This window comes from Lepisma saccharinum, unplaced genomic scaffold (assembly GCF_977018435.1).
Source record: "Lepisma saccharinum unplaced genomic scaffold, izLepSacc3.1 HAP1_SCAFFOLD_127, whole genome shotgun sequence".
Taxonomy (NCBI): Eukaryota; Metazoa; Arthropoda; class Insecta; order Zygentoma; family Lepismatidae; genus Lepisma; species Lepisma saccharinum.
In genome coordinates this window covers 954169-1026257 of record NW_028142943.1, presented here as the reverse complement: position 1 = coordinate 1026257, position 72089 = coordinate 954169, and positions in this window count along the sequence as shown.

Genomic DNA, 72089 nt, shown 5'->3' with positions numbered 1-72089 from the left:
AAAGCTAAAAAGATCTTATCTTGCTCTATTCAATAAAGCAATAATTACAAATTGAGTTCCGATTGTGTAATGATTTTTGAAAGTTGCATACTTGATGATGCGGACGGCGAGTGTGGAAGTAAGTACGAGGTTTGGAGGATCAAATTAAATCAATCCTGCTTTTTGGGAAGCGTTGGTTACTTTATTCCAGGCGATTTTCTTTTATTATTATTGCACGTGGCAATAGCACGAACAAAGTGATTCGTACTCATTATACCTGTGATTATACGGTCATTCAAGAAAAGGTGTGTATTCGTAAGAAATCCACCCATTTATTTCAAGCTTCCATATACGCTAACGAAATAAGTTCGATTCTGTCCTCTTCATGACGTCATAGCGAGCACAGAATCATGGGAAAAAATCTCGGAACTTCGGGAATGACCTACCTAATAGAGGTTACTTTGTAATTTACTATCTAACCGCAGTAGATGAGTATTCACTTTCTTCTTCAAGCTATGTTCCGGTTTACAAAAATTAAGATCTTGACGATATACATCACGTGAAAGAAGTATAATGTACGTGTACCAATGCAATTTTAAGACTTCGTTCAATTCTAATAACATATTTCACAAATACATTGTGGATAATTTTATATCTTTGTACTCAGTAATGGATGTTATATTTTCTCTTTGTCGGTTATTTCTCTCGAAGACAGGAAGAAATCTTTATGATTATTGCGATGTAGTTAGCGAACTATAAAAAATTCAATTACCAGCTTTTAAGGTAATTGAAAATGTAGAACGAAAATCTGTATACAAGTTGCTAAAGTAAATATTTACTAGTTTATAAAGAATCTGAATAATGATTCGTTTCGTACACTTGCACAGTCCGTTGTTGTGATTTCATGTAACCTCTTTGCTTTATTTAAATTTATACTCTGTATAAAAGTAGGAGGCCGAGATTTTATCTCAACCTGTTCTAAATATCCCAAGTACAAGGGACAATATAAATATGAACTTATATGTCAGCATGGCACGATTTCAATACATGTCCAGGTACAGTTACAAGTAAATTGTCCTTGTTAGGGATTAATGAAACACACGCTGATACAACTTAGACCGTATCCTGAAAAACAACTTGTCTCTTGATTTTTACCATATCTCGCTTGTCTACCGAAAAGCGATATAATTATAAGGATTTCAGAATACGAATTTGTTCTAACAATATTCTCAAGATAGATCATGAGGTTTATCGTGTTCTCCTGATTTTTGCTTTGAACTTCTTAATTAAAGTAAGTCGCTTGCATTAATATTCCCATTTTCCGTGATCGTAAATCCATTTTCATAGGCTTTAATTACTTTGATTTGATTTTGTTTACTTCGCGTTTTGAGCCTTTTGGCTAATTTGCGAAGATGGGGATGATTGATGAAATGATGAAATTGATGAATGGACATTCACAAACAACCAAGCCCGGGCGGGATTCGAACCCGGGACCCTTGGCGTCGCAGCGCGATGTGCTAACCACTTTTTTTTTTTTTTTTTTAGAAAAGGAAATACCCCTTACACGGAGGTATCCCCCACCATTCACTCTTTTTCTCACTTTTACACTTTTCAATTCTTACATTTTTCTTTGTTTCTTATCAACTGGACGAACACAAATACCCATGCCTTACCCGGGACTCGAACCCAGAACCCTGGCGTTGTAGCGCGCTCTGCTAACCACTCCGCCACGGAGGTCGACACCACTCGGCCACAGGGTCCAGCGAGCTTTAATTACTGTTAGATCATTTAAGGTTAGTGTTCTTCGTAGCAACCAGGTATTTTGAATAACTTAGAATAATACGTTTGCTGCATTTGTATATGTACACATTCTCTCTTTGCTTGATGTAAAATTTTTAATTCGAAAAATGATTTTAAAAGTTTGTAACCTTCAACCAAACCAGTCAAACTTGAGCAGCCAAATATTTACCGGATTTCTAGAAATTTAAAAATGTATTCAAGTTACACACGGGAATTCAGTTTCCAAAGTTGGAAAGTTTTCTTAATACCAAATTCCAATCTTACAAGCTCTTTCCTCAACCTAACTTTTACAAAATTATCTTGCATGCATAAGTTAAATCGTAAGGGTTTATTCCACAGCAATTCAATAGCAATTATATATTAACGATGATAATTATTTACGAATTTAGAGTAAGTATCAATGTAGGATCAAATTTTATCTCTGTCGCATTTTTTTCCCTTGGTAATTTGAAATTAAAGGTACACTATGCAGAACGGTAAAGATAGGATTTTATTTTTATCAACATTATTCACGTTTTTTGTAATGACGTACAACATTTGAAATGTTCTTGATGTGAAAGCAACGTTCTGAATGAATATGAAAGGACGATTAGTCAGAAAAATAAATATTATACTTTTATAATGCAGTTTGTTAAATGCTATAAATTGACTATAGTTGACTAGTCCTGTAACGTCACGGAAGCTGGTGTGAGGCCCGTATATAAGTATCTTGGAGGCCCCGCTCTTCGCCTCCAAGTTTCTTCAAGACTATGTTTTTTCACAATATCCCGATTTATAGTTGTTTTGGGCTCTAAGTACTCCCCCAAGGACGAAACTTGGAGCCTGACTTTTGGGGCGCAAATTCAAACTAAGGGCTCAACTTTCAGGGGGAGGGCCAGAATTGCAACGTTTTCCATCCTATGGCAATCATGTCCAGGACTATTTTGCTAAGGAGCTGTTATATTTGAGAACTTGTAAATTTTAACAACCCCGAAAATTTGGGGGGCAATTGCCCTCCCTGCTCCTGCCAAGTTACGCATATATACACCTTCCCAGGAAGAAAATTCTGGATAAACCCTTGATCATGTGTATATGCAAATTAGTCTCTGAACAATAGAGAAGGGAAGTAGAGTCAAACGATGAAATATCTCGTTGACTAAAAGATACGTGAGAGAATCAAATCTATTTCAAATCAAAAAGGAAGATTTCGATGTACAACCACTTCACACCTTTTTTTATTGACTCTCTTATGACCGGCATTGATCCACGTATCAGTCACGAAACTGTAAATCTGTTGAATGTAGTAGCCTTCCAGATGCAGCCGTGGTAGCGTCGTCGCCTTGTAGTCAAGAGGTCCCTGGTTCGATTCCCGGTGGAGGCACATAGTGGTTCGGATCACACTTAAATTATAGGTGCAGTCTCGATTAGCCTTACTGTGCATAAAGTGGACTTAAAACATAAAATCAATCATAAAATCAATCAATGTTGAATGCAGTGGACATGCTTTTTACGATAAATATATCAGGATAATTTCTGTTTAGTACAGTGTGTACGATATTGAGGTGGAAGTAGGACTTATACTAAACAACTCAGCAAGTGGAAAATGACTCCTGGGAAACGGCTGGGGATTCTGATACTACCTGAAACTGTTGAAAATGTTTTCTGTAAGAACTTGTTCTTGTGAAGAGTATTCTACGAGAAAAAGATGAAAAAACTAAATTGTGATCAACAATATTAGATACTCTTTTAACGCAAGAACAAAATTTTTATTAATTTAATATTTGTTAATACATAGAATAATAACAGAAATGTAACATTGGTATAACTGATTGAGCATTTTTCATTGTGGGGGCAGCAAATCCTATTTTCGATCCTTGCTCGTGCAAGGTACTAGTTGCAAGTGTCTGATGTAGCCTGCGCAAAATATTGCTGCTCAGGTTTGTGTCAGTGACATAGAGCAGGTGTTTAAAACTAACATTGTTCTAACAATTTAGTGCAGAACATTTTCGTACGACTGCAGGAGATCATTCTAATGTTGGATGAACAGTGTTTACGCTATCCAATATTTGTAAGTATAGGTGCTTTTAATATGAGGGAGATTCGTGTCCGCGTTAGGTAGTCATCGGGAACCACTCACAATTATTATTAAGTTATATAAGTGCTTAAAATCTATCCTGTACGTATGCAACCTAACACAGCAAACGCTTGCTCTGACATAACTACCAGGGGCGTGTGGTAGGGTTGCCACTAGCGTTCCTCGTTAAGAGACACTACTTGAAAACAGCAACTTGGGAGTCTTACCTGAGCAAAGTGCAAAACATTAATGGTACTTACGATGTTGTAAGAAGCATTGACAGTATTTATAAACTGACAGAGATAAATAATGGAGAGACTGAAATACAAGATTACTCGTTCTTAAATATCTCCGTAATTGATTGATTTATTTGGTTTATTTTAATTCACATTCCTGTCACCTTTGGTTTATCGCGAAGATGAGGATGATATGATGAAATAACAAATGACACCAATTTCTAGGCCAGGATTTAAACCCGAGGCGCCTGGCGCCGTAGCGATCTGTGCTAACCACATCACCACGGAGTGTTTCGTGTATCATGCAATATCAACAATTGCAAGGGATACGTGAAATAGAGAAATCCACGAACGAACAAATGTAAACATGATGTGTTTGCTGCCTCGTTTCGAACATGCAGTCTGTAATGTTATTGCAATTTATTTTAAAATTATTCCTATCTGTGCTAACGTTATTGCTAATCGTGTTCGACTCATAAGGAAATAATGGCAAGGCTATTTTAATTTAATGATTGATAGATTCATTGATTGATTGATTTGCTTTATTTTACTTCGCTTTTTGTGCAACTTTTGGCTAATTTGCGAAGATGCGGATGAGTGATGATATGATGAAATTGATGAATGGACACTCATAAACATCCATACCCAAGCCAGGATTCGAATCCAAGATCCCTGGCATCGTATCGCGATGTTCTAACCACTCCACCACGGACCCCGACTTTCAATTTAATGAAAAATGTCGTTTAGACATGAATAGATTCACACATTAAAGCTAGTGCTTATTGAAAACCAAAACCAAGAAATGCATACTTATATCAAGCACTGAACTGTAAAGGTATTGCACATTTGCGTATTATTTACTTTTGTTCGTTCGTGGATTTCCCTTATCTCGCGTGTCCCTTGCAATTGTTGATATTGAATCATACACGAAACACTCCGTGGTGATGGGGTTAGCACAGCTCGCTACGGAGCCAGGTGTCTCGGGTTTAATTCCTGGTCTAGACATTGGTGTCATTTGTTATTTCATCATAGCATCATCATCTTCGCGATTAACCAAAGCTGGCAGGAAAGCGAATTAAAATAAACCAAATCAATCAATCAATTATGGAGATATATATCAGAATGAGTAATCTTGCATTTCAGTCTGTCAATTATTTGTCTTGATCAGTTTATAAATACTGTCAATGCTGCTTACAACATCGTAAGTACCATTTATGTTTTGGATTTTGCCCAGGCAAGACTCCCAAGTTGTTGTTTTCAAGTCGTCTCTCTTAACGAGGAACGCTAACAGCAACCCTGCCACGCGCCCCTGGTAGTTATATAACAGCAAGCTTTTGCTATATTGGGTTGCATACGTACAGGATAGATTTTAAGCTCTTCTAGCGAGGTAAACTTTATAGGGAAATGTTACTTGTTTTTATGATATCTACCAGCACCCAAACGTTGTTGAAAGTGTTTTGCGACACCCTGTATATACTGGGTGGTCCAAAGGTCCCGGAATGGTCACATATCGTGAGAAATACACATCGAATCGGAAAACGAGAAAATATGTGTTAAATAAGTGAAACAAAGCTATTCAATGATATCACACTTAAATCCCCACCCCCGCTTCCTGGGGTGGGGCGGGGGCAACTGTGAATTTTTAAATGAAAACCCCATTTTGTATTGTAGAATCGGAAACAGGACTTCATTCCGAGTCCAGCGAGCTATTAGCCATCATCCTAGCTAAATTAGGAACGGAGATATGGCGATATTAAATTGGAAGGGGGGTCTACCATATATCTATTATAAGGTCTTGACGTGCAGATTCCGAATCTGCAATCGCTCAACTCTAGCTCAATTAGGTGCAGAGCGTCCTTTTTAAAATATTTTGGGTTTTATGAAATGTTATTCTTTTTTTCTGACACAAGACATTTTAAGTCAAACTTCTTACATATAACAAAACCGAATCGAAATCAACAACTTAATACAAATATCGACATTGATACAGCGTTCTTAATCTCAATAGTTCCCTGTTAATTTGATAAACTTATACGCAATAGAAATAAAGTAAATATTAGTTATTTGTGAAGGTAGAAGACATTCACATAGTCCCTTCCACTCTCTATACAAAACTACTCGATGGATCAAACATTTTATGATCACCCTGTATGTTATCTAAAATGTGCAGATCAGAAGGAGTTTTCTCAAGACATAAGATTATTAGTCAAATTATGAGGCATATATAATTCACACATACGTGAAACAATACTTAGTAATAGCCTTCCGGAAACCAATCTCCTTGTTGGCTAAACTACTTAATACTTATAAATAATATACAAAATGCTGTGTCATTACAAAACTCTACAGTACATTGATTATTGAAACATTACACATTCAATAAACAACTTGCCTCCAATTATCATTATTTGCACCCTATATATATAATTCATTAACCTTGATTTGGTTAAAACATGCCTGATCTCTGTATAATATTTATTCATACAACAATATGCTACAAGTTTACTAATATTTCACATATTTCACATATTTCACAAGAATAGTGACTGACATCCACATTTCATTCTACAATCACAATGAGATAAATTTATGCTTAAATAGAACAAGCAATTATTAAATTCAATTAACTTCAATTACCTTCGTCACGATTGCTTCCCAATAACTGATTTTTCTTCATCTCGGAACAGCTAAAACATTTCAAACTTGAGATATTCTGTAATGAATCATCTTTTGTGTACAAGGGCAAAAAGTTTCGAATATAAAATTACAATTCTTAGTTTGCATAATGCCATGTACAAAACGTCACATAGTAACTGATAACTCAAAATTAAATTAAGCTGATTCATAGATCTTTTTAGTTTTGCTTCCATTCCGGAAAACACACTTTCATTTAATTATCTCTCCCTAGGTTAAATGAAACTGCGTTTTCATTCAGTCTACTACCTGAAGTAACATTACTGTTAGGAGAAACGAATGGTAGTTCACAGGGCTGGCGAGAATTGTAACACAAATTTATTTCACTGTGCAAACCTTGACTATTGTTTGAGGAATGAGGCAAACAAGCCACATTAGGATCTAAATTGAACCTCGTCTGTAGATAACCTTGCCTTGTATTAAAACGTCTATCATTCTGTGGTGTCGCACTATCTCGTCGAAATTGGCTAATGTTATAACTTCTGTTATTTTCATTTAAGTTTCTTCTAAAGAACTGTTGATTGCCATAATTATTTTGATTCCTTCTTCTGAATGTAAAGTTCTGACGCCGACCAGAATTGTCATTCACATTTTGCTCCTATTATACGAGCTGCCACCGGATGTAGAACCAGAATTAGAATCTCTATTGTTGCGAGAAAACTGTCCATTATTCCTTTGATTATGATTTTCCTCGCTGTTTCTTAGTTGCGTGTTAACTGTCTGAACTTTGTACCTTTGTTTATCTCTGATATCTGACGCATTTCAATCCTTAGTATACCTGGACGTTCTCACTTAAAAATCACTAGGCAAATCACACTTCTTACCAGATCTGGTATTTATAAAGTCCAGTCTCTTCAGTAAATTAATAACGTCGTCAACCTTCGTTAGGCCAGCCCCTAATATCGTCTGTGCCGTAATCGCTGGAAACTGATTAATCAAAATGTCTATGACTTCTGCATCTTTAGGACGTTCTACCAAATTTTAATATGTTGAATAAGTACGAGTGGCAAAAGACTCCATGCTCATACCGCTATTTTGATCATACTTTATTTCTGTTCCACAATTCTGACAACTGAGCCTGCGTCAATGAGTACGAGGTGTACTGCTTCAGAAACTCAGGTACAAAATGTTTGTATGTTGTAAAGGAATGCACTTGCGTATTGTACCATCCCTCGACTTTCCCTTGAAAACAATTCCGAATACATTCCAATCTCTGAACGTTTGGAATCTGAAGCAAATCCAAATGTGATGTTAAGGTTTTAATAAACTTCCTTGGGCTAGATTTCTCTGGATTTCCAGAAACTTTAGGCAACATTTTCAACTCATTCAACCATAGATACTTTCGTGGTTGTTCCTTAGAAGTAGATGGTTTATTTGTATCAGAATCAATGAAAGTAGCGTGCCTATGGTGCTTCGTGTTGTAATTAGGTTTAAATCTTTTGCCAGAAGTTGCTTGCGAATTATATCTAGTTTTGTTTACTTCAGACATATCAGAGTCTATATTGCTAGATTGTGAAGCATTATTTGCTGGATCAACATAACTAACATGTGAAGTTTTATGAGGCTTCTTTAATCGAGAATTTCGCACATTAACTGGTGAAGTAGGAGCTGACAAATTAGATTTAGGATTTCCTGTAGATTTGGTTTTCCTGACATATGCAATGGAAAAGATTCATCTTCTGAAGTACTGGAAGTGACAAGGATAAAGATACAGGGTGCTCTGGATTACGTGAAATTTCAGTAATGTTGCGATTGTTCTCTGCAGTTTTAAGGATTGTTGAAGTATTAGTCATCAGCAGTTTCGCTGTTATATAACTTAATCGTGCTTCACAGATCTCAACACGTTGAATTAAACCTTCATTATTACTTTCCCTAATCAGGCTGATAACATTCCACTGCTCGTTTACCTGCAAACCCAATCCAGCAACACTATCTTCTAACTTACAAATGCTGTTGGTATTCGCTTCACCAGATATATTCAACTGTTGGAAATTTTCTTCCAAAACTTTAACTTGTCCCTTTATTTGATCGTTTGTTGTTTTGCAAGCTTCAGCAACATGCCCAATCCCCATCCGGAGTGAGTTGCCCAACTCCTTAACAGTGTTGTTCATATTTTACATACACTTCACCGTTCTGTCTTCAAGTTCTGCAAAATGCTCTTTCTGAGATTTTTCAAACTCTGACAACTGCTCTTTCTGAGATTTTTCAAGCTCTGACAACTGCTCTTTCTGAGATTTCTCATGCTCTGACAACTGCTCTTTCTGTGATTTCTCATGCTCTGACAATTGCTATCTCTGAGATTTCTCAAGCTCTGACAACTGCTTTTCTGAGATTTCTCAAGCTCTGACAACTTTTGCCTTCAATTCATGAAACATGACCAATAATTGAGCATTATAATCTGAAGTACCCGTAGGTAATGACACGATAGGAACATTCTTCGTTGTCATTGCACTAATTTGTACTCACGACAACAGAACGGTAATATGAAGAACACAAAGGAAGGACCACTAATAAGTTTACAAATTATAATTCTTCAGTGTAACCAAATTCCCGCACACTGGCCACCAATTTCTTGCAACGATACTTCACACTGAATATATATTGTACGCGAAGGATGAGCAGACTATAACACAATTTTAAAATTGAATTGCAAGTCTTCAGCGCTCAACTGGTTTTCATAATGTTATTATACTTACATTCCAAGAATTAAACAACACAACTCAACTTCCAAAATATTATTTCACTTTATAACATTTGATATAAACTCATTTTCGATTTCTGACACAAGACATTTTAAATCAATCTTCTTACATATAACAAAAACGAATCGAAATCAACAACTTAAAACCAATATCGACATTGATACAGCGTTCTTAATCTCAATACAGAAGGTCGTTTCATGTCCATGGTAACAAAATTAGAACCCACCTCACCTTAAGAAAAACCGTGACGTCACTAGCTGTGGTGCTCCACGTGATACCCCTGTCTTGCAGCAATGGCCCTGCAGCGGAGTTTCCATTGGAGGATACTGCGTTGAAGAACACATTGGTCCAAACGATCATATTCCTCCTGACAAGCTTTCCAAAGACCCTCAATTGTGCGGGGCCGTCAGCTTCCCAAGGCTCGTTTCAACAACGGAAACCCACAAAAATCCATGGAAGAGGCATCGGGGGATTTCACAGGGATGTCTGTAAAGGGTATTGCATGAATGCCCGTTTCACGTGCCATCCGATCCATGTATGCCTCCGTGGACTTTGCCGTATGACTGGAAGCCTTGTCCTGGTGGATGACAACACGAGATGTGTCGCTGCCATAGAGAGAAGGAATATCATGTCTGTAAAGTGGCTCCAAAATATTCGTCTGGTAATAGGCTGCATTTAATTTAGACTTTTTCTACACTCTGCGCAGTGGACGTTTGCCGTTATGCAGTAACCACCAACAACCATGAACCCGCGTGGAAAACTGTCAGCACATTCACGTACCCACTCAAATCGACCTCTTGCATCACGTGGACGATAGTAGATGGCCCTTTTTTTTTTACCACATCCCGACAGATACACCCATGCTTCATCCAGGGACACCACATACTTCCAGCGATCCCCTGCCAGATGGCGTTCGTAGAACTTCCGACTGTTGGTCTTCCTCTCTTGGACATGTGAGGCACGCAACTTATGAACTTGAGCCTTGTGCTTCTGCACAAGTTGTAAATCTTTGGCTATGATGCGATTTACAGTTGCAGGGAAACATTGCACTGCCTGTGCAATCACTCTTTGCGTTGCAGGGTTTTCACATCGCACCAAGGATCTCACTTTCCGCACAACATCGGAGGAACGCTTGGGCTTCCGATATGTCCGAGGCCCACTTTCACTGGTTCCAGCAACAGGTACAGTGCAAGCTCTTTTACGATTGAACACTGCATTGATGCCCTTCTTTGACACATGGAATGCTTTCATGTGGCACTGTTTAATAATCTGGCTATAACTATAACCAACGTCGGAAAGGGCACAGATGTACACCTCCCGAAAGACTGGAATTTTTGGTTTCATATAAACACCCACTCTCACACCAACCATCGTTTTTGCAAGTCAACACACAGTACTTTCGTCCTACTGGCTCTGGCTGCTCTGTGCTATGCCTACGTGCTGCTCCTTGGTGATCAAAATCGTTACCATCAACGTGAAACAACCTTCTGTAGTTCCCTGTTAATTTTATAAACTTGTACGCAATAGAAATAAAGTAAATATTAGTTATTTGTGAATGTAGAAGTCAGCCACAACACCGCTTTCCGTCAAGTTTGCACCACCCTGACACTGGATACACCTGCACTGCACCGAGTGTCAAAAAGTGTAGCCAACTAGAAGAGGCTATTATACATTGTTCTATGGTTAAACCCCAAGTACGACTCTGTCCCACTAACGTTAGATCGCAAGTCACGCCCATGCTTTAATTCTCGACAATTTATTTTTCAGTAAGGAGGCCTAAATATTTTAGTTGAGAAGGGGTCACAGAAAACCGCGCTACGCCACTAATACTAGCTTAAGGGATCGCCACGATCGTTTGTTTTTCTTTTACCTCGGAACATGGAGAGAAAAAAGAAAGAAACATGCCGTGACCAGTATCACGCCCGACTGCCTTTACCCTCCAGGGTTGCCCACAGGTGATCATTTATACGAGGCTGGGTGGACTTCAGAGCTACGCAGAAATAGGGAAATGACTGGAGAAATTCCTAGTCAAGAGCACCTGCCCCGGGATTTGAACCAGGGTTTTCCGCATGATACCCAGAAATAATAATAATAATAATAAATGATCACAGACATCCACAGGATTTTTCTTGGGAGGGGCAAGGATGTATATTTTCTGGGAGGAGTCAAACGAGGCACATTTCGCCCCTAATAGTATTGTCTCCTCAAAATGCAGGGTAATTCAATTATGCAACTTTACACAGTTTTTTTATGACTTTACTATTTATGATAGAAAATCAGACAAGGCATCAATATATATAAAAAAAAACTCTGGAAGTTTTATTCCCACTTAGCGGGCTTATTCTGTTTAAACGATGCTCCACCAGGATCGCCAGTGTCGCGAAATGGCTAATGACCAGTTGAAATCGTATTGTGTGTTGGAGCTATCGAGAACTAATTCAATCACAACGGTGCAAATACATTTTTGCATGCGTTTCGGTAGTAAGATTTGCCAAAGTTAAAACTGCGAATTGTTAGTGCCTTCGAAACCGTTGACAACGACTTGCTATCTCGTGCATAGCAAGTACTTGATTATCGTTTGGATCTTTTCCGCGTTACACGTGGTTCCCATGTCGAATCTTCATAATGTGAGAAATGTGAGTAAAACTTCCAGAGTTCTTCTCTATATTGATGCTTTGTCTGATTTTCTACTATAAATAGTAACGTCATTATAACTGCGTAAAGTTTCACCATACATTTTTAATTACCCTGTATATTGCTTCAGTTTGAGAACAGACAAAGATATATCTGTGGTTTGAGTCGTCATGTTCCTACTACGCCCTTGCAATAATTAACGTATAGCACTGTAACTGAAATGAAATTATATGTCAAATATACTATACATTTGTTTGACTTTCAATTTCCCCTTGCCCCTCCCTCCCTTCCGGACGTGCATGATAATGAACTTTCTTAAGGGGAAAATTTCGCGATTAAAATTACCACCTGAACTCTAGTGTCGCTTCCAATATGGCAGCTATATATAGGATAAATGTTTGTTTACATTCAGTAGTAGTATGTAATAGACTCCGTTAGTGTGACGTCACACCAGACTGAGTCTAAACAAATAAAAACTGCTTCTTTCCCTATTCAAATACCTCGAGTTTCCCTTTGCAAAGGGTAATTTAAGAATCGTGACAGCAGTTACGAAACAAAATTGCGATGTGCATCGTACATCAATGTAAAGATGGGATTTTGGAGAACATGTCTATATATAACATATACCTTACAGATGAGGATATAAGAATAAATAGAGTTGGGAAATTAGTAAAGCGAATGCAGAAAGGAATACGATCCGTAATCGCAGCCAATGGGCGCCGCCGGTTTAATTGCCTGAGGTTGCTGGTCTCCCATCATCCATAGCGGCAGCGTGACCGACTTGAGATCGGGCGAGCTTCGGCTCGGCTTCGACTGTGCTCGGAAGTGGAATGTTATGGAAATGCATGATTTTCTTACTCCGGTTATTCTTTACCTTATTCTCTGTAAGATATGTGTTATATGATATAAGTCGTATTCTCCGAAATCTCATCTTCACATCGATATACGACACGCATCATAATTTTGTTTCGTAACTGCTGTCACAATTCTTAAAGTTTCCCTTTGCAATGGGAAACTATATGTATTTGAATAGGGAAACAAGCACGTTTCTATTTGGAAAACACGGAAAACGCAGACGAAACTAATGTATACGCATTGTTTCTTCTGCACCTCAGGTTGTAACAGGGGCTCTCTGAAATGATTTTGAAATAAATCAATAAACCTGTACTTGAAAAGCTGGCTCAGGAGAAAACTGATTACATATCGTTGCAATTCTTCCTCTAACACAGGATAATAATAATAATATAATTAACAATTTCATCCAGGCTCTATTTTCACTGAAAAATTGCGTACTGAATGAAACAGCGCCATTAGAATGTCGATTTTCTTATTCTGGTTTCCTTTATGATTACAGACATTAAATTTATTAATTCTCTAACTAAGTATTTTCATCTTCGCACTTATCGACTTGCACCTGTTGCAAATTTCATACATTATAATACATTGTTTATCTGGATGCACCATACAACCGTCGCCGACGCCAGAAGCCGAGGGCCAGACCTACAGCAAGGGGACAGGCTCCCAACGATCCTTCATCAGCTTCCTTAAGGCTGTACTAAAGGCAATTTTGTATTAATTTTTCGATAACAGATGGCAGCACCGTTTGCCATTGCAACCGAGGGCCTTGTTGCCAAATCTCCGCGTAAATATAACCAAGGTAGATACATACAGGTAGGTCGATTAGGGTACTCGATATGAGATGACGCCATATTGGTTCGAGGTGAGTTAGTGAATCAAAAAAATAGTAGTAAATCAGGGAAATTGATAATCATGAGATTTTAGTTATATGTTCTTCTTACAGAAATAAGCAATACATCATCAGTGGAAGGTAGTAATAGTCGAAATATTAATATAAAATCCGTTGTTTTATATTAAGTATTTGTTTTAATATTTAGAACGCAGAGAAGAAAATGCAGTAATGAGTGTAGTTAAATATTAATATAAAATTCATTGTTTTATGTTCTGTATTTGTTTTAATATTCAGAACGCTGTAAGTGTATTTAATTCAAACACGAAACGGACCAAGTGAGGACAGTAATTGAAATCATTGAAAAATTTTGTGAATAAGTTTGAAGCAAATGCTGCGTTGACTGAGACACGTATCCAACTGGGGCTCAGGGACATTTTGATTATATTCCCACTTTTTTTCAAGTGTCTGTCTGATGTGAAAAATTTGATCTGTAGTTGATCTGTTACGTTTAAATCCACATTGATAATCACCTATAATTTCATTAGCATATGGGGTTAGTCTTGTTAAAAGAATGTTAGACAATATTTTGTATGTTGTTGAGAGTAGAGAAATTCTACGGTAATTATTGCAGTTCATTTTATCACCTTTTTTAAACACAGGAACAATTATGGATTCTTTCCACTGATGAGGGATTTCTTCTTTATTCCATATTAAACAAATTAATTTATGAATTTGACATATTAATGAATTTCCACCATATTTAATTAACTCAACTGGTATTAAATCAATGCCAGGTGCTTTGTTATTCTTTAGCCTTTTAATAGCATCTTTAACTTCAGTCAAGTTAGGTTCTGGAACTAAAGGTTCTGCTGTGTGCACTTCATTTACTTCTGATTTATCTCCTACATGGACATTTAAAAGGTCATGAAAGTAGTTCTTCCATCTATTTAGAATATCGCTTGGGTCAGCTAGAAAATCACCGACTTTATCTTTTATCAAGTTTACTTTAGGTTGCCACCCCTTTCTAAACTCATTTACACTTTTATATAGATCTCTGATATTTTTATTTTTGCTGTTTGTTTCAATTTCGTTAATTTTGCTTTTCAAGTAATATCTTTTTTTATTTCTAAACGTGCGGTTAACTTCTCAATTTATTCTATTATAATTGTTTAGATTTGTATAATTAGAGTTATTTAACCACCTAAGTCTAGCCTGATTTCTTATTTCTATTAGATTATAACATTCATTATCAAACCATACCTTACTTTTTCTTGGTTTATGGTATCCTATACTTTCTTTAGCTGCTGATTCTATTGCATTACGTATGTGCTCCCAATTCTTATTTACGTCTGTTTCATTTATATTATCATCGTCATTTAAATCCTGCAAAACATCAAATCTATTTGACAGTTTAATTTGGTAATCTTTCTTAATTCTTTCATCAGTAAACTTTCCTGTATCAAATTTTAGAACTTTTAAATTTTGTTGCTTATGATTTATCACTGAGAGTCTTTCTCTTAATTTAGCAATTACTAAATAATGGTCACTGGCACAGTCAGCACCTCTATGTGTACGATGTGGAAAGATATGACGATAATTCAAGAAGAGAAATAATTTTCAGGGCAAGGTACAGAATGTTCCATAACCATATTATTGATCATAGCACGTATCTAAGTTGGAGATCAGGGGGCCGAGCGACCCGCAGCAAATCTTATCAGTTTACACTTAATAAATTAGGTTTTTGGCTTCTTGAATAATGTGACGATAATTTCAGGAGAGTAATTATCGAGGCAAGACGGAGAATGTTCTATAACCCTTTTAATGACAATATTGCACATAAACTTTTCTTGCGTTTTCATTGTTGTTGTCGCAGCGAGCGCGATCATTGTGTAAAGATTTGTCATCATTAGGAAGCAGCACAACAAAGCGTGCCACGAGTAGGACGATTCTTTGTAGTATTTATTCTTTGGAAAGCTGGAAAGGAAACGTTCTTAAATAAGAGGTGGAGTCGAACCACTGGTAATATTAACGAAACGTTTTACCTGCGGAACATTCTAGAATATAATGAAGACGTAAATACCCGGCTTCAATTTCCCGGTTGATCAGTACAACAGAATCTGTTAGTAATTCGGAAATGAAGAGGACTAGTGAGACAATTTCCCGAAAAAACTACCGAAGTCTACTTCTAGTTCGTGTCCAAAGTTGAAGATATCGCGTCTGTGGAACTCTAGGAGCCTCAGTGTAGTGCTAGTTCGGGGAATAAGCCGAAGAGATCGAAGGTCTAAAGTGAATATTTCAGGAGTACCGGATATTGCGGTGGTTTATTAAGACATAAATAAGTTGCACAGATCAACTGTAATTTTATTTGTGCCCGGGCCAAATTTCGTGTATGTAGTCCGAGACTTTCATGGGATAAAAATGACTTTTATTTAAGCCAACTGGGTTCGACCCACACTCAAACACTTAACCACTACAAAGGGACAGCCGAAAATTATATGAATGTCGAGAAGAGAAAGCAGGAAGATGTTGTATATGTAGATATTTTAGCTGAATTTTCAGGCTCTGCCAGGACCCGAACCAGGGTCTCTGGCATGTCGTGCCGTTGCTCTACTGGCATACCCAGGATTTTGGTGTTACGTATACTTTTTTTGATAGTCAGTCTTCATTTTGCCATCTTTCTCTGCCTTTGACGTTCATTTTTTTAGAAATACTGGGCTAATGGCGTTATGACCCCCATCACGCCACTGGAAATAAATGAGTGAGCATTTTATCATATTGGAAGTCGAAACATTAGATGTGTTGGGAACGGAAGGGTTTTCACTGTGCATTAATTGTTTCTCGATCCAGCTGTGTTCGAGAAGACTTCCTTTGTTTCGTGCCGATATATGACAAGACTGCGGAAGCTGTCACGGACAAAACTTGGGAGTGCTTAGGCCTGAATGTGAACAATTTGTGGGTTTCAGCTTTTATACGAGCTCCATACATGGGAAGACAAGACACATAAGTGGTGTTCAGGCTCGAATCAGGGAGAAATATTCGAGAACTGTGTTTATCCACTTCACACCCCACAGTCTCAATATCGCATCGTCGAGTGGATTGTCCATCAATTGTGTAAGAGCTTCGTGAAGACACTCAAAGACACCAAATATATTTTGATGCCTGATGAGAAGAAAAGGACAAACACGTGATAAAAATGGCAGCCTTAAACGATGATTACTATTTAGGGGACAGTTGCTCCCCATGTTTTTGCCTCCGCACTATGGCCTCTTAATGCTAAGCCTTGTCTACAAAGAGAAAGAAAACTTTCCTTGCCAGGGACCTCACCCGCAAATAATCATTCCAAACAATAACCTCTTTTCATTCAAACAGGCACATGAGGTTTAAGAAGATCTGAATCTTGCGACAGTGAGCTCATCCGCTCCTAAGGTTTACATAGAACTATATTATTAACCCACCCTCCCTCCCAACTTATGAATAGCAGTATTAAATGTTTTCCATTTTTTACAGCTTTAAAATCTGAAGTGCTATGACAAAATTCATTGTCAAATGTCTATTTTTCCTTTTTCCATCCTATAATTTTATGAAAATATGTACTAATAGTAGCTACACATATAGATGATTTAATTATTAGTACAGTACTATATAACTACAGCGTGTTTATTTACATTTAATTAATTCTAAGCAACTTACAAGTTCTTAAATTTAAATATTAGGAAAATATCAAATAGACCAGTTTGTTCCTTAGCCATTATTGAAACAACAATATTGTTGAGGATAGACTCATAACGTACTGATCGGAACTGACCAAGAATTTAAATTTGCAACCAAACCACTATGAAATATGCCTGAAAAAGGGATCGAAGACAAGACCCCTATAGGCTTTTGTCTGTGTTTATTTAGTTTACTCCAATTATATGGGGTCCAGTATCTTACCATAACTAAATATATAATTAATAAAAAGATAACTATGAAGAATGTTGTAAGACTATAATATTCTTACCCGGATTAAAAGCTGAGTCTGTAAAGGGACAATCTGCACACAAGGACAAAACACAGGATGACACACACATAGCCCTACAGGTCATCATACTGGCCGTAGGTCCAAAAGCCAATGCCTCGCTAGACAGCAAAATGCAGTCCAGGGTGTACTACCTGGAAGTGAGGTTCACACGCACACACAGTCCTGCAAATCATTATACTGGCCATAGATCTAGATGTCAGAAACTCTCTTTTCTGCATTTTGCATCATAAATTTCTACATAATGTAGCCAACTTGCATTCCTTCAGCTAAGCCATATCTTAGTCTTGTCGAACTAAAGTTCAAATCTGCCGTACGTGTACTATATACATACGTAGTGTTTATCAAATTATTATCTAAGTATCACTTAGCAACTTACAAATACTTGTTTGTAAATATTAGGACCTTTCTGTTACTTAGCCATTATTGAAATTTCAATATTGTTGGGTAATTGTTGCATAAAGTCCATGTCCAAAAGTCAAAGAATGAAAACAAGGAAGAGATACCTCACACTCCCAAGCAACAAATATTATCTTAACATGTATCAGGCACGATCCACAAGGAGGGCGATAGGGATGATCGCTCCTCCAAACTGCCACACTTTTCTACATATTATTATGCTTAATACTTGTGAAGACTAAAATATTCTGCCATTTATCACGAAGTTCAACAGGCCCGAGAACATTTTTCCTATTAATTGTTAATTTGATGAAAGTCTCCATGTGATAGACTGATTGGAATTAATCCTACAATCTAAATTTGGAACGGAAACACTATGGAATATCCCTGAAAAAGGGATTAAACCTGAGGCCCATATAAGTTTTTGTATCTTTTCTTATTTACTTTACTCCTCTTATCATTCCGTTTAACATTCCAATAATTGTGCCAAAAATAACCATCCATTCCAGCCCGGGACCCCTATTTCTGCAAGACAATATGTACATGGAAATCAGCTTGCATCCTGATTAAAGTACTATATTTTATCTACATCAAAAGGTGCAAAGTAGGCAGAGGCGGCTCCAAGATGAACCATCTAGAGGTGTTGAGGGAGTGCGGAAAGAAATTTAGGGGGTGCGATGCTGAAATTAAGGGAAAAAAGAGACATAGATGGAGGTGGCAAGGACAGTTTACCTTCTCTTTGTAGATAAGGTTTAGAATAGTACGTAGCATAAATAGCAAAATGCGTGGGTCAACTACAACCCTAATCGACTCTGGTGATTAACATAAATTATTGACTGAAATGAAATTATAAAACTTTAGATTGATATCAATTTTCAAGAGAAACTGTGCCCTCCCCCAGGCCTGCACCCACTGGAAACAGTGTAAACATTCAGATACAAGTCGATTTCTTATAAAGGAAGTAGATCAGCTTAATTACAGTTACAAATATGTATTACATCCACATGATTACATGCGTATATGGGATGTAGATCAGAATAATTACAGTTACAAAATAACAAATATGTATTACATCCACTTGATTATATATATATATATGGGACGTAGATCAGCTTAATAACAGTTAGGAATACATATTACATCCAATCGATTATATATGGGATGTAGAGCAGCTTAATGATAGTTACATATACATATTACATAAAATCAATTACATATATAAGGGATGTAGATCAGCTTAATTAAATTTACAAAACTGTTACACTCCTTAGGTTTACAGAGAACTTATTCTCTTCCCAGGGACCTCATACACAAAAAATCAATCCAAACCTAATCTCTTTTCATTCACACACGAACATGAGGTTAAGGAAGATCTGAATCTTGCGCCAGTGACCTCATCCACTCCCAAGGTTCACAGAGAAGTTATTCTCTTGCCAGGGACCTCACCAACAAATAATATCAATCCAAACCTAATCTCCTTTCATTCACACACGCACATGAGGTTTAAGAAGATCTGAAACTTGCGCCAGTGACCTCATCCACTCCCAAGGTTTACAGAGAAGTCATTCTCTTGCCAGGGACCTCATCAACAAATAATCATTCCAAACCTAATCTCTTTTCATTCACACATGCACATGAGGTTTAGGAAGATCTGAATCTTGCGCCAGTGACCTCATCAACATCCAAGGTTCACAGAGAAGTTATTCTCTTGCCAGGGACCTCACCCACAAATAATCATTCCAAACCTAATCTCTTTTCATCCACACATCCACATGAGGTTTAGGAAGATATGAATCTTGCGCCACTGACCTCATCAAAACCTAAGGTTTACAGAGAACTACATTATTAACCCACCCTCCCTCCGAAATTATGAATAGCAGTATAATATATTTTTCCATTTTTTCCAGCTTTAAAATCTGAAGACTCACTACTTTGCTATATGTTGACTACTCGAATTTTCCATTAGAAATCTAGATTCAAAATTTGAACCACTATAATAAAACTTTGATAATCAACACAACGTGTGTCTGTAAAATGATCTATTGGACAAATATGTTTTTCATCCTTTTCTGTTCACTACATTTTGTGATCACTAGTTATAAGTGTTAGGTTTTTTGATTTCAATTGTTTCTATTATTAGTCCTATGAGAAAATTCATTGTCAAATGTCTATTTTTCCTTTCCCCATCCTAAATTTTATGTTAATATGTACTAATAGTAACTACACATATAGATGATTTAATTATTAGTACAGTACTATATAACTACAGAGTGTTTATTTACATTTAATTAATTCTAAGCAACTTACAAGTTCTTAAATTTAAGTATTAGGAAAAAATCAAATAGGCCAGTTATTTCCTTAGCCATTATTGAAACAACAATATTGTTAAAGATAGACTCATGAATGAATGAAAGTTACATATACATAGCTTAGCTTAATGAAAGTTACATATACATATTACATAAAATCAATTATATATATAAGGGATGTAGATCAATTAATTAAAGTTACAAAACTGTTACACTCCTTAGGTTTACAGAGAACTTATTCTCTTGCCAGGGACCTCATACACAAAAAATCATTCCAAACCTAATCTCTTTTCATTCACACACGAACATGAGGTTTAGGAATATCTGAATCTTGCGCCAGTGACCTCATCCACTCCCAAGGTTTACAGAGAAACTATTCTCTTGTCATCGACCTCACCAAAAAATAATATCAATCCAAACCTAATCTCCTTTCATTCACACACGCACACGAGGTTTAAGAAGATCTGAATCTTGCGCCAGTGACCTCATCCACTCCCAAGGTTTACAGAGAAGTCATTCTCTTGCCAGGGACCTCATCAACAAATAATCATTCCAAACCTAATCTCTTTTCATTCACACATGCACATGAGGTTTAGGAAGATCTGAATCTTGCGCCAGTGACCTCATCAACATCCAAGGTTCACAAAGAAGTTATTCTCTTGCCAGAGACCTCATCCACAAATAATCATTCCGAACCTAATCTCTTTTCATCCACACATCCACATGAGGTTTCGGAAGATATGAATCTTGCGCCAGTGACCTCATCAACACCCTAGGTTTACAGAGAACTACATTATTAACCCACCCTACCTCCCAACTTATGAATAGCAGTATTATATGTTTTTCCATTTTTTCCAGCTTTAAAATCTGAAGACTTACTACTTTGCTTTATGTTGACTAATCGAATTTTCCATTAGAAATCTAGATTCAAAATTTGAACCATTATAATAAAACTTTGATAATCAACACAACGTGTGTCTGTAAAATGATCTATTGGACAAATATGTTTTTCATCCTTTTCTGTTCACTACATTTTGTGATCACTAGTTATAAGTGTTAGGTTTTTTTATTTCAATTCTTTCTATTATTAGTCCTATGAGAAAATTCATTGTCAAATGTCTATTTTTCCTTTCTCCATCCTAAATTTTATGTTAATATGTACTAATAGTAACTACACATATAGATGATTTAATTATTAGTACAGTACTATATAACTACAGAGTGTTTATTTACATTTAATTAATTCTAAGCAACTTACAAGTTCTTAAATTTAAATATTAGGAAAAAATCAAATAGGCCAGTTTGTTCCTTAGCCATTATTGAAACAACAATATTGTTGAGGATAGACTCATGAATGAATGAAAGTTACATATACATAGCTTAGCTTAATGAAAGTTACATATACATATTACATAAAATCAATTATATATATAAGGGATGTAGATCAATTAATTAAAGTTACAAAACTGTTACACTCCTTAGGTTTACAGAGAACTTATTCTCTTGCCAGGGACCTCATACACAAAAAATCAATCCAAACCTAATCTCTTTTCATTCACACACGAACATGAGGTTAAGGAAGATCTGAATCTTGCGCCAGTGACCTCATCCACTCCCAAGGTTGACAGAGAAGTTATTCTCTTGCCAGGGACCTCACCAACAAATAATATCAATCCAAACCTAATCTCCTTGCATTCACACACGCACATGAGGTTTAAGAAGATCTGAAACTTGCGCCAGTGACCTCATCCACTCCCAAGGTTTACAGAGAAGTCATTCTCTTGCCAGGGACCTCATCAACAAATAATCATTCCAAACCTAATCTCTTTTCATTCACACATGCACATGAGGTTTAGGAAGATCTGAATCTTGCGACAGTGACCTCATCAACATCCAAGGTTCACAGAGAAGTTATTCTCTTGCCAGGGACCTCACCCACAAATAATCATTCCAAACCTAATCTCTTTTCATCCACACATCCACATGAGGTTTAGGAAGATATGAATCTTGCGCCACTGACCTCATCAAAACCTAAGGTTTACAGAGAACTACATTATTAACCCACCCTCCCTCCGAAATTATGAATAGCAGTATAATATATTTTTCCATTTTTTCCAGCTTTAAAATCTGAAGACTCACTACTTTGCTATATGTTGACTACTCGAATTTTCCATTAGAAATCTAGATTCAAAATTTGAACCATTATAATAAAACTTTGATAATCAACACAACGTGTGTCTGTAAAATGATCTATTGGACAAATATGTTTTTCATCCTTTTCTGTTCACTACATTTTGTGATCACTAGTTATAAGTGTTAGGTTTTTTGATTTCAATTGTTTCTATTATTAGTCCTATGAGAAAATTCATTGTCAAATGTTTTTTTTTCCTTTCTCCATCCTAAATTTTATGTTAATATGTACTAATAGTAACTACACATATAGATGATTTAATTATTAGTACAGTACTATATAACTACAGAGTGTTTATTTACATTTAATTAATTCTAAGCAACTTACAAGTTCTTAAATTTAAATATTAGGAAAAAATCAAATAGGCCAGTTTGTTCCTTAGCCATTATTGAAACAACAATATTGTTGAGGATAGACTCATGAATGAATGAAAGTTACATATACATAGCTTAGCTTAATGAAAGTTACATATACATATTACATAAAATCAATTATATATATAAGGGATGTAGATCAATTAATTAAAGTTACAAAACTGTTACACTCCTTAGGTTTACAGAGAACTTATTTTCTTGCCAGGGACCTCATACACAAAAAATCATTCCAAACCTAATCTCTTTTCATTCACACACGAACATGAGGTTTAGGAATATCTGAATCTTGCGCCAGTGACCTCATCCACTCCCAAGGTTTACAGAGAAGCTATTCTCTTGTCATCGACCTCACCAAAAAATAATATCAATCCAAACCTAATCTCCTTTCATTCACACACGCACACGAGGTTTAAGAAGATCTGAATCTTGCGCCAGTGACCTCATCCACTCCCAAGGTTTACAGAGAAGTCATTCTCTTGCCAGGGACCTCATCAACAAATAATCATTCCAAACCTAATCTCTTTTCATTCACACATGCACATGAGGTTTAGGAAGATCTGAATCTTGCGCCAGTGACCTCATCAACATCCAAGGTTCACAAAGAAGTTATTCTCTTGCAAGAGACCTCATCCACAAATAATCATTCCGAACCTAATCTCTTTTCATCCACACATCCACATGAGGTTTAGGAAGATATGAATCTTGCGCCAGTGACCTCATCAACACCCTAGGTTTACAGAGAACTACATTATTAACCCACCCTACCTCCCAACTTATGAATAGCAGTATTATATGTTTTTCCATTTTTTCCAGCTTTAAAATCTGAAGACTTACTACTTTGCTTTATGTTGACTAATCGAATTTTCCATTAGAAATCTAGATTCAAAATTTGAATCATTATAATAAAACTTTGATAAGGAACCCAACGTGTGTCTGTAAAATGATCTATTGGACAAATATGCTTTTCATCCCTTTCTGTTCACTACATTTTGTGATCACTAGTTATAAGTGTTAGGTTTTTTGATTTCAATTGTTTCTATTATTAGTGCTATGACAAAATTCATTGTCAAATGTCTATTTTTTTTTCTCCATCCTAAATTTTATGTTAATATGTACTAATAGTAACTACACATATAGATGATTTAATTATTAGTACAGTACTATATAACTACAGTGTGTTTATTTACATTTAATTAATTCTAAGCAACTTACAAGTTCTTAAATTTAAATATTAGGAAAATATCAAATAGACCAGTTTGTTCCTTAGCCATTATTGAAACAACAATATTGTTGAGTCTAGACTCATAACGTACTGATCGGAACTGACCAAGAATTTAAATTTGCAACCAAACCACTATGAAATATGCCTGAAAAAGGGATCGAAGACAAGACCCCTATAGGCTTTTGTCTGTGTTTATTTAGTTTACTCCAATTATATGGTTTCCAGTATCTTACCATAACTAAATATATAATTAATAAAAAGATAACTATGAAGAATGTTGTAAGAATATAATATTCTTACCCGGATTAAAAGCTGAGTCTGTAAAGGGACAATCTGCACACAAGGACAAAACACAGGATGACACACACATAGCCCTACAGGTCATCATACTGGCCGTAGGTCCAAAAACCAGTTCCTCGCTAGACAGCAAAATGCAGTCCAGGGTGTACTACCTGGAAGTGAGATTCACACGCACACACAGTCCTGCAAATCATTATACTGGCCATAGATCTAGATGTCAGAAACTCTCTTTTCTGCATTTTGCATCATAAATTTCTACATAATGTAGCCAACTTGCATTCCTTCAGCTAAGCCATATCTTAGTCTTGTCGAACTAAAGTTCAAATCTGCCGTACGTGTACTATATACATACGTAGTGTTTATCAAATTATTATCTAAGTATCACTTAGCATCTTACAAGTACTTGTTTGTAAATATTAGGACCTTTCTGTTACTTAGCCATTATTGAAATTTCAATATTGTTGGGTAATTGTTGCATAAAGTCCATGTCCAAAAGTCAAAGAATGAAAACAAGGAAGAGATACCTCACAATCCCAAGCAACAAATATTATCTCAACATGTATCAGACACGATCCACAAGGAGGGCGATAGGGATGATCGCTCCTCTAAACTGCCACACTTTTCTACATATTATTATGCTTAATACTTGTGAAGACTAAAATATTCTGCCATTTATCACGAAGTTCAACAGGCCCGAGAACATTTTTCCTATTAATTGTTAATTTGATGAAAGTCTCCATGTGATAGACTGATTGGAATTAATCCTACAATCTAAATTTGGAACGGAAACACTATGGAATATCCCTGAAAAAGGGATTAAACCTGAGGCCCTTATAAGTTTTTGTATCTTTTCTTATTTACTTTACTCCTCTTATCATTCCGTTTAACATTCCAATGGGAGGACTTGTGCCAAAAATAACCATCCATTCCAGCCCGGGACACCTATTTCTGCAAGACAATATGTACATGGAAATCAGCTTGCATCCTGTTTAAAGTACTATATTTTATCTACATGAAAAGGTGCAAAGTAGGCAGAGGCGGCTCCAAGATGAACCATCTAGAGGTGTTGAGGGTGTGCGGAAAGAAATTTAGGGGGTGCGATGCTGAAAATAAGGGTAAAAAAAAACATAGTTGGAGGTGGCAAGGAAAGTTTACCTTTACTTTGTAGATAAGGTTTAGAATAGTACGTAGCATAAATAGCAAAAGGCGTGGTCAACTACACCCCTAATCGACTCTGGTGATAAACATAAATTATTGACTGAAATGAAATTATAAAACTTTAGATTGATATCAATTTTCAAGAGAAGCTGTGCCCTCCCCCAGGCCTGCACCCACTGGAAACAGTGTAAACATTCATATACAAGTGGATTACATATAAGGGAACTAGATCAGCTTAATTACAGTTACAAATATGTATTAAATCCACATGATTACATGCGTATATGGGATGTAGATCAGCATAATTACAGTTACAAAATAAAAAATATGTCTTACATCCACTTGATTATATATATATATGGGACGTAGATCAGCGTAATAACAGTTAGGAATACATATTACATCCAATCGATTATATATGGGATGTAGAGCAGCTTAATGAAAGTTACATATACATATTACATAAAACCAATTATATATATATAAGGGATGTAGATCAGCTTAATTAAAGTTACAAAACTGTTACACTCCTTAGGTTTACAGAGAACTTATTTTCTTCCCAGGGACCTCATACACAAAAAATCAATCCAAACCTAATCTCTTTTCATTCACACACGAACATGAGGTTTAGGAATATCTGAATCTTGCGCCAGTGACTTCATCCACTCCCAAGGTTCACAGAGAAGTTATTCTCTTGCCAGGGACCTCACCAACAAATAATATCAATAAAAAACTTAATCTCCTTGCATTCACACACGCACATGAGGTTTAAGAATATCTGAAACTTGCGCCAGTGACTTCATCCACTCCTAAGGTTTACAGAGAAGTCATTCTCTTGCCAGGGACCTCATCAACAAATAATCATTCCAAACCTAATCTCTTTTCATTCACACATGCACATGAGGTTTAGGAAGATCTGAATCTTGCGCCAGTGACCTCATCAACATCCAAGGTTCACAGAGAAGTTATTCTCTTGCCAGGGACCTCACCCACAAATAATCATTCCAAACTTAATCTATTTTCATCCACACATCCACATGAGGTTTAGGAAGATATGAATCTTGCGCCAGTGACCTCATCAACACCCAAGGTTTACAGAGAACTACATTATTAACCCACCCTACCTCCCAACTTATGAATAGCAGTATTATATGTTTTTCCATTTTTTCCAGCTTTAAAATCTGAAGACTTACTACTTTGCTTTATGTTGACTACTCGAATTTTCCATTAGAAATCTAGATTCAAAATTTGAATCATTATAATAAATCTTTGATAAGGAACCCAACGTATGTCTGTAAAATGATCTATTGGACAAATATGCTTTTCATCCCTTTCTGTTCACTGCATTTTGTGATCACTAGTTATAAGTGTTAGGTTTTTTGATTTTAATTCTTTCTATTATTAGTGCTACGACAAAATTCATTGTCAAATGTCTATTTTTCCTTTCTCGATCCTAAATTTTATGTTAATATGTACTAATAGTAGCTACACATATAGATGATTTAATTATTAGTACAGTACTATATAACTACAAAGTGTTTATTTACATTTAATTAATTCTAAGCAACTTACAAGTTCTTAAATTTAAATATTAGGAAAATATCAAATAGACCAGTTTGTTCCTTAGACATTATTGAAACAACAATATTGTTGAGAATAGACTCATAACGTACTGATCGGAACTGACCCACAATTTAAATTTGGAACTAAACCACTATGAAATATGCCTGAAAAAGGGATCGAAGACAAGACCCCTATAGGCTTTTGTGTGTGTTTATTTAGTTTACTCCAATTATATGGGGTCCAGCATCTTAGCATAACTAAATATATAATTAATAAAAAGATAACTATGAAGAATGTTGTAGGACTAAAATATTCTTACCCGGATTAAAAGCTGAGTCTGTAAAGGGACAATCTGCACACAAGGACAAAACACAGGATGACACACACATAGCCCTACAGGTCATCATACTGGCCGTTGGTCCAAAAGCCAGTGCCTCGCTAGTCTGCAAAATGCAGTCCAGGGTGTACTACCTGGAAGAGAGTTTCACACGCACACACAGTCCTGCAAATCATTATACAGGCCATAGATCTAGATGTCAGAAACTCTCTTTTCTGCATTTTGCATCATAAATTTCTGCATAATGTAGCCAACTTGCATTCCTTCAGCTAAGCCATATCTTAGTATTGTCGAACTAAAGTTCAAATCTGCCGTACGTGTACTATATACATACGTAGTGTTTATCAAATTATTATCTAAGTATCACTTAGCAACTTACAAGTACTTGTTTGTAAATATTAGGACCTTTCTGTTACTTAGCCATTATTGAAATTTCAATATTGTTGGGTAATTGTTGCATAAAGTCCATGTCCAAAAGTCAAAGAATGAAAACAAGGAAAAGATACTTCACACTCCCAAGCAACAAATATTATCTTAACATGTATCAGACACGATCCACAAGAAGGGCGATAGGGATGATCGCTCCTCGAAACAGCCACACTTTTCTACATATTATTATGCTTAATACTTGTGAAGACTAAAATATTCTGCCATTTATCACGAAGTTCGACAGGCCCTAGAACATTTTTCCTTTTAATTGTTAATTTGATGAAAGTCTCCATGTGATAGACTGATTGGAATTAACCCTACAATTTGAATTTGGAACGGAAACACTATGGAATATCCCTGAAAAAGGGATTAAACCTGAAGCCCCTATAAGTTTTTGTATCTTTTCTTATTTACTTTACTCCTCTTATCATTCCGTTTAACATTCCAATGGGAGGACTTGTGCCAAAAATAACCATCCATTCCAGCCCGGGACCCCTATTTCTGCAAGACAATATGTACATGGAAATCAGCTTGCATCCTGTTTAAAGTACTATATTTTATCTACATGAAAAGGTGCAAAGTAGGAAGAGGCGGCTCTAAGATGAACCATCTAGAGGTGTTGAGGGAGTGCGGAAAGAAATTTAGGGGGTGCGATGCTGAAAATAAGAGAAAAAAGAGACATAGTTGTAGATAAGGTTTAGAATAGTATGTAGCATAAATAGCAAAAGGCGTGGTCAACTACACACCTAATCGACTCTGGTGATTAACATAAATTATTGACTGAAATGAAATTATAAAACTTTAGATTGATATCAATTTTCAAGAGAAGCTGTGCCCTCCCCCAGCCCTGCACCCATTGGAAACAGTGTAAACATTCAGATACAAGTCGATTACATATAAGGGAACTGGATCAGCTTAATTACAGTTACAAAAATATATTAAATCCACATGATTACATGCGTATATGGGATGTAGATCAGAATAATTACAGTTACAAAATAACAAATATGTATTACATCCACTTGATTATGTATATATATGGGACGTAGATCAGCGTAATAACAGTTAGGAATACATATTACATCCAATCGATTATATATGGGATGTAGAGCAGCTTAATTAAAGTTACATATACATATTACATAAAACCAATTATATATATAAGGGATGTAGATCAGCTTAATTAAAGTTACAAAACTGTTACACTCCTTAGGTTTACAGAGAACTTATTTTCTTCCCAGGGACCTCATACACAAAAAATCAATCCAAACCTAATCTCTTTTCATTCACACACGAACATGAGGTTTAGGAAGATCTGAATCTTGCGCCAGTGACCTCATCCACTCCCAAGGTTCACAGAGAAGTTATTCTCTTGCCAGGGACCTCACCAACAAATAATATCAATCCAAACCTAATCTCCTTGCATTCACACACGCACATGAGGTTTAAGAAGATCTGAAACTTGCGCCAGTGACCTCATCCACTCCCAAGGTTTACAGAGAAGTCATTCTCTTGCCAGGGACCTCATCAACAAATAATCATTCCAACCCTAATCTCTTTTCATTCACACATGCACATGAGGTTTAGGAAGATCTGAATTTTGCGGCAGTGACCTCATCAACATCCAAGGTTCACAGGGAAGTTATTCTCTTGCCAGGGACCTCATCAACAAATAATCATTCCGAACCTAATCTCTTTTCATCCACACATCCACATGAGGTTTAGGAAGATATGAATCTTGCGCCAGTGACCTCATCAACACCCTAGGTTTACAGAGAACTACATTATTAACCCACCCTACCTCCCAACTTATGAATAGCAGTATTATATGTTTTTCCATTTTTTCCAGCTTTAAAATCTGAAGACTTACTACTTTGCTTTATGTTGACTACTCGAATTTTCCATTAGAAATCTAGATTCAAAATTTGAATCATTATAATAAAACTTTGATAGGGAACCCAACGTGTGTCTGTAAAATGATCTATTGGACAAATATGCTTTTCATCCCTTTCTGTTCACTACATTTTGTGATCACTAGTTATAAGTGTTAGGTTTTTTGATTTCAATTCTTTCTATTATTAGTGCTATGACAAAATTCATTGTCAAATGTCTATTTTTCCTTTCTCCATCCTAAATTTTATGTTAATATGTACTAATAGTAACTACACATATAGACACATGTATCAGACACGATCCACAAGGAGGGCGATAGGGATGATCGCTCCTCTAAACTGCCACATTTTTCTACATATTATTATGCTTAATACTTGTGAAGACTAAAATATTCTGCCATTTATCACGAAGTTCGACAGGCCCGAGAACATTTTTCCTTTTAATTGTTAATTTGATGAAAGTCTCCATGTGATAGACTGATTGGAATTAACCCTACAATTTAAATTTGGAACGGAAACACTATGGAATATCCCTGAAAAAGGGATTAAACCTGAGGCCCCTATAAGTTTTTGTATCTTTTCTTATTTACTTTACTCCTCTTATCATTCCGTTTAACATTCCAATGGGAGGACTTGTGCCAAAAATAACCATCCATTCCAGCCCGGGACCACTATTTCTGCAAGACAATATGTACATGGAAATCAGCTTGCATCCTGTTTAAAGTACTATATTTTATCTACATGAAAAGGTGCAAAGTAGGCAGAGGCGGCTCCAAGATGAACCATCTAGAAGTGTTGAGGGAGTGCGGAAAGAAATTTAGGGGGTGCGATGCTGAAAATAAGGGAAAATAGAGACATAGTTGGAGGTGGCAAGGACAGTTTACCTTTACTTTGTAGATAAGGTTTAGAATAGTACGTAGCATAAATAGCAAAAGGCGTGGTCAACTACACCCCTAATCGACTCTGGTGATTAACATAAATTATTGACTGAAATGAAATTATAAAACTTTAGATTGATATCAATTTTCAAGAGAAGCTGTGCCCTCCCCCAGGCCTGCACCCACTTGAAACAGTGTAAACATTCATATACAAGTGGATTACATATAAGGGAACTAGATCAGCTTAATTACAGTTACAAATATGTATTAAATCCACATGATTACATGCGTATATGGGATGTAGATCAGCATAATTACAGTTACAAAATAAAAAATATGTCTTACATCCACTTGATTATATATATATATGGGACGTAGATCAGCGTAATAACAGTTAGGAATACATATTACATCCAATCGATTATATATGGGATGTAGAGCAGCTTAATGAAAGTTACATATACATATTACATAAAACCAATTATATATATATAAGGGATGTAGATCAGCTTAATTAAAGTTACAAAACTGTTACACTCCTTAGGTTTACAGAGAACTTATTTTCTTCCCAGGGACCTCATACACAAAAAATCAATCCAAACCTAATCTCTTTTCATTCACACACGAACATGAGGTTTAGGAATATCTGAATCTTGCGCCAGTGACTTCATCCACTCCCAAGGTTCACAGAGAAGTTATTCTCTTGCCAGGGACCTCACCAACAAATAATATCAATCAAAAACTTAATCTCCTTGCATTCACACACGCACATGAGGTTTAAGAATATCTGAAACTTGCGCCAGTGACTTCATCCACTCCTAAGGTTTACAGAGAAGTCATTCTCTTGCCAGGGACCTCATCAACAAATAATCATTCCAAACCTAATCTCTTTTCATTCACACATGCACATGAGGTTTAGGAAGATCTGAATCTTGCGCCAGTGACCTCATCAACATCCAAGGTTCACAGAGAAGTTATTCTCTTGCCAGGGACCTCACCCACAAATAATCATTCCAAACTTAATCTATTTTCATCCACACATCCACATGAGGTTTAGGAAGATATGAATCTTGCGCCAGTGACCTCATCAACACCCAAGGTTTACAGAGAACTACATTATTAACCCACCCTACCTCCCAACTTATGAATAGCAGTATTATATGTTTTTCCATTTTTTCCAGCTTTAAAATCTGAAGACTTACTACTTTGCTTTATGTTGACTACTCGAATTTTCCATTAGAAATCTAGATTCAAAATTTGAATCATTATAATAAATCTTTGATAAGGAACCCAACGTATGTCTGTAAAATGATCTATTGGACAAATATGCTTTTCATCCCTTTCTGTTCACTGCATTTTGTGATCACTAGTTATAAGTGTTAGGTTTTTTGATTTTAATTCTTTCTATTATTAGTGCTACGACAAAATTCATTGTCAAATGTCTATTTTTCCTTTCTCGATCCTAAATTTTATGTTAATATGTACTAATAGTAGCTACACATATAGATGATTTAATTATTAGTACAGTACTATATAACTACAAAGTGTTTATTTACATTTAATTAATTCTAAGCAACTTACAAGTTCTTAAATTTAAATATTAGGAAAATATCAAATAGACCAGTTTGTTCCTTAGACATTATTGAAACAACAATATTGTTGAGAATAGACTCATAACGTACTGATCGGAACTGACCCACAATTTAAATTTGGAACTAAACCACTATGAAATATGCCTGAAAAAGGGATCGAAGACAAGACCCCTATAGGCTTTTGTGTGTGTTTATTTAGTTTACTCCAATTATATGGGGTCCAGCATCTTAGCATAACTAAATATATAATTAATAAAAAGATAACTATGAAGAATGTTGTAGGACTAAAATATTCTTACCCGGATTAAAAGCTGAGTCTGTAAAGGGACAATCTGCACACAAGGACAAAACACAGGATGACACACACATAGCCCTACAGGTCATCATACTGGCCGTTGGTCCAAAAGCCAGTGCCTCGCTAGTCTGCAAAATGCAGTCCAGGGTGTACTACCTGGAAGAGAGTTTCACACGCACACACAGTCCTGCAAATCATTATACAGGCCATAGATCTAGATGTCAGAAACTCTCTTTTCTGCATTTTGCATCATAAATTTCTGCATAATGTAGCCAACTTGCATTCCTTCAGCTAAGCCATATCTTAGTATTGTCGAACTAAAGTTCAAATCTGCCGTACGTGTACTATATACATACGTAGTGTTTATCAAATTATTATCTAAGTATCACTTAGCAACTTACAAGTACTTGTTTGTAAATATTAGGACCTTTCTGTTACTTAGCCATTATTGAAATTTCAATATTGTTGGGTAATTGTTGCATAAAGTCCATGTCCAAAAGTCAAAGAATGAAAACAAGGAAAAGATACTTCACACTCCCAAGCAACAAATATTATCTTAACATGTATCAGACACGATCCACAAGAAGGGCGATAGGGATGATCGCTCCTCGAAACAGCCACACTTTTCTACATATTATTATGCTTAATACTTGTGAAGACTAAAATATTCTGCCATTTATCACGAAGTTCGACAGGCCCTAGAACATTTTTCCTTTTAATTGTTAATTTGATGAAAGTCTCCATGTGATAGACTGATTGGAATTAACCCTACAATTTGAATTTGGAACGGAAACACTATGGAATATCCCTGAAAAAGGGATTAAACCTGAAGCCCCTATAAGTTTTTGTATCTTTTCTTATTTACTTTACTCCTCTTATCATTCCGTTTAACATTCCAATGGGAGGACTTGTGCCAAAAATAACCATCCATTCCAGCCCGGGACCCCTATTTCTGCAAGACAATATGTACATGGAAATCAGCTTGCATCCTGTTTAAAGTACTATATTTTATCTACATGAAAAGGTGCAAAGTAGGAAGAGGCGGCTCTAAGATGAACCATCTAGAGGTGTTGAGGGAGTGCGGAAAGAAATTTAGGGGGTGCGATGCTGAAAATAAGAGAAAAAAGAGACATAGTTGTAGATAAGGTTTAGAATAGTATGTAGCATAAATAGCAAAAGGCGTGGTCAACTACACACCTAATCGACTCTGGTGATTAACATAAATTATTGACTGAAATGAAATTATAAAACTTTAGATTGATATCAATTTTCAAGAGAAGCTGTGCCCTCCCCCAGCCCTGCACCCACTGGAAACAGTGTAAACATTCAGATACAAGTCGATTACATATAAGGGAACTGGATCAGCTTAATTACAGTTACAAAAATATATTAAATCCACATGATTACATGCGTATATGGGATGTAGATCAGAATAATTACAGTTACAAAATAACAAATATGTATTACATCCACTTGATTATGTATATATATGGGACGTAGATCAGCGTAATAACAGTTAGGAATACATATTACATCCAATCGATTATATATGGGATGTAGAGCAGCTTAATTAAAGTTACATATACATATTACATAAAACCAATTATATATATAAGGGATGTAGATCAGCTTAATTAAAGTTACAAAACTGTTACACTCCTTAGGTTTACAGAGAACTTATTTTCTTCCCAGGGACCTCATACACAAAAAATCAATCCAAACCTAATCTCTTTTCATTCACACACGAACATGAGGTTTAGGAAGATCTGAATCTTGCGCCAGTGACCTCATCCACTCCCAAGGTTCACAGAGAAGTTATTCTCTTGCCAGGGACCTCACCAACAAATAATATCAATCCAAACCTAATCTCCTTGCATTCACACACGCACATGAGGTTTAAGAAGATCTGAAACTTGCGCCAGTGACCTCATCCACTCCCAAGGTTTACAGAGAAGTCATTCTCTTGCCAGGGACCTCATCAACAAATAATCATTCCAACCCTAATCTCTTTTCATTCACACATGCACATGAGGTTTAGGAAGATCTGAATTTTGCGGCAGTGACCTCATCAACATCCAAGGTTCACAGGGAAGTTATTCTCTTGCCAGGGACCTCATCAACAAATAATCATTCCGAACCTAATCTCTTTTCATCCACACATCCACATGAGGTTTAGGAAGATATGAATCTTGCGCCAGTGACCTCATCAACACCCTAGGTTTACAGAGAACTACATTATTAACCCACCCTACCTCCCAACTTATGAATAGCAGTATTATATGTTTTTCCATTTTTTCCAGCTTTAAAATCTGAAGACTTACTACTTTGCTTTATGTTGACTACTCGAATTTTCCATTAGAAATCTAGATTCAAAATTTGAATCATTATAATAAAACTTTGATAGGGAACCCAACGTGTGTCTGTAAAATGATCTATTGGACAAATATGCTTTTCATCCCTTTCTGTTCACTACATTTTGTGATCACTAGTTATAAGTGTTAGGTTTTTTGATTTCAATTCTTTCTATTATTAGTGCTATGACAAAATTCATTGTCAAATGTCTATTTTTCCTTTCTCCATCCTAAATTTTATGTTAATATGTACTAATAGTAACTACACATATAGACACATGTATCAGACACGATCCACAAGGAGGGCGATAGGGATGATCGCTCCTCTAAACTGCCACATTTTTCTACATATTATTATGCTTAATACTTGTGAAGACTAAAATATTCTGCCATTTATCACGAAGTTCGACAGGCCCGAGAACATTTTTCCTTTTAATTGTTAATTTGATGAAAGTCTCCATGTGATAGACTGATTGGAATTAACCCTACAATTTAAATTTGGAACGGAAACACTATGGAATATCCCTGAAAAAGGGATTAAACCTGAGGCCCCTATAAGTTTTTGTATCTTTTCTTATTTACTTTACTCCTCTTATCATTCCGTTTAACATTCCAATGGGAGGACTTGTGCCAAAAATAACCATCCATTCCAGCCCGGGACCACTATTTCTGCAAGACAATATGTACATGGAAATCAGCTTGCATCCTGTTTAAAGTACTATATTTTATCTACATGAAAAGGTGCAAAGTAGGCAGAGGCGGCTCCAAGATGAACCATCTAGAAGTGTTGAGGGAGTGCGGAAAGAAATTTAGGGGGTGCGATGCTGAAAATAAGGGAAAATAGAGACATAGTTGGAGGTGGCAAGGACAGTTTACCTTTACTTTGTAGATAAGGTTTAGAATAGTACGTAGCATAAATAGCAAAAGGCGTGGTCAACTACACCCCTAATCGACTCTGGTGATTAACATAAATTATTGACTGAAATGAAATTATAAAACTTTAGATTGATATCAATTTTCAAGAGAAGCTGTGCCCTCCCCCAGGCCTGCACCCACTTGAAACAGTGTAAACATTCATATACAAGTGGATTACATATAAGGGAACTAGATCAGCTTAATTACAGTTACAAATATGTATTAAATCCACATGATTACATGCGTATATGGGATGTAGATCAGCATAATTACAGTTACAAAATAAAAAATATGTCTTACATCCACTTGATTATATATATATATGGGACGTAGATCAGCGTAATAACAGTTAGGAATACATATTACATCCAATCGATTATATATGGGATGTAGAGCAGCTTAATGAAAGTTACATATACATATTACATAAAACCAATTATATATATATAAGGGATGTAGATCAGCTTAATTAAAGTTACAAAACTGTTACACTCCTTAGGTTTACAGAGAACTTATTTTCTTCCCAGGGACCTCATACACAAAAAATCAATCCAAACCTAATCTCTTTTCATTCACACACGAACATGAGGTTTAGGAATATCTGAATCTTGCGCCAGTGACTTCATCCACTCCCAAGGTTCACAGAGAAGTTATTCTCTTGCCAGGGACCTCACCAACAAATAATATCAATCAAAAACTTAATCTCCTTGCATTCACACACGCACATGAGGTTTAAGAATATCTGAAACTTGCGCCAGTGACTTCATCCACTCCTAAGGTTTACAGAGAAGTCATTCTCTTGCCAGGGACCTCATCAACAAATAATCATTCCAAACCTAATCTCTTTTCATTCACACATGCACATGAGGTTTAGGAAGATCTGAATCTTGCGCCAGTGACCTCATCAACATCCAAGGTTCACAGAGAAGTTATTCTCTTGCCAGGGACCTCACCCACAAATAATCATTCCAAACTTAATCTATTTTCATCCACACATCCACATGAGGTTTAGGAAGATATGAATCTTGCGCCAGTGACCTCATCAACACCCAAGGTTTACAGAGAACTACATTATTAACCCACCCTACCTCCCAACTTATGAATAGCAGTATTATATGTTTTTCCATTTTTTCCAGCTTTAAAATCTGAAGACTTACTACTTTGCTTTATGTTGACTACTCGAATTTTCCATTAGAAATCTAGATTCAAAATTTGAATCATTATAATAAATCTTTGATAAGGAACCCAACGTATGTCTGTAAAATGATCTATTGGACAAATATGCTTTTCATCCCTTTCTGTTCACTGCATTTTGTGATCACTAGTTATAAGTGTTAGGTTTTTTGATTTTAATTCTTTCTATTATTAGTGCTACGACAAAATTCATTGTCAAATGTCTATTTTTCCTTTCTCGATCCTAAATTTTATGTTAATATGTACTAATAGTAGCTACACATATAGATGATTTAATTATTAGTACAGTACTATATAACTACAAAGTGTTTATTTACATTTAATTAATTCTAAGCAACTTACAAGTTCTTAAATTTAAATATTAGGAAAATATCAAATAGACCAGTTTGTTCCTTAGACATTATTGAAACAACAATATTGTTGAGAATAGACTCATAACGTACTGATCGGAACTGACCCACAATTTAAATTTGGAACTAAACCACTATGAAATATGCCTGAAAAAGGGATCGAAGACAAGACCCCTATAGGCTTTTGTGTGTGTTTATTTAGTTTACTCCAATTATATGGGGTCCAGCATCTTAGCATAACTAAATATATAATTAATAAAAAGATAACTATGAAGAATGTTGTAGGACTAAAATATTCTTACCCGGATTAAAAGCTGAGTCTGTAAAGGGACAATCTGCACACAAGGACAAAACACAGGATGACACACACATAGCCCTACAGGTCATCATACTGGCCGTTGGTCCAAAAGCCAGTGCCTCGCTAGTCTGCAAAATGCAGTCCAGGGTGTACTACCTGGAAGAGAGTTTCACACGCACACACAGTCCTGCAAATCATTATACAGGCCATAGATCTAGATGTCAGAAACTCTCTTTTCTGCATTTTGCATCATAAATTTCTGCATAATGTAGCCAACTTGCATTCCTTCAGCTAAGCCATATCTTAGTATTGTCGAACTAAAGTTCAAATCTGCCGTACGTGTACTATATACATACGTAGTGTTTATCAAATTATTATCTAAGTATCACTTAGCAACTTACAAGTACTTGTTTGTAAATATTAGGACCTTTCTGTTACTTAGCCATTATTGAAATTTCAATATTGTTGGGTAATTGTTGCATAAAGTCCATGTCCAAAAGTCAAAGAATGAAAACAAGGAAAAGATACTTCACACTCCCAAGCAACAAATATTATCTTAACATGTATCAGACACGATCCACAAGAAGGGCGATAGGGATGATCGCTCCTCGAAACAGCCACACTTTTCTACATATTATTATGCTTAATACTTGTGAAGACTAAAATATTCTGCCATTTATCACGAAGTTCGACAGGCCCTAGAACATTTTTCCTTTTAATTGTTAATTTGATGAAAGTCTCCATGTGATAGACTGATTGGAATTAACCCTACAATTTGAATTTGGAACGGAAACACTATGGAATATCCCTGAAAAAGGGATTAAACCTGAAGCCCCTATAAGTTTTTGTATCTTTTCTTATTTACTTTACTCCTCTTATCATTCCGTTTAACATTCCAATGGGAGGACTTGTGCCAAAAATAACCATCCATTCCAGCCCGGGACCCCTATTTCTGCAAGACAATATGTACATGGAAATCAGCTTGCATCCTGTTTAAAGTACTATATTTTATCTACATGAAAAGGTGCAAAGTAGGAAGAGGCGGCTCTAAGATGAACCATCTAGAGGTGTTGAGGGAGTGCGGAAAGAAATTTAGGGGGTGCGATGCTGAAAATAAGAGAAAAAAGAGACATAGTTGTAGATAAGGTTTAGAATAGTATGTAGCATAAATAGCAAAAGGCGTGGTCAACTACACACCTAATCGACTCTGGTGATTAACATAAATTATTGACTGAAATGAAATTATAAAACTTTAGATTGATATCAATTTTCAAGAGAAGCTGTGCCCTCCCCCAGCCCTGCACCCACTGGAAACAGTGTAAACATTCAGATACAAGTCGATTACATATAAGGGAACTGGATCAGCTTAATTACAGTTACAAAAATATATTAAATCCACATGATTACATGCGTATATGGGATGTAGATCAGAATAATTACAGTTACAAAATAACAAATATGTATTACATCCACTTGATTATGTATATATATGGGACGTAGATCAGCGTAATAACAGTTAGGAATACATATTACATCCAATCGATTATATATGGGATGTAGAGCAGCTTAATTAAAGTTACATATACATATTACATAAAACCAATTATATATATAAGGGATGTAGATCAGCTTAATTAAAGTTACAAAACTGTTACACTCCTTAGGTTTACAGAGAACTTATTTTCTTCCCAGGGACCTCATACACAAAAAATCAATCCAAACCTAATCTCTTTTCATTCACACACGAACATGAGGTTTAGGAAGATCTGAATCTTGCGCCAGTGACCTCATCCACTCCCAAGGTTCACAGAGAAGTTATTCTCTTGCCAGGGACCTCACCAACAAATAATATCAATCCAAACCTAATCTCCTTGCATTCACACACGCACATGAGGTTTAAGAAGATCTGAAACTTGCGCCAGTGACCTCATCCACTCCCAAGGTTTACAGAGAAGTCATTCTCTTGCCAGGGACCTCATCAACAAATAATCATTCCAACCCTAATCTCTTTTCATTCACACATGCACATGAGGTTTAGGAAGATCTGAATTTTGCGGCAGTGACCTCATCAACATCCAAGGTTCACAGGGAAGTTATTCTCTTGCCAGGGACCTCATCAACAAATAATCATTCCGAACCTAATCTCTTTTCATCCACACATCCACATGAGGTTTAGGAAGATATGAATCTTGCGCCAGTGACCTCATCAACACCCTAGGTTTACAGAGAACTACATTATTAACCCACCCTACCTCCCAACTTATGAATAGCAGTATTATATGTTTTTCCATTTTTTCCAGCTTTAAAATCTGAAGACTTACTACTTTGCTTTATGTTGACTACTCGAATTTTCCATTAGAAATCTAGATTCAAAATTTGAATCATTATAATAAAACTTTGATAGGGAACCCAACGTGTGTCTGTAAAATGATCTATTGGACAAATATGCTTTTCATCCCTTTCTGTTCACTACATTTTGTGATCACTAGTTATAAGTGTTAGGTTTTTTGATTTCAATTCTTTCTATTATTAGTGCTATGACAAAATTCATTGTCAAATGTCTATTTTTCCTTTCTCCATCCTAAATTTTATGTTAATATGTACTAATAGTAACTACACATATAGACACATGTATCAGACACGATCCACAAGGAGGGCGATAGGGATGATCGCTCCTCTAAACTGCCACATTTTTCTACATATTATTATGCTTAATACTTGTGAAGACTAAAATATTCTGCCATTTATCACGAAGTTCGACAGGCCCGAGAACATTTTTCCTTTTAATTGTTAATTTGATGAAAGTCTCCATGTGATAGACTGATTGGAATTAACCCTACAATTTAAATTTGGAACGGAAACACTATGGAATATCCCTGAAAAAGGGATTAAACCTGAGGCCCCTATAAGTTTTTGTATCTTTTCTTATTTACTTTACTCCTCTTATCATTCCGTTTAACATTCCAATGGGAGGACTTGTGCCAAAAATAACCATCCATTCCAGCCCGGGACCACTATTTCTGCAAGACAATATGTACATGGAAATCAGCTTGCATCCTGTTTAAAGTACTATATTTTATCTACATGAAAAGGTGCAAAGTAGGCAGAGGCGGCTCCAAGATGAACCATCTAGAAGTGTTGAGGGAGTGCGGAAAGAAATTTAGGGGGTGCGATGCTGAAAATAAGGGAAAATAGAGACATAGTTGGAGGTGGCAAGGACAGTTTACCTTTACTTTGTAGATAAGGTTTAGAATAGTACGTAGCATAAATAGCAAAAGGCGTGGTCAACTACACCCCTAATCGACTCTGGTGATTAACATAAATTATTGACTGAAATGAAATTATAAAACTTTAGATTGATATCAATTTTCAAGAGAAGCTGTGCCCTCCCCCAGGCCTGCACCCACTTGAAACAGTGTAAACATTCAGATACAAGTGGATTACATATAAGGGAACTAGATCAGCTTAATTACAGTTACAAATATGTATTAAATCCACATGATTACATGCGTATATGGGATGTAGATCAGAATAATTACAGTTACAAAATAACAAATATGTATTACATCCACTTGATTATGTATATATATGGGACGTAGATCAGCGTAATAACAGTTAGGAATACATATTACATCCAATCGATTATATATGGGATGTAGAGCAGGTTAATTAAAGTTACATATACATATTACATAAAACCAATTATATATATAAGGGATGTAGATCAGCTTAATTAAAGTTACAAAACTGTTACACTCCTTAGGTTTACAGAGAACTTATTTTCTTCCCAGGGACCTCATACACAAAAAATCAATCCAAACCTAATCTCTTTTCATTCACACACGAACATGAGGTTTAGGAAGATCTGAATCTTGCGCCAGTGACCTCATCCACTCCCAAGGTTCACAGAGAAGTTATTCTCTTGCCAGGGACCTCACCAACAAATAATATCAATCCAAACCTAATCTCCTTGCATTCACACACGCACATGAGGTTTAAGAAGATCTGAAACTTGCGCCAGTGACCTCATCCACTCCCAAGGTTTACAGAGAAGTCATTCTCTTGCCAGGGACCTCATCAACAAATAATCATTCCAACCCTAATCTCTTTTCATTCACACATGCACATGAGGTTTAGGAAGATCTGAATTTTGCGGCAGTGACCTCATCAACATCCAAGGTTCACAGGGAAGTTATTCTCTTGCCAGGGACCTCATCAACAAATAATCATTCCGAACCTAATCTCTTTTCATCCACACATCCACATGAGGTTTAGGAAGATATGAATCTTGCGCCAGTGACCTCATCAACACCCTAGGTTTACAGAGAACTACATTATTAACCCACCCTACCTCCCAACTTATGAATAGCAGTATTATATGTTTTTCCATTTTTTCCAGCTTTAAAATCTGAAGACTTACTACTTTGCTTTATGTTGACTACTCGAATTTTCCATTAGAAATCTAGATTCAAAATTTGAATCATTATAATAAAACTTTGATAAGGAACCCAACGTGTGTCTGTAAAATGATTTATTGGACAAATATGCTTTTCATCCCTTTCTGTTCACTACATTTTGTGATCACTAGTTATAAGTGTTAGGTTTTTTGATTTCAATTCTTTCTATTATTAGTGCTATGACAAAATTCATTGTCAAATGTCTATTTTTCCTTTCTCCATCCTAAATTTTATGTTAATATGTACTAATAGTAACTACACATATAGACACATGTATCAGACACGATCCACAAGGAGGGCGATAGGGATGATCGCTCCTCTAAACTGCCACATTTTTCTACATATTATTATGCTTAATACTTGTGAAGACTAAAATATTCTGCCATTTATCACGAAGTTCGACAGGCCCGAGAACATTTTTCCTTTTAATTGTTAATTTGATGAAAGTCTCCATGTGATAGACTGATTGGAATTAACCCTACAATTTAAATTTGGAACGGAAACACTATGGAATATCCCTGAAAAAGGGATTAAACCTGAGGCCCCTATAAGTTTTTGTATCTTTTCTTATTTACTTTACTCCTCTTATCATTCCGTTTAACATTCCAATGGGAGGACTTGTGCCAAAAATAACCATCCATTCCAGCCCGGGACCCCTATTTCTGCAAGACAATATGTACATGGAAATCAGCTTGCATCCTGTTTAAAGTACTATATTTTATCTACATGAAAAGGTGCAAAGTAGGCAGAGGCGGCTCCAAGATGAACCATCTAGAAGTGTTGAGGGAGTGCGGAAAGAAATTTAGGGGGTGCGATGCTGAAAATAAGGGAAAATAGAGACATAGTTGGAGGTGGCAAGGACAGTTTACCTTTACTTTGTAGATAAGGTTTAGAATAGTACGTAGCTTAAATAGCAAAAGGCGTGGTAAACTACACACCTAATCGACTCTGGTGATTAACATAAATTATTGACTGAAATGAAATTATAAAACTTTAGATTGATATCAATTTTCAAGAGAAGCTGTGCCCTCCCCCAGGCCTGCACCCACTTGAAACAGTGTAAACATTCAGATACAAGTGGATTACATATAAGGGAACTAGATCAGCTTAATTACAGTTACAAATATGTATTAAATCCACATGATTACATGCGTATATGGGATGTAGATCAGAATAATTACAGTTACAAAATAAAAAATATGTATTACATCCACTTGATTATATATATATATGGGACGTAGATCAGCGTAATAACAGTTAGGAATACATATTACATCCAATCGATTATATATGGGATGTAGAGCAGCTTAATGAAAGTTACATATACATATTACATAAAACCAATTATATATATAAGGGATGTAGATCAGCTTAATTAAAGTTACAAAACTGTTACACTCCTTAGGTTTACAGAGAACTTATTTTCTTCCCAGGGACCTCATACACAAAAAATCAATCCAAACCTAATCTCTTTTCATTCACACACGAACATGAGGTTTAGGAAGATCTGAATCTTGCGCCAGTGACCTCATCCACTCCCAAGGTTCACAGAGAAGTTATTCTCTTGCCAGGGACCTCACCAACAAATAATATCAATCAAAAACTTAATCTCCTTGCATTCACACACGGACATGAGGTTTAAGAAGATCTGAAACTTGCGCCAGTGACCTCATCCACTCCTAAGGTTTACAGAGAAGTCATTCTCTTGCCAGGGACCTCATCAACAAATAATCATTCCAAACCTAATCTCTTTTCATCCACACATCCACATGAGGTTTAGGAAGATATGAATCTTGCGCCAGTGACCTCATCAACACCCAAGGTTTACAGAGAACTACACTATTAACCCACCCTACCTCCCAACTTATGAATAGCAGTATTGTATGTTTTTCCATTTTTTCCAGTTTTAAAATCTGAAGACTTACTACTTTGCTTTATGTTGACTACTCGAATTTTCCATTAGAAATCTAGATTCAAAATTTGAATCATTATAATAAAACTTTGATAAGGAACCCAACGTGTGTCTGTAAAATGATCTATTGGACAAATATGCTTTTCATCCCTTTCTGTTCACTACATTTTGTGATCACTAGTTATAAGTGTTAGGTTTTTTGATTTCAATTGTTTCTATTATTAGTGCTATGACAAAATTCATTGTCAAATGTCTATTTTTCCTTTCTCCATCCTAAATTTTATGTTAATATGTACTAATAGTAGCTACACATATAGATGATTTAATTATTAGTACAGTACTATATAACTACAAAGTGTTTATTTACATTTAATTAATTCTAAGCAACTTACAAGTTCTTAAATTTAAATATTAGGAAAATATCAAATAGACCAGTTTGTTCCTTAGACATTATTGAAACAACAATATTGTTGAGAATAGACTCATAACGTACTGATCGGAACTGACCCACAATTTAAATTTGGAACTAAACCACTATGAAATATGCCTGAAAAAGGGATCGAAGACAAGACCCCTATAGGCTTTTGTGTGTGTTTATTTAGTTTACTCCAATTATATGGGGTCCAGCATCTTAGCATAACTAAATATATAATTAATAAAAATACGAGGGCGAATTGAAAAGTTCGTGGCCTGAGTAGGAAGGAAGCTTTTAATTTTAAGTTTCATACATTAGTTGCATAGCTATATCCTTTGGTAGTCACTGTGTAAAATTTCATTTCATTTCATTGCTCTATTGTTTCAGGTGAGGACTTTTAGTGGGCAGAATTGACGGAAATTTGTGACATGGAGAAAATAGAGCATCGCGCTGTCATTAAGTACCTGCATAAAAAGGGCTTAACACCACAGCAAATTCATACGGACATGGTAGAGACGCTTGGAGACTCCGCGCCCTCGTATTCCATGGTGAAAAAGTGTGTGTATGAATTTAAGCGTGGAAGAAACAGCATTGAAGATGACCCCCGTAGTGGCAGGCCTGCAACGTCGACCACAACAGAAAATGTCAATAAAATTTGTGACCTGATTTTGAGTGACCGCAGAATCAAAATCCGTGAGATAGCTGAGACTGTGGGTATTTCCTATGAGCGAGCACAAAACATTATCGTGAACGATTTAGGGTTCTCTAAGGTGTCTGCGAGATGGGTACCCAAGTTGCTTTCAGTTGAACACAAACGCATTCGACTCACCCTTTCCCGTGATTGTTTGGAACTGTTTGAAAGTGATCCGGAGGAGTTTATTGGCAGATTTGTGACTATGGACGAGACACGGGTGAACCATAATACGCCGGAATCAAAACAACAATCAAAGCAATGGAAACGACAAGGATCTCCTACCCCAAAGAAAGCCAAACAGGTTTTGTCGGCAAACAAGGTTATGGCATCAATATTCTGGGATGCTAGGGACGTTATCTTAATCGATTTCTTGGAAAAAGGAAAGACTATCAATTCTGAATACTACTGCACCCTGCTGCGACGTTTATGCGAGGAAATTAAAATTAAGAGGCCAGGAATGCTGCCAAGAAAGGTGTTGTTTCACCAGGATAATGCGCGCGTTCACACGTCCCTTGCATCCATGGCAGAAATTCATTCCTGTGGGTTCGAACTGTTGCCGCACCCATCCTATTTGCCTGATCTTGCCCCCTCGGACTTTCACCCGTTTGGAAACCTGAAAAAGTTTTTGGGAGGTCAGCGATTTTCTTCGGATGAAGAGGTGAAAAGTGCTGTACTGGGGTATTTTGCAGACCTTGAGGAATCATTTTTTAAAAGTGGTATAGCAGCGTTACCGGAGAGTGGCGTAAACGTATCTCCCTCGAGGGGGATTACGTGGAAAAATAAAACATAACTTATCCAAATATCTTCTCATTTTCTAGGTCAGGCCACGAACTTTTCAATCCACCCTCGTATAACTATGAAGAATGTTGTAGGACTAAAATATTCTTACCCGGATTAAAAGCTGAGTCTGTAAAGGGACAATCTGCACACAAGGGCAAAACACAGGATGACACACACATAGCCCTACAGGTCATCATACTGGCCGTAGGTCCAAAAGCCAGTGCCTCGCTAGTCTGCAAAATGCAGTCCAGGGTGTACTACCTGGAAGAGAGATTCACACGCACACACAGTCCTGCAAATCATTATACTGGCCATAGATCTAGATGTCAGAAACTCTCTTTTCTGCATTTTGCATCATAAATTTCTGCATAATGTAGCCAACTTGCATTCCTTAATCTAAGCCCTATCTTAGTCTTGTCGAACTAAAGTTCAAATCTGCCGTACGTGTACTATATACATACGTAGTGTTTATCAAATTATTATCTAAGTATCACTTAGCAACTTACAAGTACTTGTTTGTAAATATTAGGACCTTTCTGTAACTTAGCCATTATTGAAATTTCAATATTGTTGGGTAATTGTTGCATAAAGTCCATGTCCAAAAGTCAAAGAATGAAAACAAGGAAGAGATACCTCACACTCCCAAGCAACAAATATTATCTTAACATGTATCAGACACGATCCACAAGGAGGGCGATAGGGATGATCGCTCCTCTAAACTGCCACACTTTTCTACATATTATTATGCTTAATACTTGTGAAGACTAAAATATTCTGCCATTTATCACGAAGTTCGACAGGCCCGAGAACATTTTTCCTTTTAATTGTTAATTTGATGAAAGTCTCCATGTGATAGACTGATTGGAATTAACCCTACAATTTAAATTTGGAACGGAAACACTATGGAATATCCCTGAAAAAGGGATTAAACCTAAGGCACCTATAAGTTTTTGTATCTTTTCTTATTTACTTTACTCCTCTTATCATTCCGTTTAACATTCCACTGGGAGGACGTGTGCCAAAAATAACCATCCCTTCCAGCCCGGGACCCCTATTTCTGCAAGACAATATGTACATGGAAATCAGCTTGCATCCTGTTTAAAGTACTATATTTTATCTACATGAAAAGGTGCAAAGTAGGCAGAGGCGGCTCCAAGATGAACCATCTAGAGGTGTTGAGGGAGTGCGGAAAGAAATTTAGGGGGTGCGATGCTGAAATTAAGGGAAAAAAGAGACATAGATGGAGGTGGCAAGGACAGTTTACCTTCACTTTGTAGATAAGGTTTAGAATAGTACGTAGCATAAATAGCAAAAGGCGTGGGTCAACTACACCCCTAATCGACTCTGGTGATTAACATAAATTATTGACTGAAATGAAATTATAAAACTTTAGATTGATATCAATTTTCAAGAGAAGCTGTGCCCTCCCCCAGGCCTGCACCCACTGCAAACAGTGTAAACATTCAGATACAAGTCGATTACATATAAAGGAAGTAGATCAGCTTAACTACAGTTACAAATATGTATTACATCCACATGATTACATGCGTATATGGGATGTAGATCAGAATAATTACAGTTACAAAATAACAAATATGTATTACATCCACTTGATTATATATATATATGGGACGTAGATCAGCTTAATAACAGTTAGGAATACATATTACATCCAATCGATTATATATGGGATGTAGAGCAGCTTAATGATAGTTACATATACATATTACATAAAATCAATTACATATATAAGGGATGTAGATCAGCTTAATTAAAGTTACAAAACTGTTACACTCCTTAGGTTTACAGAGAACTTATTCTCTTGCCAGGGACCTCACCCACAAATAATCATTCCAAACTTAATCTCTTTTCATCCACACATCCACATGAGGTTTAGGAAGATATGAATCTTGCGCCAGTGACCTCATCAACACCCAAGGTTTACAGAGAACTACATTATTAACCCACCCTACCTCCCAACTTATGAATAGCAGTATTATATGTTTTTCCATTTTTTCCAGCTTTAAAATCTGAAGACTTACTACTTTGCTTTATGTTGACTACTCGAATTTTCCATTAGAAATCTAGATTCAAAATTTGAATCATTATAATAAAACTTTGATAAGGAACCCAACGTATGTCTGTAAAATGATCTATTGGACAAATATGCTTTTCATCCCTTTCTGTTCACTGCATTTTGTGATCACTAGTTATAAGTGTTAGGTTTTTTTATTTTAATTCTTTCTATTATTAGTGCTACGACAAAATTCATTGTAAAATGTCTATTTTTCCTTTCTCCATCCTAAATTTTATGTTAATATGTACTAATAGTAGCTACACATATAGATGATTTAATTATTAGTACAGTACTATATAACTACAAAGTGTTTATTTACATTTAATTAATTCTAAGCAACTTACAAGTTCTTAAATTTAAATATTAGGAAAATATCAAATAGACCAGTTTGTTCCTTAGACATTATTGAAACAACAATATTGTTGAGAATAGACTCATAACGTACTGATCGGAACTGACCCACAATTTAAATTTGGAACTAAACCACTATGAAATATGCCTGAAAAAGGGATCGAAGACAAGACCCCTATAGGCTTTTGTGTGTGTTTATTTAGTTTACTCCAATTATATGGGGTCCTGCATCTTAGCATAACTAAATATATAATTAATAAAAAGATAACTATGAAGAATGTTGTAGGACTAAAATATTCTTACCCGGATTAAAAGCTGAGTCTGTAAAGGGACAATCTGCACACAAGGACAAAACACATGATGACACACACATAGCCCTACCGGTCATCATACTGGCCGTAGGTCCAAAAGCCAGTGCCTCGCTAGTCTGCAAAATGCAGTCCAGGGTGTACTACCTGGAAGAGAGATTCACACGCACACACAGTGCTGCAAATCATTATACAGGCCATAGATCTAGATGTCAGAAACTCTCTTTTCTGCATTTTGCATCATAAATTTCTGCATAATGTAGCCAACTTGCATTCCTTCAGCTAAGCCATATCTTAGTCTTGTCGAACTAAATTTCAAATCTGCCGTACGTGTACTATATACATACGTAGTGTTTATCAAATTATTATCTAAGTATCACTTAGCAACTTACAAGTACTTGTTTGTAAATATTAGGACCTTTCTGTTACTTAGCCATTATTGAAATTTCAATATTGTTGGGTAATTGTTGCATAAAGTCCATGTCCAAAAGTCAAAGAATGAAAACAAGGAAAAGATACCTCACACTCCCAAGCAACAAATATTATCTTAACATGTATCAGACACGATCCACAAGAAGGGCGATAGGGATGATCGCTCCTCGAAACAGCCACACTTTTCTACATATTATTATGCTTAATACTTGTGAAGACTAAAATATTCTGCCATTTATCACGAAGTTCGACAGGTCCGAGAACATTTTTCCTTTTAATTGTTAATTTGATGAAAGTCTCCATGTGATAGACTGATTGGAATTAACCCTACAATTTAAATTTGGAACGGAAACACTATGGAATATCCCTGAAAAAGGGATTAAACCTGAGGCCCCTATAAGTTTTTGTATCTTTTCTCATTTACACTACTCCTCTTATCATTCCGTTTAACATTCCAATGGGAGGACTTGTGCCAAAAATAACCATCCATTCCAGCCCGGGACCCCTATTTCTGCAAGACAATATGTACATGGAAATCAGCTTGCATCCTGTTTAAAGTACTATATTTTATCTACATGAAAAGATGCAAAGTAGGCAGAGGCGGCTCTAAGATGAACCATCTAGAGGTGTTGAGGGAGTGCGGAAAGAAATTTAGGGGGTGCGATGCTGAAAATAAGAGAAAAAAGAGACATAGTTGTAGATAAGGTTTAGAATAGTACGTAGCATAAATAGCAAAAGGCGTGGTCAACTACACACCAAATCGACTCTGGTGATTAACATAAATTATTGACTGAAATGAAATTATAAAACTTTAGATTGATATCAATTTTCAAGAGAAGCTGTGCCCTCCCCCAGCCCTGCACCCACTGGAAACAGTGTAAACATTCAGGTACAAGTCGATTACATATAAGGGAACTGGATCAGCTTAATTACAGTTACAAATATATATTAAATCCACATGATTACATGCGTATATGGGATGTAGATCAGAATAATTACAGTTACAAAATAACAAATATGTATTACATCCACTTGATTATGTATATATATGGGACATAGATCAGCGTAATAACAGTTAGGAATACATATTACATCCAATCGATTATATATGGGATGTAGAGCAGGTTAATGAAAGTTACATATACATATTACATAAAACCAATTATATATATAAGGGATGTAGATCAGCTTAATTAAAGTTACAAAACTGTTACACTCCTTAGGTTTACAGAGAACTTATTTTCTTCCCAGGGACCTCATACACAAAAAATCAATCCAAACCTAATCTCTTTTCATTCACACACGAACATGAGGTTTAGGAAGATCTGAATCTTGCGCCAGTGACCTCATCCACTCCCAAGGTTTACAGAGAAGTCATTCTCTTGCCAGGGACCTAATCAACAAATAATCATTCCAACCCTAATTTATTTTCATTCACACATGCACATGAGGTTTAGGAAGATCTGAATTTTGCGCCAGTGACCTCATCAACATCCAAGGTTCACAGAGAAGTTATTCTCTTGCCAGGGACCTCATCCACAAATAACCATTCCGAACCTAATCTCTTTTCATCCACACATCCACATGAGGTTTCGGAAGATCTGAATCTTGCGCCAGTGACCTCATCAACACCCTAGGTTTACAGAGAACTACATTATTAACCCACCCTACCTCCCAACTTATGAATAGCAGTATTATATGTTTTTCCATTTTTTCCAGCTTTAAAATCTGAAGACTTACTACTTTGCTTTATGTTGACTACTCGAATTTTCCATTAGAAATCTAGATTCAAAATTTGAATCATTACAATAAAACTTTGATAAGGAACCCAACGTGTGTCTGTAAAATGATCTATTGGACAAATATGCTTTTCATCCCTTTCTGTTCACTACATTTTGTGATCACTAGTTATAAGTGTTAGGTTTTTTTATTTCAATTCTTTCTATTATTAGTGCTATGACAAAATTCATTGTCAAATGTCTATTTTTCCTTTCTCCATCCTAAATTTTATGTTAATATGTACTAATAGTAACTACACATATAGATGATTTAATTATTAGTACAGTACTATATAACTACAGAGTGTTTATTTACATTTAATTAATTCTAAGCAACTTACAAGTTCTTAAATTTAAATATTAGGAAAATATCAAATAGACCAGTTTGTTCCTTAGCCATTATTGAAACAACAATATTGTTGAGGATAGACTCATAACGTACTGATCGGAACTGACCCACAATTTAAATTTGCAACCAAACCACTATGAATTATGCCTGAAAAAGGGATCGAAGACAAGACCCCTATAGGCTTTTGTCTGTGTTTATTTAGTTTACTCCAATTATATGAGGTCCAGTATCTTACCATAACTAAATATATAATTAATAAAAAGATAACCATGAAGAATGTTGTAAGACTATAATATTCTTACCCGGATTAAAAGCTGAGTCTGTAAAGGGACAATCTGCACTCAAGGACAAAACACAGGATGACACACACATAGCCCTACAGGTCATCATACTGGCCGTAGGTCCAAAAGCCAGTGCCTCGCTAGACAGCAAAATGCAATCCAGTTTGTACTACCTGGAAGTGAGATTCACACGCACACACAGTCCTGCAAATCATTATACTGGCCATAGATCTAGATGTCAGAAACTCTCTTTTCTGCATTTTGCATCATACATTTCTGCATAATGTAGCCAACTTGCATTCTTTCAGCTAAGCCATATCTTAGTCTTGTCGAACTAAAGTTCAAATCTGCCGTACGTGTACTATATACATACGTAGTGTTTATCAAATTATTATCTAAGTATCACTTAGCAACTTACAAGTACTTGTTTGTAAATATTAGGACCTTTCTGTTACTTAGCCATTATTGAAATTTCAATATTGTTGGGTAATTGTTGCATAAAGTCCATGTCCAAAGTCAAAGAATGAAAACAAGGAAGAGATACCTCACACTCCCAAGCAACAAATATTATCTTAACATGTATCAGACACGATCCACAAGGAGGGCGATAGGGATGATCGCTCCTCTAAACTGCCACACTTTTCTACATATTATTATGCTTAATACTTGTGAAGACTAAAATATTCTGCCATTTATCACGAATTTCGACAGGCCCGAGAACATTTTTCCTTTTAATTGTTAATTTGATGAAAGTCTCCATGTGATAGACTGATTGGAATTAACCCTACAATTTAAATTTGGAACGGAAACATTATGGAATATCCCTGAAAAAGGGATTAAACCTGAGGCCCCTATAAGTTTTTGTATCTTTTCTTATTTACTTTACTCCTCTTATCATTCCGTTTAACATTCCAATGGGAGGACTTGTGCCAAAAATAACCATCCATTCCAGCCCGGGACCCCTATTTCTGCAAGACAATATGTACATGGAAATCAGCTTGCATCCTGTTTAAAGTACTATATTTTATCTACATGAAAAGGTGCAAAGTAGGCAGAGGGGGCTCCAAGATGAACCATCTAGAGGAGTTGAGGGAGTGCGGAAAGAAATTTAGGGGGTGCGATGCTGAAAATAAGGGAAAAAAGAGACATAGTTGGAGGTGGCAAGGACAGCTTACCTTTACTTTGTAGATAAGGTTTAGAATAGTACGTAGCATAAATAGCAAAAGGCGTGGTCAACTACACCCCTAATCGACTCTGGTGATTAACATAAATTATTGACTGAAATGAAATTATAAAACTTTAGATTGATATCAATTTTCAAGAGAAGCTGTGCCCTCCCCCAGGCCTGCACCCACTGGAAACAGTGTAAAAATTCAGATACAAGTGGATTACATATAAGGGAACTAGATCAGCTTAATTACAGTTACAAATATGTATTAAATCCACATGATTACATGCGTATATGGGATGTAGATCAGCATAATTACAGTTACAAAATAAAAAATATGTATTACATCCACTTGATTATATATATATATGGGACGTAGATCAGCGTAATAACAGTTAGGAATACATATTACATCCAATCGATTATATATGGGATGTAGAGCAGCTTAATGAAAGTTACATATACATATTACATAAAACCAATTATATATATAAGGGATGTAGATCAGCTTAATTAAAGTTACAAAACTGTTACACTCCTTAGGTTTACAGAGAACTTATTTTCTTCCCAGGGACCTCATACACAAGAAATCAATCCAAATCTAATCTCTTTTCATTCACACACGAACATGAGGTTTAGGAAGATCTGAATCTTGCGCCAGTGACCTCATCCACTCCCAAGGTTCACAGAGAAGTTATTCTCTTGCCAGGGACCTCACCAACAAATCATATCAATCAAAAACTTAATCTCCTTGCATTCACACACGCACATGAGGTATAAGAATATCTGAAACTTGCGCCAGTGACCTCATCCACTCCTAAGGTTTACAGAGAAGTCATTCTCTTGCCAGGGACCTCATCAACAAATAATCATTCCAAACCTAATCTCTTTTCATTCACACATGCACATGAGGTTTAGGAAGATCTGAATCTTGCGCCAGTGACCTCATCAACATCCAAGGTTCACAGAGAAGTTATTCTCTTGCCAGGGACCTCACCCACAAATAATCATTCCAAACCTAATCTCTTTTCATCCACACATCCACATGAGGTTTAGGAAGATATGAATCTTGCGCCAGTGACCTCATCAACACCCAAGGTTTACAGAGAACTACATTATTAACCCACCCTACCTCCCAACTTATGAATAGCAGTATTATATGTTTTTCCATTTTTTCCAGCTTTAAAATCTGAAGACTTACTACTTTGCTTTATGTTGACTACTCGAATTTTCCATTAGAAATCTAGATTCAAAATTTGAATCATTATAATAAAACTTTGATAAGGAACCCAACGTGTGTCTGTAAAATGATCTATTGGACAAATATGCTTTTCATCCCTTTCTGTTCACTACATTTTGTGATCACTAGTTATAAGTGTTAGGTTTTTTTATTTCAATTCTTTCTATTATTAGTGCTATGACAAAATTCATTGTCAAATGTCTATCTTTCCTTTCTCCCTCCTAAATTTTATGTTAATATGTACTAATAGTAGCTACACATATAGATCATTCACCATGGGGATAAGCGTGGAATCCTACAGAGCCCGCATAGGACTTTTCAACTCTTCTAAATGGATGAAAATCACAGGAAACGGGGCTGGTAACGGGCAATGGCTTGCCCAATGTGTTTTGTGTTTCGGAGTTCTCTGCATGCTGCTCATCATCGGAGGAATAGAGCAAAACCCGGGTCCAGACTCTGAGAAGATGACAATCGAGAATCTGTATAGGTTGCTGAAGGAAGGTCAGGAACAGTTATCGTCCCAAGTGAACGAGATAAATAAGAACGTGCTGTGTTTCCGGGAAGAACTGTCGTCTCTCAAGAATGATGTGAAGGCCATTAAGCAAGAAATGGACTTCTTAAAGGAAGAGAACGCCAGGTTAAATGATCAAGTATCCTACCTTGAGTCCCAATCTAAAAGGAACAACCTCGTTTTTTACAACGTCCAGGAGGAAGAACGGGAAACATGGGAGAGGACTGAGGAAATACTATGCCAAGTGATAGCAAAGAATACAGGCATCGCGCTAGGAGGAAATTCGTTTGAGAGGGTCCATCGCTTTGGCTCAAGAAGAGGCTGCCGTCCGATTGTAGCCAAGTTTCTCTCGTTCAAAGACAGGACGAAAATACTGATGAAATCTAAAAGTTTCAAACAGTGCGGTGTAGCGGTTTCGGAGCATTACTCTGATCGTGTGCGTCAGATTAGAAACGAGCTAAAACCTCATCTCGAAGAAGCCAGAAAGTGCGGTGACAGTGCGTTCCTTCGTTACGATCATCTCGTTGTTAACGGTGTGCGTTATTCCTTGCAACAGTGCGAGGAATATGCAAGATCGCGTTCCGTTGAAAGAAATATGGCAACGCAGGAAATTCCTGGAAATGCATCTGTGAATGAGAATATAAGTGTCGAACGTGAATCACGAGTGTCTGCTGCTATCCCCACCCCCACCCCACGTCACCCCCGGCTATCGAACTGCGAGGATTCCAGGATGCAGCTGAGGAACCGAAACAAGTGAGTCCTGTGGAGTGGGAGATCGGGTCAAAGGGGAGGTAAGAATCCGTCGAGCAGTGACCTAGCATTAGAAACTATCACCATATTTCATAGCAACGTTCAAGGTTTGATATCAAAAGCGTCAGAGATAGATATATTTTTCGAGGAACAAAAAGAAAACAACAATGAAATTACTATTTTTTGTTGCACTGAACACTGGTTAGCGAAAGATGAAACAAAGTTTAATTATATTGATAATTTATGTATTGCATCTAGTTACAGTAGGCAAAATATAATAAGAGGCGGGTCTTTAATTTTAACTCAGAATGAACTTAAAAGTAACGTAGTTGAAATAAAACAAGCTGTTGAGTTCTCTGTAGAACAAGACTTCGAATGCGCAGCAATTGAAATAGCTATTTACAACTTATGCATAATATCAATATATAGAACGCCTAGTGGAAACATGGATGTCTTCTTAAAAAAGTTAACATTATTACTAAATCTCGTAACAAAAAGCTCCAAAAAGAATATTGTTGTTTGTGGAGATTTTAACATTGACGTAGCTAAAGACACTGCAGAAAAAAATAGTTTTCTGGATGTAATGAACTCTTTTGGTCTGTTTCATACAATTACAACTCCAACTAGAATCACCAAAAAAACAAAAAGTACAATAGACAATATTTTTACCAATATAAACGTTAATAAATATTCAGTAGAAACTTGCATAGGTTTTTCTGACCATGATTCTCAGCTTATTAAGGTAAACGTAATAGAAGAGAAGCGAAATCATAAACCACGCGCAAAATTCAGATTTGTCAGACCCACAAACAATGATGAGAACATTTCAAAATTCAGAAAAGCGCTTAAATCAGAAACATGGGATTTTATAAACAATATGGCTGTACACGTAAACGAGAAATTCGAAAAATTTCTTGATACTGTAAGATACCATTTTAATAAATGTTTTCCCATAAAAAAAGCACGAGTTCACAACAAAAACAATTGCCTATGGATAACCAAGGAAATTAAAAATCTTAGCAAATTAAAGCGATCATTGCATAAACAGAGTAAATATGCAAACAGCCCTACCCTTAAAGATCATTACAAACAGTTCAACAAAAATTACAAGAAAACATTAAAACATTGCAAACAATTATATGTTGATAAAAAGTTGAATAATTCAGAAAACAAAACTGCAGAACTATGGAAAATAGTTAATCATATTACAGGTAAAAAAACGAACACGAATCAAGATATCATATTAGAAGCAGGTAATGTAATAGAGACAGATCCGCAAAAAATAGCTAATACTTTTAATAATTATTTTGTTAATGTAGCACTTAACCTGCAACGTAACATCAGCGTAACGGACACATACAAAGAAAAGTTAAATAACATCAAAAGATCTTTCACGCATTCTTTTTATATGACCCCTACTACAGACGAAGAAATTTCCAACATAATTCGAAATATGAAAAACAAAAAGTCAACAGGGCTAGATTCAATGCCGATTAACGTGATCAAAGAGGCTTGCACGTACATTAAGGAGCCCTTGGCTAAATTAATTAACGAGTGTATGGAAAATGGCAGCTTCCCAGATTGTCTAAAAATATCAAAAGTAATACCCTTGTATAAGAAAGGAAATAAAACAAAAATTGAAAACTACAGACCAATTTCCTTATTGTCAATTTTTTCAAAAATTTTCGAAAAATTAATCTATAATAGGATAATAAAGTATGCAGAAGATAAAAAGATACTCATAAAGCAACAAAATGGGTTTGTGAAATCGAAAACAACAAAAAATGCCATTTTTGATGTAATTGATAATATTCTTTCCGCCATAAACAAAACGTATTCTGTTGTTGCAATTTTTTGTGATTTATCAAAAGCGTTTGACTGTGTGAATCATCACTTGCTACTAGAGAAATTAAAATACTACGGAATCCGCGGTGTATCAAACAAATTAATAGAATCCTATTTATCGAATAGAAAACAGAGCGTTGCAATAAATAGCATATCCAATAATGGGACGCAAACAACATATTACTCCGAATTGAAAGATGTGGTTATTGGAATCCCCCAAGGATCGATACTAGGACCCCTGTTGTTTTTATTGTTCATAAATGACCTTCCAGCAAATGTTGATACCGCCCAAATTACTCTTTTCGCTGATGATACTACGGCTTTGGTAGATTCTGTTAACGATGTAACATTAATTCAAAAAACGGAAGAAGCTCTTACTGAACTACAAAGCTGGTTTTCAGCAAACAAACTTTCTATGAACAACGAAAAAACTAATATAATAAAATTTGGTGTATCTAGAGCCAAAAACTCTTCTATTAAGCAATATAATTTCACAGTAGGGCATGCCGTTATGACAGCCACTAACAATACAAAATTTCTTGGAATATTTATAGACGAGTGTCTAAACTGGAAAGTTCACATAGATCATTTATGCAAGAGGTTAAACACCGTATGTTACCAATTAAGAACCTTAAAAAATAGTTTCAATACAGTATGTTTGCTAAATATCTATTTCTCAAACTTCGAAAGTATTTTGAGGTACGGTATCCAATTTTGGGGAAACTCGGCTCAATCGCAGAGGATTTTTAAAATTCAAAAAAGAGCATTGCGTATTTTGGCAAATGCACATAAAACTGATACATGTAAACCGCTTTTCAAAAAATTACGTATATTAACACTTCCAAGTCTGTACATACTTGAAACACTTACTTTCATACACGAAACAAAATCGAACTATCCAAGGAACATAGACACTCACGATTACAATACCAGACAAAAAGATAACTTCCACATTCCCAAAGTGCGGCTAACTGCATTCCAAACAGGACCTTTTTACTCAGGCATCCAGTTATACAATATATTACCAGAAAGTTACAAAAATTTTGAGAGAACCACAATCTTTAAAAGTAAAGTGAAAAAATTGTTATTGGAATACACATTATATTCAGTTCAAGAATTTCAAGAATTAACAAACTTTATAAAATAAATTTAGATTGTATACACTATATAACATGTACTTTTACATGTTTACATGTTAATTTGTCATTGTGTGTTTTACTATTATATTATGTTATATTATTATTAAAAAAAATTGCCAAATTGATGTATAGATATATATATGTGCGATGTCAACATGTCTTTTGTAATGTACATGCACCAATGCCCCCAGGGGTACTATCGGTGTGAAAATTGCTCAATAAACTCAATAAACTCAATTATTAGTACAGTACTATATAACTACAAAGTGTTTATTTACATTTAATTAATTCTAAGCAACTTACAAGTTCTTAAATTTAAATATTAGGAAAATATCAAATAGACCAGTTTGTTCCTTAGACATTATTGAAACAACAATATTGTTGAGAATAGACTCATAACGTACTGATCGGAACTGACCCACAATTTAAATTTGGAACTAAACCACTATGAAATATGCCTGAAAAAGGGATCGAAGACAAGACCCCTATAGGCTTTTGTGTGTGTTTATTTAGTTTACTCCAATTATATGGGGTCCAGCATCTTAGCATATCTAAATATATAATTAATAAAAATATAACTATGAAGAATGTTGTAGGACTAAAATATTCTTACCCGGATTAAAAGCTGAGTCTGTAAAGGGACAATCTGCACACAAGGGCAAAACACAGGATGACACACACATAGCCCTACAGGTCATCATACTGGCCGTAGGTCCAAAAGCCAGTGCCTCGCTAGTCTGCAAAATGCAGTCCAGGGTGTACTACCTGGAAGAGAGATTCACACGCACACACAGTCCTGCAAATCATTATACTGGCCATAGATCTAGATGTCAGAAACTCTCTTTTCTGCATTTTGCATCATAAATTTCTGCATAATGTAGCCAACTTGCATTCCTTAATCTAAGCCATATCTTAGTCTTGTCGAACTAAAGTTCAAATCTGCCGTACGTGTACTATATACATACGTAGTGTTTATCAAATTATTATCTAAGTATCACTTAGCAACTTACAAGTACTTGTTTGTAAATATTAGGACCTTTCTGTTACTTAGCCATTATTGAAATTTCAATATTGTTGGGTAATTGTTGCATAAAGTCCATGTCCAAAAGTCAAAGAATGAAAACAAGGAAGAGATACCTCACACTCCCAAGCAACAAATATTATCTTAACATGTATCAGACACGATCCACAAGGAGGGCGATAGGGATGATCGCTCCTCTAAACTGCCACACTTTTCTACATATTATTATGCTTAATACTTGTGAAGACTAAAATATTCTGCCATTTATCACGAAGTTCGACAGGCCCGAGAACATTTTTCCTTTTAATTGTTAATTTGATGAAAGTCTCCATGTGATAGACTGATTGGAATTAACCCTACAATTTAAATTTGGAACGGAAACACTATGGAATATCCCTGAAAAAGGGATTAAACCTGAGGCCCCTATAAGTTTTTGTATATTTTCTTATTTACTTTACTCCTCTTATCATTCCGTTTAACATTCCAATGGGAGGACTTGTGCCAAAAATAACCATCCATTCCAGCCCGGGACCCCTATTTCTGCAAGACAATATGTACGTGGAAATCAGCTTGCATCCTGTTTAAAGTACTATATTTTATCTACATGAAAAGGTGCAAAGTAGGCAGAGGCGGCTCCAAGATGAACCATCTAGAGGTGTTGAGGGAGTGCGGAAAGAAATTTAGGGGGTGCGATGCTGAAATTAAGGGAAAAAAGAGACATAGATGGAGGTGGCAAGGACAGTTTACCTTCACTTTGTAGATAAAGTTTAGAATAGTACGTAGCATAAATAGCAAAAGGCGTGGGTCAACTACACCCCTAATCGACTCTGGTGATTAACATAAATTATTGACTGAAATGAAATTATAAAACTTTAGATTGATATCAATTTTCAAGAGAAGCTGTGCCCTCCCCCAGGCCTGCACCCACTGGAAACAGTGTAAACATTCAGATACAAGTCGATTACATATAAAGGAAGTAGATCAGCTTAATTACAGTTACAAATATGTATTACATCCACATGATTACATGCGTATATGGGATGTAGATCAGAATAATTACAGTTACAAAATAAAAAATATGTATTACATCCACTTGATTATATATATATATGGGACGTAGATCAGCTTAATAACAGTTAGGAATACATATTACATCCAATCGATTATATATGGGATGTAGAGCAGCTTAATGATAGTTACATATACATATTACATAAAATCAATTACATATATAAGAGATGTAGATCAGCTTAATTAAAGTTACAAAACTGTTACACTCCTTAGGTTTACAGAGAACTTATTCTCTTGCCAGGGACCTGATACACAAAAAATCATTCCAAACCTAATCTCTTTTCATTCACACACGAACATGTTGTTTAGGAAGATCTGAATCTTGCGCCAGTGACCTCATCCACTCCCAAGGTTCACAGAGAAGTTATTCTCTTGCCAGGGACCTCACCAACAAATAATATCAATCCAAACCTAATCTCCTTGCATTCATACACGCACATGAGGTTTAAGAAGATCTGAAACTTGCGCCAGTGACCTCATCCACTCCCAAGGTTTACAGAGAAGTCATTCTCTTGCCAGGGACCTCATCAACAAATAATCATTCCAAACCTAATCTCTTTTCATTCACACATGCACATGAGGTTTAGGAAGATCTGAATCTTGCGCCAGTGACCTCATCAACATCCAAGGTTCACAGAGAAGTTATTCACTTGCCAGGGACCTCACCCACAAATAATCATTCCAAACTTAATCTCTTTTCATCCACACATCCACATGAGGTTTAGGAAGATATGAATCTTGCGCCAGTGACCTCATCAACACCCAAGGTTTACAGAGAACTACATTATTAACCCACCCTACCTCCCAACTTATGAATAGCAGTATTATATGTTTTCCATTTTTTCCAGCTTTAAAATCTGAAGACTTACTACTTTGCTTTATGTTGACTACTCGAATTTTCCATTAGAAATCTAGATTCAAAATTTGAATCATTATAATAAATCTTTGATAAGGAACCCAACGTATGTCTGTAAAATGATCTATTGGACAAATATGCTTTTCATCCCTTTCTGTTCAGTGCATTTTGTGATCACTAGTTATAAGTGTTAGGTTTTTTGATTTTAATTCTTTCTATTATTAGTGCTACGACAAAATTCATTGTCAAATGTCTATTTTTCCTTTCTCCATCCTAAATTTTATGTTAATATGTACTAATAGTAGCTACACATATAGATGATTTAATTATTAGTACAGTACTATATAACTACAAAGTGTTTATTTACATTTAATTAATTCTAAGCAACTTACAAGTTCTTAAATTTAAATATTAGGAAAATATCAAATAGACCAGTTTGTTCCTTAGACATTATTGAAACAACAATATTGTTGAGAATAGACTCATAACGTACTCATCGGAACTGACCCACAATTTAAATTTGGAACTAAACCACTATGAAATATGCCTGAAAAAGGGATCGAAGACAAGACCCCTATAGGCTTTTGTGTGTGTTTATTTAGTTTACTCCAATTATATGGGCTCCAGCATCTTAGCATAACTAAATATATAATTAATAAAAAGATAACTATGAAGAATGTTGTAGGACTAAAATATTCTTACCCGGATTAAAAGCTGAGTCTGTAAAGGGACAATCTGCACACAAGGACAAAACACAGGATGACACACACATAGCCCTACCGGTCATCATACTGGCCGTAGGTCCAAAAGCCAGTGCCTCGCTCGTCTGCAAAATGCAGTCCAGGGTGTACTACCTGGAAGAGAGATTCCCTCGCACACACAGTCCTGCAAATCATTATACTGGCCATAGATCTAGATGTCAGAGACTCTCTTTTCGGCATTTTGCATCATAAATTTCTGCATAATGTAGCCAACTTGCATTCCTTAATCTAAGCCATATCTTAGTCTTGTCGAACTAAAGTTCAAATCTGCCGTACGTGTACTATATACATACGTAGTGTTTATCAAATTATTATCTAAGTATCACTTAGCAACTTACAAGTACTTGTTTGTAAATATTAGGACCTTTCTGTTACTTAGCCATTATTGAAATTTCAATATTGTTGGGTAATAGTTGCATAAAGTCCATGTCCAAAAGACAAAGAATGAAAACAAGGAAAAGATACCTCACACTCCCAAGCAACAAATATTATCTTAACATGTATCAGACACGATCCACAAGGAGGGCGATAGGGATGATCGCTCCTCTAAACTGCCACACTTTTCTACATATTATTATGCTTAATACTTGTGAAGACTAAAATATTCTGCCATTTATCACGAAGTTCGACAGGCCCGAGAACATTTTTCCTTTTAATTGTTAATTTGATGAAAGTCTCCATGTGATAGACTGATTGGAATTAACCCTACAATTTAAATTTGGAACGGAAACACTATGGAATATCCCTGAAAAAGGGATTAAACCTGAGGCCCCTATAAGTTTTTGTATCTTTTCTTATTTACTTTACTCCTCTTATCATTCCGTTTAACATTCCAATGGGAGGACTTGTGCCAAAAATAACCATCCATTCCAGCCCGGGACCCCTATTTCTGCAAGACAATATGTACATGGAAATCAGCTTGCATCCTGTTTAAAGTACTATATTTTATCTACATGAAAAGGTGCAAAGTAGGCAGAGGCGGCTCCAAGATGAACCATCTAGAGGTGTTGAGGGAGTGCGGAAAGAAATTTAGGGGGTGCGATGCTGAAATTAAGGGAAAAAAGAGACATAGATGGAGGTGGCAAGGACAGTTTACCTTCACTTTGTAGATAAGGTTTAGAATAGTGCCGTAGCATAAATAGCAAAAGGCGTGGGTCAACTACACCCCTAATCGACTCTGGTGATTAACATAAATTATTGACTGAAATGAAATTATAAAACTTTAGATTGATATCAATTTTCAAGAGAAGCTGTGCCCTCCCCCAGCCCTGCACCCAGTGGAAACAGTCTAAACATTCAGATACAAATCGATTACATATAAGGGAACTGGATCAGCTTAATTACAGTTACAAATATATATTAAATCCACATGATTACATGCGTATATGGAATGTGTATCAGCACAATTACAGTTACAAAATAACAAATATGTATTACATCCACTTTATTATGTATATATATGGGACGTAGATCAGCGTAATAACAGTTAGGAATACATATTACATCCAATCGATTATATATGGGATGTAGAGCAGGTTAATGAAAGTTACATATACATATTACATAAAACCAATTATATATATAAGGGATGTAGATCAGCTTAATTAAAGTTACAAAACTGTTACACTCCTTAGGTTTACAGAGAACTTATTTTCTTCCCAGGGACCTCATACACAAAAAATCAATCCAAACCTAATCTCTTTTCATTCACACACGAACATGTTGTTTAGGAAGATCTGAATCTTGCGCCAGTGACCTCATCCACTCCCAAGGTTCACAGAGAAGTTATTCTCTTGCCAGGGACCTCACCAACAAATAATATCAATCCAAACCTAATCTCCTTGCATTCACACACGCACATGAGGTTTAAGAAGATCTGAAACTTGCGCCAGTGACCTCATCCACTCCCAAGGTTTACAGAGAAGTCATTCTCTTGCCAGGGACCTAATCAACAAATAATCATTCCAACCCTAATTTATTTTCATTCACACATGCACATGAGGTTTAGGAAGATCTGAATTTTGCGCCAGTGACCTCATCAACATCCAAGGTTCACAGAGAAGTTATTCTCTTGCCAGGGACCTCATCCACAAATAACCATTCCGAACCTAATCTCTTTTCATCCACACATCCACATGAGGTTTCGGAAGATATGAATCTTGCGCCAGTGACCTCATCAACACCCTAGGTTTACAGAGAACTACATTATTAACCCACCCTACCTCCCAACTTATGAATAGCAGTATTATATGTTTTTCCATTTTTTCCAGCTTTAAAATCTGAAGACTTACTACTTTGCTTTATGTTGACTACTCGAATTTTCCATTAGAAATCTAGATTCAAAATTTGAATCATTATAATAAAACTTTGATAAGGAACCCAACGTGTGTCTGTAAAATGATCTATTGGACAAATATGCTTTTCATCCCTTTCTGTTCACTACATTTTGTGATCACTAGTTATAAATGTTAGGTTTTTTTATTTCAATTCTTTCTATTATTAGTGCTATGACAAAATTCATTGTCAAATGTCTATTTTTCCTTTCTCCATCCTAAATTTTATGTTAATATGTACTAATAGTAACTACACATATAGATGATTTAATTATTAGTACAGTACTATATAACTACAGAGTGTTTATTTACATTTAATTAATTCTAAGCAACTTACAAGTTCTTAAATTTAAATATTAGGAAAATATCAAATAGACCAGTTTGTTCTTTAGCCATTATTGAAACAACAATATTGTTGAGGATAGACTCATAACGTACTGATCGGAACTGACCAAGAATTTAAATTTGCAACCAAACCACTATGAATTATGCCTGAAAAAGGGATCGAAGACAAGACCCCTATAGGCTTTTGTCTGTGTTTATTTAGTTTACTCCAATTATATGGGGTCCAGTATCTTACCATAACTAAATATATAATTAATAAAAAGATAACCATGAAGAATGTTGTAAGACTATAATATTCTTACCCGGATTAAAAGCTGAGTCTGTAAAGGGACAATCTGCACACAAGGACAAAACACAGGATGACACACACATAGCCCTACAGGTCATCATACTGGCCGTAGGTCCAAAAGCCAGTGCCTCGCTAGACAGCAAAATGCAATCCAGTTTGTACTACCTGGAAGTGAGATTCACACGCACACACAGTCCTGCAAATCATTATACTGGCCATAGATCTAGATGTCAGAAACTCTCTTTTCTGCATTTTGCATCATACATTTCTGCATAATGTAGCCAACTTGCATACTTTCAGCTAAGCCATATCTTAGTCTTGTCGAACTAAAGTTCAAATCTGCCGTACGTGTACTATATACACACGTAGTGTTTATCAAATTATTATCTAAGTATCACTTAGCAACTTACAAATACTTGTTTGTAAATATTAGGACCTTTCTGTTACTTAGCCATTATTGAAATTTCAATATTGTTGGGTAATTGTTGCATAAAGTTCATGTCCAAAAGTCAAAGAATGAAAACAAGGAAGAGATACCTCACACTCCCAAGCAACAAATATTATCTTAACATGTATCAGACACGATCCACAAGGAGGGCGATAGGGATGATCGCTCCTCTAAACTGCCACACTTTTCTACATATTATTATGCTTAATACTTGTGAAGACTAAAATATTCTGCCATTTATCACGAAGTTCGACAGGCCCGAGAACATTTTTCCTTTTAATTGTTAATTTGATGAAAGTCTCCATGTGATAGACTGATTGGAATTAACCCTACAATTTAAATTTGGAACGGAAACATTATGGAATATCCCTGAAAAAGGGATTAAACCTGAGGCCCCTATAAGTTTTTGTATCTTTTCTTATTTACTTTACTCCTCTTATCATTCCGTTTAACATTCCAATGGGAGGACTTGTGCCAAAAATAACCATCCATTCCAGCCCGGGACCCCTATTTCTGCAAGACAATATGTACATGGAAATCAGCTTGCATCCTGTTTAAAGTACTATATTTTATCTACATGAAAAGGTGCAAAGTAGGCAGAGGGGGCTCCAAGATGAACCATCTAGAGGTGTTGAGGGAGTGCGCAAAGAAATTTAGGGGGTGCGATACTGAAAATAAGGGAAAAAAGAGACATAGTTGGAGGTGGCAAGGACAGTTTACCTTTACTTTGTAGATAAGGTTTAGAATAGTACGTAGCATAAATAGCAAAAGGCGTGGTCAACTACACCCCTAATCGACTCTGGTGATTAACATAAATTATTGACTGAAATGAAATTATAAAACTTTAGATTGATATCAATTTTCAAGAGAAGCTGTGCCCTCCCCCAGGCCTGGACCCACTGGAAACAGTGTAAACATTCAGATACAAGTGGATTACATATAAGGGAACTAGATCAGCTTAATTACAGTTACAAATATGTATTAAATCCACATGATTACATGCGTATATGGGATGTAGATCAGCATAATTACAGTTACAAAATAAAAAATATGTATTACATCCACTTGATTATATATATATATGGGACGTAGATCAGCGTAATAACAGTTAGGAATACATATTACATCCAAATGATTATATATGGGATGTAGAGCAGCTTAATGAAAGTTACATATACATATTACATAAAACCAATTATATATATAAGGGATGTAGATCAGCTTAATTAAAGTTACAAAACTGTTACACTCCTTAGGTTTACAGAGAACTTATTTTCTTCCCAGGGACCTCATACACAAAAAATCAATCCAAACCTAATCTCTTTTCATTCACACACGAACATGAGGTTTAGGAAGATCTGAATCTTGCGCCAGTGACCTCATCCACTCCCAAGGTTCACAGAGAAGTTATTCTCTTGCCAGGGACTTCACCAACAAATCATATCAATCAAAAACTTAATCTCCTTGCATTCACACACGCACATGAGGTTTAAGAATATCTGAAACTTGCGCCAGTGACCTCATCCACTCCTAAGGTTTACAGAGAAGTCATTCTCTTGCCAGGGACCTCATCAACAAATAATCATTCCAAACCTAATCTCTTTTCATTCACACATGCACATGAGGTTTAGGAAGATCTGAATCTTGCGCCAGTGACCTCATCAACATCCAAGGTTCACAGAGAAGTTATTCTCTTGCCAGGGACCTCACCCACAAATAATCATTCCAAACCTAATCTCTTTTCATCCACACATCCACATGAGGTTTAGGAAGATATGAATCTTGCGCCAGTGACCTCATCAACACCCAAGGTTTACAGAGAACTACATTATTAACCCACCCTACCTCCCAACTAATGAATAGCAGTATTATATGTTTTTCCATTTTTTCCAGCTTTAAAATCTGAAGACTTACTACTTTGCTTTATGTTGACTACTCGAATTTTCCATTAGAAATCTAGATTCAAAATTTGAATCATTATAATAAAACTTTGATAAGGAACCCAACGTGTGTCTGTAAAATGATCTATTGGACAAATATGCTTTTCATCCCTTTCTGTTCACTACATTTTGTGATCACTAGTTATAAGTGTTAGGTTTTTTTATTTCAATTCTTTCTATTATTAGTGCTATGACAAAATTCATTGTCAAATGTCTATCTTTCCTTTCTCCATCCTAAATTTTATGTTAATATGTACTAATAGTAGCTACACATATAGATGATTTAATTATTAGTACAGTACTATATAACTACAAAGTGTTTATTTACATTTAATTAATTCTAAGCAACTTACAAGTTCTTAAATTTAAATATTAGGAAAATATCAAATAGACCAGTTTGTTCCTTAGACATTATTGAAACAACAATATTGTTGAGAATAGACTCATAACGTACTGATCGGAACTGACCCACAATTTAAATTTGGAATTAAACCACTATGAAATATGCCTGAAAAAGGGATCGAAGACAAGACCCCTATAGGCTTTTGTGTGTGTTTATTTAGTTTAATCCAATTATATGGGGTCCAGCATCTTAGCATATCTAAATATATAATTAATAAAAAGATAACTATGAAGAATGTTGTAGGACTAAAATATTCTTACCCGGATTAAAAGCTGAGTCTGTAAATGGACAATCTGCACACAAGGGCAAAACACAGGATGACACACACATAGCCCTACAGGTCATCATACTGGCCGTAGGTCCAAAAGCCAGTGCCTCGCTAGTCTGCAAAATGCAGTCCAGGGTGTACTACCTGGAAGAGAGATTCACACGCACACACAGTCCTGCAAATCATTATACTGGCCATAGATCTAGATGTCAGAAACTCTCTTTTCTGCATTTTGCATCATAAATTTCTGCATAATGTAGCCAACTTGCATTCCTTAATCTAAGCCATATCTTAGTCTTGTCGAACTAAAGTTCAAATCTGCCGTACGTGTACTATATACATACGTAGTGTTTATCAAATTATTATCTAAGTATCACTTAGCAACTTACAAGTACTTGTTTGTAAATATTAGGACCTTTCTGTTACTTAGCCATTATTGAAATTTCAATATTGTTGGGTAATTGTTGCATAAAGTCCATGTCCAAAAGTCAAAGAATGAAAACAAGGAAGAGATACCTCACACTCCCAAGCAACAAATATTATCTTAACATGTATCAGACACGATCCACAAGGAGGGCAATAGGGATGATCGCTCCTCTAAACTGCCACACTTTTCTACATATTATTATGCTTAATACTTGTGAAGACTAAAATATTCTGCCATTTATCACGAAGTTCGACAGGCCCGAGAACATTTTTCCTTTTAATTGTTAATTTGATGAAAGTCTCCATGTGATAGACTGATTGGAATTAACCCTACAATTTAAATTTGGAACGGAAACACTATGGAATATCCCTGAAAAAGGGATTAAACCTGAGGCCCCTATAAGTTTTTGTATCTTTTCTTATTTACTTTACTCCTCTTATCATTCCGTTTAACATTCCAATGGGAGGACTTGTGCCAAAAATAACCATCCATTCCAGCCTGGGACCCCTATTTCTGCAAGACAATATGTACGTGGAAATCAGCTTGCATCCTGTTTAAAGTACTATATTTTATCTACATGAAAAGGTGCAAAGTAGGCAGAGGCGGCTCCAAGATGAACCATCTAGAGGTGTTGAGGGAGTGCGGAAAGAAATTTAGGGGGTGCGATGCTGAAAATAAGGGAAAAAGAGACATAGTTGGAGGTGGCAAGGACAGCTTACCTTTACTTTGTAGATAAGGTTTAGAATAGTACGTAGCATAAATATCAAAAGGCGTGGTCAACTACACCCCTAATCGACTCTGGTGATTAACATAAATTATTGACTGAAATGAAATTATAAAGCTTTAGATTGATATCAATTTTCAAGAGAAGCTGTGCCCTCCCCCAGGCCTGCACCCACTGGAAACAGTGTAAACATTCAGATACAAGTGGATTACATATAAGGGAACTAGATCAGCTTAATTACAGTTACAAATATGTATTAAATCCACATGATTACATGCGTATATGGGATGTAGATCAGCATAATTACAGTTACAAAATAAAAAATATGTATTACATCCACTTGATTATATATATATATGGGACGTAGATCAGCGTAATGACAGTTAGGAATACATATTACATCCAATCGATTATATATGGGATGTAGAGCAGCTTAATGAAAGTTACATATACATATTACATAAAACCAATTACATATATAAGGGATGTAGATCAGCTTAATTAAAGTTACAAAACTGTTACACTCCTTAGGTTTACAGAGAACTTATTTTCTTCCCAGGGACTTCATACACAAAAAATCAATCCAAAGCTAATCTCTTTTCATTCACACACGAACATGAGGTTTAGGAAGATCTGAATCTTGCGCCAGTGACCTCATCCACTCCCAAGGTTCACAGAGAAGTTATTCTCTTGCCAGGGACCTCACCAACAAATAATATCAATCAAAAACTTAATCTCCTTGCATTCACACACGCACATGAGGTTTAAGAATATCTGAAACTTGCGCCAGTGACCTCATCCACTCCTAAGGTTTACAGAGAAGTCATTCTCTTGCCAGGGACCTCATCAACAAATAATCATTCCAAACCTAATCTCTTTTCATTCACACATGCACATGAGGTTTAGGAAGATCTGAATCTTGCGCCAGTGACCTCATCAACATCCAAGGTTCACAGAGAAGTTATTCTCTTGCCAGGGACCTCACCCACAAATAATCATTCCAAACCTAATCTCTTTTCATCCACACATCCACATGAGGTTTAGGAAGATATGAATCTTGCGCCAGTGACCTCATCAACACCCTAGGTTTACAGAGAACTACATTATTAACCCACCCTACCTCCCAACTTATGAATAGCAGTATTATATGTTTTTCCATTTTTTCCAGCTTTAAAATCTGAAGACTTACTACTTTGCTTTATTTTGACTACTCGAATTTTCCATTAGAAATCTAGATTCAAAATTTGAATCATTATAATAAAACTTTGATAAGGAACCCAACGTGTGTCTGTAAAATGATCTATTGGACAAATATGCTTTTCATCCCTTTCTGTTCACTACATTTTGTGATCACTAGTTATAAGTGTTAGGTTTTTTTATTTCAATTCTTTCTATTATTAGTGCTATGACAAAATTCATTGTCAAATGTCTATCTTTCCTTTCTCCATCCTAAATTTTATGTTAATATGTACTAATAGTAGCTACACATATAGATGATTTAATTATTAGTACAGTACTATATAACTACAAAGTGTTTATTTACATTTAATTAATTCTAAGCAACTTACAAGTTCTTAAATTTAAATATTAGGAAAATATCAAATAGACCAGTTTGTTCCTTAGACATTATTGAAACAACAATATTGTTGAGAATAGACTCATAACGTACTGATCGGAACTGACCCACAATTTAAATTTGGAATTAAACCACTATGAAATATGCCTGAAAAAGGGATCGAAGACAAGACCCCTATAGGCTTTTGTGTGTGTTTATTTAGTTTAATCCAATTATATGGGGTCCAGCATCTTAGCATATCTAAATATATAATTAATAAAAAGATAACTATGAAGAATGTTGTAGGACTAAAATATTCTTACCCGGATTAAAAGCTGAGTCTGTAAATGGACAATCTGCACACAAGGGCAAAACACAGGATGACACACACATAGCCCTACAGGTCATCATACTGGCCGTAGGTCCAAAAGCCAGTGCCTCGCTAGTCTGCAAAATGCAGTCCAGGGTGTACTACCTGGAAGAGAGATTCACACGCACACACAGTCCTGCAAATCATTATACTGGCCATAGATCTAGATGTCAGAAACTCTCTTTTCTGCATTTTGCATCATAAATTTCTGCATAATGTAGCCAACTTGCATTCCTTAATCTAAGCCATATCTTAGTCTTGTCGAACTAAAGTTCAAATCTGCCGTACGTGTACTATATACATACGTAGTGTTTATCAAATTATTATCTAAGTATCACTTAGCAACTTACAAGTACTTGTTTGTAAATATTAGGACCTTTCTGTTACTTAGCCATTATTGAAATTTCAATATTGTTGGGTAATTGTTGCATAAAGTCCATGTCCAAAAGTCAAAGAATGAAAACAAGGAAGAGATACCTCACACTCCCAAGCAACAAATATTATCTTAACATGTATCAGACACGATCCACAAGGAGGGCGATAGGGATGATCGCTCCTCTAAACTGCCACACTTTTCTACATATTATTATGCTTAATACTTGTGAAGACTAAAATATTCTGCCATTTATCACGAAGTTCGACAGGCCCGAGAACATTTTTCCTTTTAATTGTTAATTTGATGAAAGTCTCCATGTGATAGACTGATTGGAATTAACCCTACAATTTAAATTTGGAACGGAAACACTATGGAATATCCCTGAAAAAGGGATTAAACCTGAGGCCCCTATAAGTTTTTGTATCTTTTCTTATTTACTTTACTCCTCTTATCATTCCGTTTAACATTCCAATGGGAGGACTTGTGCCAAAAATAACCATCCATTCCAGCCCGGGACCCCTATTTCTGCAAGACAATATGTACGTGGAAATCAGCTTGCATC